This window comes from Schistocerca cancellata, chromosome 8, assembly GCF_023864275.1.
Source record: "Schistocerca cancellata isolate TAMUIC-IGC-003103 chromosome 8, iqSchCanc2.1, whole genome shotgun sequence".
Classification (NCBI taxonomy): Eukaryota; Metazoa; Arthropoda; class Insecta; order Orthoptera; family Acrididae; genus Schistocerca; species Schistocerca cancellata.
This window is the reverse complement of record NC_064633.1, coordinates 348,422,029-348,494,117: the sequence shown is the minus strand read 5'-3', so window position 1 is coordinate 348,494,117 and position 72,089 is coordinate 348,422,029. Positions and strand designations below refer to the sequence as shown.

The following is a 72,089-nucleotide window of genomic DNA, read 5'->3' as shown; positions in this document are numbered from 1 at the left end:
AAAGCCCGAACAACCAGCTTTAGCAGCGAGGACTACTGGGAGACGTGCAGGAAGAGAGTCAGTGAAGTTCTGGAAGGTGGAGCCATGTCGACCTCCCTAGGTTTCTCGGTTGAGGATCCATGGCTCAAACAGTCCGATAGAGGTGGTCTCACAGATTCTCGATTCGGTTTAAATCCGGGGAGTTTGGTGGCCAGGGGTATACGGTAAGCTTTTCGAACCACCGACGTACACTGCGAGCAGTGTGACGCGTTGCATTGGCCTGCTGGTAGATGCCAACAGGCCGAGGAAAAACTAACTGCATGTAGAGGTGGTCATTAAACTTCCTGGCAGATTAAAACTGTGTGCCGGACCGAGACTGGAACTCGGAACCTTTGCCTTTCGCGGGCAAGTGTTCTACCAACTGAGCTACCCAAGCACGACGCACGCCCCGTCCTCACAGCTTTACTTCCGCCAGTACCTCACCTCCTACCTTCAAAACTTTACAGAAGCTCTCCTGCGAACCTTGCGAAACTAGTATTCCTGAAAGAAAGGATATTGCGGATACATGGCTTAGCCACAGCAATATCCTTTCTTTCAGGAGTGCTAGTTCTGCAAGGTTCGCAGGAGAGCTTCTGTAAAGTTTGGAAGGCAGGAGGCGAGGTACTGGCGGAAGTAAAGCTGTGAGGACGGGGCGTGAGTCATGCTTGGATAGCTCAGTTGGTAGATCACTTGCCCGCGAAAGGCAAAGGTCCCGAGTTCGAGTCTCGGTCCGGCACACAGTTTTAATCTGCCAGGAAGTTTCATATCAGCGCACACTCCGCTGCAGAGAGACAATCTCATTCTAGAGAGGGTCATGTTCTCTAAGGATAGGTGAATACTTGTTGTGATCCACTGTGCCTTCGAGAATAACGAGATAACCCAGGGAATTCCACGAAATCATTCCTCAGGCCATAATGCTTTCAGGGAGTCTGCTTTCTGTCGTTTCACACCGTACACGCCAACGGTCGTTTATCCGATGAAGCACAAAACGTGATTCATCTGAATAGGTCATCTGCCGCCATTCAAGGAACGTCCAGTTACGATATTGGCGTGCAAAATACAGCCTCCGTCATCGATGAAATTCACTCAACATGCTTGCATGAACCAGTTGCCAGCTGTAGACGCCCATGCTCAGGAATGTTCGCTGAACGGTCCTTCAGGATTCACTGATGATAGTTTTTTGTTTAGCTCAACAGTTGCACGTCTCGTTTCCTGTACACATCTCCCCAGGCGTCATTCACCCGTGTCATTTACGATCCGTGATGCACCAAAGTTGTCTCAGCGGCGCCGTTTTCCCATGCAAGGTATACTTTAACTACTGTGGCACATGAACAGTCTGCAAACTTAGCCTTTTCATAAATGATACCATCCTCGACCGGAAAGGCAATGGTCATAAATCGTTGTTTCCGCATTACGACAACGACAGCACTGTCTTCCGCTTCCTCCACGCTACCGTCCGCTGTTAGCGCTGCCATCTGCCGTCTGTGAGTGGTTAATTTACGTTGATAGGGAGAGACGGGTAATATACAATATGTAAAACAACCAAGAGGGAATAATAAGAGTGGACGATCAAGAACGAAGTGCTCGTATTAAGAAGGGTGTAAGACAAGGCTGTAGCCTTTCGCCCCTACACTTCAATCTGTACATCGAGGAAGCAATGATGGAAATAAAAGAAAGGTTCAGGAGTGGAATTAAAATACAAGGTGAAAGGATATCAATGATACGATTCGCTGATGACATTGCTATCCTGAGTGAAAGTGAAGAAGAATTAAATGATCTGCTGAACGGAATGAACAGTCTAATGAGTACACAGTATGGTTTGAGAGTAAATCGGAGAAAGACGAAGGTAATGAAAAGTAGTAGAAATGAAAACAGCGAGAAACTTAACATCAGGATTGATGGTCACGAAGTCAATGAAGTTAAGGAATTCTGCTACCTAGGCAGTAAAATAACCAATTACGGACGGAGCAAGGAGGACATCAAAAGCAGACTCGCTATGGCAAAAAAGGCATTTCTGGCCAAGAGAAGTCTACTAATATTAAATACCGGCCTTAATTAGAGGAAGAAATTTCTGAGAATGTACGTCTGGAGTACAGCATTGTATGGTAGTGAAACATGGACTGTGGGAAAACCGGAACACAAGAGAATCGAAGCATTTGAGATGTGATGCTATAGACGAATGTTGAAAATTAGGTGGACTGATAAGGTAAGGAATGAGGATGTTCTACGCAGAATCGGAGAGGAAAGGAATATGTGGAAAACACTGATAAGGAGAAGGGACAGGATGATAGGACATCTGCTAAGACATGAGGGAATGACTTCCATGGTACTAGAGGGAGCTGCAGAGGGCAAAAACTGTAGAGGAAGACAGAGATTGGAATAAGTCAAGCAAATAATTGAGGACGTAAGTTGCAAGTGCTACTCCGAGATGAAGATGTTAGCACAGGAAAGGAATTCGTGGCGGGCCGCATCAAACCAGTCAGTAGACTGATGACCAAAAAAAAAAGAACATAGACGGGGGTCACATTGACGTGACTTTTACGTGTAAATGTGTTTTATCTTTGATACTAAATACGAGCGCTATTCGGAATGTAAGGAACGATAGATCGCGAAATGGAAAGCACAGTGAAAATCAAAACTCTTTCATTTACAAACGTTAGCTACACCTTCCAGCTACTTCTCTGCACAGTCGCCGCTCAGACTTAGACATCTATCGTAGCGTTGTACAAACTTTTCAATTCCCTCGTTACAGAAGACAGCCGCCAGTGCTTTCGACAGTTTTCTACTCTGGTCTGCTGCTCATTGTTTGTGTCAAAATATTGTCTTCATGGTCAGCGGTTCATTTGAGCAGAGATGAACCTCAGGGGTAGCCAAACACGGACTGTATTGTGGGTGATCAAACACTCCCCACCGAGAAAGCTGCAGGAGCATCTTCATTGTCCCTGCAGAGTGCGGCTGAGAATTGTCGTGTAGAATGAACCGCATGACAGTTATGCTATGTGGATTGCACAGCTTTAGGTGAAATATTTCTCCAGGCCCTCATACTTGGAGGGGCAGACGCTAATATCTGGCCATCTTTACGTTCTCACTGTGAGATCAGAACTGAAAAGAGTGACGTGATGCGATTAACGGGCGTACTAGACACAGTGCCCAACGCATCTGTGTGAAGCTCTATCAGATTTTCACTTTATTTTCCTTTTCGCGACCGATCGTTCCTTACTTTCCGAATAACCCTCGTATACACTGGGCTTTGGTGTTCCTCACTGCACTGTTCATTTCTAATCAACAAACATAAGAAGCAAACAGCGAATGATGACCATTTATTTTCATGTCATACATTAATGGCTTAGAGGACAGTTTTAGTAGCTTACTGAGGCTCTCCGCAGGTGATCTGATAGAAAATTAAGTCTGGTAAAAATTCTAGAAACGACCAGTTACCAAGGTACCTCACAGCATTTGTGAGATACAACTGCTTAATTTATTAGATGGTGTTGATACGTATAGAGATATGAAGAAGACTGACGACACCTGTCCATAAAGCATAAGACTAGCTACGATTCAAATAAAGGATTCTGGGAAACCACTGCTGATCTACAGAAGATGCTCTACGTAAAATACTTCTGTGGTCCATTCTTAAATGACTCTTAAGCGTACTAGACCTATATTAACGAAGTTAATCAAAGAGTGCTCATACCAGTTGAGTTCTATCTTAAGTAATTTGTGTAAATCAATCACTTATCAGTGAAACACTTCCAGACTGGCTACAAATATACTGAAGTTAAACCTCTTTACAAGAAGGGGAATAAAGAGATACCAACAAAATATCGACCAATTTCACTTTTGCGGGCGTTCTCAAAAATATTTGAAAAGGTTGTGTTCAAGCGTCTCCTTAAACATCTGACAGCAAATAATATATTGTTCAAGTCACAGTTTGGATTTCCTAAGGGTTCTGATACAGAGAAAGCTATTTACACTAACAGTGAGAATGTACTTAATTCATTAGATAATAAATTAGAGGCTACTGCCATTTTTTGTGACCTGTCAAAAGCCTTTGACTGTGTAAACCACAGCATTCTCTTAAGTAAATTAGAATATTAAGGTGTCACCGGCAATGCCTCGAAATGGTTTGAGTGTTATATATCCAACAGGAAATAAAGGGTGTCATTGCAAAATACCTGTACAGTAAGCAGTCAGTCTTCATCTAACTGGGAATTAATTACATGTGGTGTTCCTCAAGGTTCCATCTTAGGTACACTGCTTTTTCTTGTGTACATTAATGACCTCTCATCTGTTACATTGCCAGATGCTAAGTTTGTTTTGTTTGCATATGATACAAACATTGCAATCAGCAGGAAGTCAAGTACAGGTTTAGAAATAGCAGCTAATCAAATTTTCGCTGACATTAATAAATTGTATAAAGCTAATTCACTGTCATTAATCTTTGAGAAGACCCACTATAAGCAGTTCAGAACCTGTAAGAAATTTCCATCCGGCATGTGTATAACATATGAAGACATGCAGATCGAAGAAGTTGACAGTGTTAATTTCTGGGATTACAACTCGATAGTAAATTGAGTTGGGAAGGGCCTACCACAGAATTGCTTAAGAGCCTAAACAAGTCTGTATTTGCAGTGTCAATGATGTCAGATGTAGTTTATGTAAATATGAAAAAATGCATATTTTGCTTACCTTCATTCTATTAAGTCACAAGGGTCATATTCTGGGGCATCTCATCAAACGGAGCAAATGTTTTTAGCGAGCAAAAGCGTGTGATAAGAACCATTTGTGGTGTAAATTCGAGAACATCATGTAGAAACCTGTTCAATGAACTTTGTATTCTAACCACTGCTTCTCAGTATATTTATTCCTTAATGAAATTTGTTGCAAGGAATACATTTGTATTTCTAACCAATAGCTCAATACATAGTATCAGTTCTAGGAATAAGAACAATCTACATGAAAACCTAAACTCAATTACCTTGGTCCAAAAAGGAGTCCAATATTCAGGAACATATATTTTCAATAAATTGCCAGCAACCTTCAAAAACTTGGTTTCAGATAAAGCGTGGTCTAAACAGAGTTTGAAAGACTTCTTGATAGGCAACTCCTTCAACTCTATAGATGACTGTTAAGTCAACTTAAGTAAAAATATCTGTTAGATTTCAGTTTTTACAGCATTTGGTTACAACAGTCAAGATTAGGTATTTTGTGTATGATAAATTTATTAATAGCGCATAATAACGTTTCGTTCTGACAGCGTGTTAATTCTGTAAATATCATCTGTTCCATTTTACCGAATTGTATTTCCTGTTCCGACAATCTCCTGACAAATGATCAGGGTAGTAAGTACTATATTCAAATGTTTTATGTTTTTATGTTATACTTTCTGACATGTTCCACACCCACGAGAATCACATCACTTTTTGTGTCTATGGAACGAAAACTGAATCTAATCTAATCTAAGCCGATCAGGCAATGTCCAGTGTAGGCAATGAAGGCCAGCGCATATATTGTAACCATAGTCTTGTCTGACTGACGATGCAAAGTATCAGACACGAAGAAAAACCTTAACTGGCTTACATTACAGAAAACACGTCGCACATCACGTGACAACCTGTTTGGTAATTTTCAGGAACCGCATTTCAATTGACACTATCTTCAGTCCCATAGATTTTTAACTTGTACAGACTGACAACGTATAAAATTAAGCAGCAGAATAAAAGCCATCACAACCAGCACAGGGACGTTCAGCTAACCATTATTCCCAAACTCTGTCCGTGGGTGGAATCGGGGGAAACGTTGATATACAGTACAATACGCAGTAACTTCTGTCAATCACTTCACAGTGAATCTACGTAAGATAATGTATGCGTCGTTAGCGTAGAACACTCGGTAAAAAGAGGTTAAGTCTAGCTCGCGTCAGCGATAAAACACTACACGTGCACCCATGGTGACGCTAAATGAGTTAGAGCGTCTCGGCAGTCAGACCTTTATTGGACTTCCTGGCTACAAGCATGCAACCAAACACTGTCAAAAGGTCCTTTTCAATACCAAATGAATAAAAAACGGGAAGCTTCAATCCTTGTTTGGCAGCTAAATACGGAAGGAATTAGCAGAGTAAAAAGTGATTAGTTGTCAAAATTTATTTTAACTAGTACTATAGACGTGCATCAGACGAAGACGATCTGCGTAAAAGAGGAAGACCATATGACCATGGGCTTATTGGCCCAACTTACTACAACGTTTAGGCACTGTGCTGTTGCTATGTACGTTAGAGCTAACACTGATCATGCACACCTAATATCAGCAAATACAGTAGTTCAAATTCATAGTCCTTCAATAAAGCTTGAAGAGCTCATTGTCAATAATATCCACAAAGCACCTAATGTAGAGTGACCGTCAAATGTTCTACTAATTACTGTCCATCCATTAATTTATGCCGGTGGTTTGAACAGCCACCACGAACAGTGGAAGTATGCACAGAACAACGAGTGTGGTAATGTACGTGTTTCTTGATTGAGCTGAAAATTACAGCCTTTACCTAGTTTTTGAAGCCAATTATTTGGATACATTTAGATCTGCTGTATGGCAGAAATGCTATTACGGAGACCTCTGTTTTGTCTGCCATCATCGTAAAGACCAACTAATTTCTACATCAAGAAAAGTCTTATCAGACCTCGACATAGCTAACAAAGACTTGTTGTTCTCAATATTGGCTTATCCACCTAACTTGTTAAGCCAGTGTCAGGAACAAAACGGAATTCTAGAAAGACAGATTTACAGGTTACCTGAACCACCGTGAAAATATATTTGTTTCATTCCACCAGAAGTCGAGAGCTACAGCCGTTTCGTTGGAGGTCTTCTTACATCTGCTAAACTTTCTTTTTGAATATAGAGAATGTATCCCAGGGTCGAATGAAACGTGTGAACACCTACATGAACAGTTTATGAAGTGGAGACAGTGACACTGCAGATGCACTTCATCATAGCCTGGATAGTGAAAGGAAAGTACGCTGATGTGAGATGATAGAAAACCTTAATCTTAAGCATTTAAATGGGAAGGCGTTGCCCTTGCTCCGTAAATTGAGCGGCTCCTTTAATAAATGTGATCAGATGCCCGTTATTTCAGCAGGTCATATTGTTAACCGTGTAATAAAAACGTCCAGATCGTCAACAGCACACCTCCAGGATAAAAAATTAACAAATCTAAACGGTCAGTCTCCAATCTATTCATAATTCTCCTCCCCAATTATATTACCTTTAGCTAGGGTTGAAAGTGGCTAGGCTCCAAGGTCTGGTAATATACATACAGAATTTTTATCCCATCTTTCGGAAAAATGCCAAACACTTCTTCTCTGTTATTTTGAAGACAGGCTCACTTCCCGAGAAACTAAAAACACAAAAATTGTGGAAATCTTGAAACCCAACGCCGGCCGCGGTGGCCGTGCGGTTCTGGCGCTGCAGTCCGGAACCGCGGGACTGCTACGGTCGCAGGTTCGAATCCTGCCTCGGGCATGGGTGTGTGTGATGTCCTTAGGTTAGTTAGGTTTAAGTAGTTCTAAGTTCTAAGGGACTTATGACCTAAGATGTTGAGTCCCATAGTGCTCAGAGCCATTTGAACCATTTGAACCTTGAAACCCAACAAATCACCGGATCTCTCCCAGAACTTTCGGCCAATTTCACTGTTTAGTATCAGGTATGACCTCCTGGGGAGAACTAGTGTGTGTGTTTTAGAACACATTCCAATAGAACAAGCGGGATTTAGACTTCACCGAAGCAGCAACTACTAAGTACTAGCCTTGATGTCTTTCATCGCCCATACGGCAACATATGATACAGTCTAGAGGGAAGGGATGATTTAAAAAGTACTGAAAATAACTAAATGCCGAACAATACCATCATCTATTAATAACATGATAAGTAATCGATACCTTCAGACGAAAATAGAAGCTCAGTAACGAAATTAAATAATGACCTCCCACAAAGCTCAGTTCTCACACCTCTCATTATCATCCTTTACATTTCTGACTTTCCAAAAATATCTTCAAGGAAATTTTGCTATGCAGACGATACCGCTCTGGCTCATCGGTCTAAAAGGTTTGATCAGTCACAGGTAACACTGAAAAATGAAATGAAATGTCGTGTGGCTAAGGCCCCCGTCGGGGAGACCGTTCGCCTGGTGCAGGTCTTTCGATTTGACGCCACTTCGGCGACCTGCGCGTCGATGGGGATGAAATGATGATGATTAGGACAACACAACAACCAGTCCCTGAGCGGAGAAAATCTCCGACCCAGCCAAGAATCGAACCCGGGACCTAAAGATTGACATTCCGTCACACTGACCACTTTTTTTTATCTCATTTTGTTCGTTATAGTTCGTTACAACTGTTCGTTGCGGACGTCCCCTGACGCCCGTTGAAGTTCGTTATTGATCCATTCACTCAGTTTTTTTATTGCAAAGGGCAGCTAACCCTCTGACCGAACACGCTGAGCTACCGTGCCGGCAACCACTCAGCTACCGGGGCCGGACACAGGTAACACTAATTCAGGACTTAGTGGCCCTCAACTCATATGAAAGAAAATAGAGATTGTAGCCCAGTACCAGTAAGGGCGAGGTTTGTGCGTTTCACATTAACAAGAAACAACCTGACAGTGGGCTCAAGGTGCAGTTTGACTGCAATATTCTCCGTCACAACTCCTGTCTACTGGTTTCCCCCCTGACAAACAATATCCACCCACTACACACTCGTGGAACTGTGACTCTGCTTAGAGATTACCACGATATTCGAGATAATAAATAACTACCCATCTTCGAAGAAATAGGCTTCGTTCCAGACACCTACCACTACCGTAAGCCGAAGAGCGTAAGAAATCTCTGGAACAATAACTTTAAGCACACCGTAAATTACAGTGAAAGGAAATGGCTCGAGAAATATGACTGTGATACTGTTGGTGTGGAACTGGACAGGAAACTGATTCAAATTTGATAGAATCCGCACTGTACTTGGTGCCCGTACTCACTCTATAAATGGGGTAGTGTGGAGTCTCCGAGTTGTGATTGTGGTGCACTGAAGGAATCTACCAGACGTACAGTATAAGAGCAGAGTGCGTACTACGATGTTATAAGGGCACGTGGAATGATTTTATGAATGCCGATGCCATAGTGGCGGAGTGGATTAGAAACCTAAATATTAACATTTAGTCGGTTTATTTTTGTTTTATGCAGTGACATTCATTACGTATTATAAATGTACTGCATGTGTGTACCATACGAATACGAAGATGATGACTCGATAAAAATGTAGATTATGCTGTTCGTTAGGCACCAAAGTATTTTTAACGATGTCAGTTGTGATGCAACTCTCTTCATACACTCCTGGAAATGGAAAAAAGAACACATTGACACCGGTGTGTCAGACCCACCATACTTGCTCCGGACACTGCGAGAGGGCTGTACAAGCAATGATCACACGCACGGCACAGCGGACACACCAGGAACCGCGGTGTTGGCCGTCGAATGGCGCTAGCTGCGCAGCATTTGTGCACCGCCGCCGTCAGTGTCAGCCAGTTTGCCGTGGCATACGGAGCTCCATCGCAGTCTTTAACACTGGTAGCATGCCGCGACAGCGTGGACGTCAACCGTATGTGCAGTTGACGGACTTTGAGCGAGGGCGTATAGTGGGCATGCGGGAGGCCGGGTGGACGTACCGCCGAATTGCTCAACACGTGGGGCGTAAGGTCTCCACAGTACATCGATGTTGTCGCCAGTGGTCGGCGGAAGGTGCACGTGCCCGTCGACCTGGGACCGGACCGCAGCGACGCACGGATGCACGCCAAGACCGTAGGATCCTACGCAGTGCCGTAGGGGACCGCACCGCCACTTCCCAGCAAATTAGGGACACTGTTGCGCCTGGGGTATCGGCGAGGACCATTCACAACCGTCTCCATGAAGCTAGGCTACGGTCCCGCACACCGTTAGGCCGTCTTCCGCTCACGCCCCAACATCGTGCAGCCCGCCTCCATTGGTGTCGCGACAGGCGTGAATGGAGGGACGAATGGAGACGTGTCGTCTTTAGCGATGAGAGTCGCTTCTGCCTTGGTGCCAATGATGGTCGTATGCGTGTTTGGCGCCGTGCAGGTGAGCGCCACAATCAGGACTGCATACGACCGAGGCACACAGGGCCAACACCCGGCATCATGGTGTGGGGAGCGATCTCCTACACTGGCCGTACACCACTGGTGATCGTCGAGGGGACACTGAATAGTGCACGGTACATCCAAACCGTCGTAGAAACCAACGTTCTACCATTCCTAGACCGGCAAGGGAACTTGCTGTTCCAACAGGACAATGCACGTCCACATGTATCCCGTGCCACCCAACGTGCTCTAGAAGGTGTAAGTCAACTACCCTGGCCAGCAAGATCTCCGGATCTGTCCCCCATTGAGCATGTTTGGGACTGGATGAAGCGTCGTCTCACGGGGTCTGCACGTCCAGCACGAACGCTGGTCCAACTGAGGCGCCAGGTGGAAATGGCATGGCAAGCCGTTCCACAGGACTACATCCAGCATCTCTACGATCGTCTCCATGGGAGAATAGCAGCCTGCATTGCTGCGAAAGGTGGATATACACTGTACTAGTGCCGACATTGTGCATGCTCTGTTGCTTGTGTCTATGTTCCTGTGGTTCTGTCAGTGTGACCATGTGATGTATCTGACCCCAGGAATGTGTCAATAAAATTTCCCCTTCCTGGGACAATGAATTCACGGTGTTCTTATTTCAATTTCCAGGAGTGTATAATGTTTATTAATTTTCTACAAGATGGGGAATCGTTAGTTGTATTTCTTTCTATTAAGAAGAACGTCTAGAGTACGGGATACCGCTCCTGGTAGATCAATAGAATTCTAAGAGAACTTGCTTGTACAAATGACATTGTTGTATATCTGTACAGGGCATAGTTAAAAAGTAGTGACAGCCACGTCAATATGCTGTTTTTTTTTTTTCAATGAACCAATTGCTTATATAGGACCCAACAGCATCAGCCTGTCTCATTTTTGACAGTTTCCTTGGGCAGCCAACACATGACTTCCGCCTAAGGTACACAGTGATCAGCACGGTACCATATTCGCAAGAGTTTTATGCTGACAGTTAACGCACTCAGAGGAACAATAAGAGATTAAACTGAGACTGATATCGATAAAACAGTAAACGTAATGGGTTTCACGACTAAGATGATTTACTGTACAGGTCGAAAGTAATAATCGTATTCAATTTTTCGACCCGGAGTTAATGAGGCAAGACAAGATGCATATCTTTAATATATTTAGAAAGCGAACAGCAAAAGTTTTTGTGATTCCTGAAGAATCATTCAACCTGAGAATTTGTGAAAAAGCTGTGTTTGTAATATTAGTGCAGAGAGTCATTAGTGAGCCAATGAATGCGGCGGACAGACTGCATGAGTTCAACATAATTAAGCACTAGCTGCATTACCCGGCTTTGACCGAGATCTTTAACATCTGCCACACAAAGTGACTGGCCCCGTGCTTTGTTCATACTAATAGAGAATGTAAGCCGATGGGAAACTGCAATCACTTTAAATCGAAAGACATATTTAAATAACCGGGTATCAATGGAATGCGAGGAATGGATACGTCTTCACGTGAGGGATACCCCAAAATGACGGTGGCCTCTGTTACGTTCAGCAATGGGTTCTTCAAAGACAGCTTCATTCCGTTGGTTATGTAACGACGGCAACTTATCAATAAATAAGAGTTTGCAATAACCTTTCTGTCTAATTCTCGCTTTCGCTCGTCCCGCGGTCTAGTGACGTTTTTTCGTGTCCTAACACGGGATGGAAGGAAGACAGGGGCTTACAGGTCAGTCTGCAATTTCCGAGCTGCAAGGAGCAGTTGCAGAAAGACAAACTTCCGGTGAAAGCAGACTGATTGCAGTAGCACCAGGCACTCTCACGAGCAGATTTTAACACTCGATAGAATGCACGTAGCAGGGGACTCAAGAATACTTTATTTTGCGACCATGCTAGCTGCTACGCTGAAGGCTAATTCTAGACATTAGAAAAAGGAAATGGTGCTACTGGTTGCACAACAGAGATCAGCGTCTGAGGGCATGGACGAGCAGTAACAGAAGCAGCGAGCAACACTCCAACTGAGAGAGAAAGACGTGTCGGAGCTTACCGTGGCTGGCGACGAGTAACCCTGAGTTGGAGTCTCCACGGTATGACTGAAAACTTCCTCTCAATACAAAAACGTGGGTTTGTAAAGGATTGTGACACACTATAGTTTTCCCACCAATCCACCGACACTTTATAGGCTTCGGCCAACCCTACGAGTGGCTCTGCAACTCCTGGGCGCTTCTGGCCAACCACATTCAGATTCCTCCTTCACCCTACTTGGTAGGTAATGATGTATCTGGACTGTAAGGTAACAAACTCCAAGTTTGGTAGCAACAGCGTTCCCCTGAAAGCTATACGTCACTGCTGTTGCTCTTATGGCCAGCAAAAACAGTGTTTTACATCACCTGGCGCCACCCAGGGGGCTTTCGTCAGTCTCAGTGGGGACCGCTGCTGTAGCATTATAACCGATGTATACCCACTAACGTTGCGGTTATCAGGGGTAAGTATCAGGTGTTCCCTCTGCTAAAACGTGTCTTCTACTGTGGCAGCTTACAACAGCGTCTAAGCGGTGGACGGGATTAGTAGTTATTTTTCAAAAGTGATACTTCTCCTCTAGGACTACTGCCCAGAGCGTCTGCAATTCGCAGGCCTCTAGCGTCATATGCAATTCGTAGGGCTCTAGTGTTACCGATGACCTCCTGTAACTTAGAAGCTACCACAGTCAGGAAGAAAGAACATTTTCGACAAGAGCAAACAGACGCTTTCGTATTGGGTAATTACGGTAAATCTGTAGTAACCAAGTTTATATACGACACAGATCACCCGCTAAAAGCGATTGAAGAGGATTTAGAGGTAGTACACATAGCGAAGAAAGGAAGAAACCATGATCTACTTGAAGAACTTGAAATATCCATTCACCGAGGAACAGTTGATAATGCGCTTAATACACAAACGTGTTAGATTAACAAATTCTTCGTTGGCTTTTGTGCATCCTTTTTTAGTTTAGTAATGATACGATATATGTTAGCAGTTTGAGTAGATAACTATTGGCATGCTGCTCCTTCCACTCCCGTGTTACATCTCAGGAATACAGGGAAACAACTTACGGCGCACTGCAGTCAGCTGTAGCTGTATACTCGTTTACCTCCTCACGCCTCGGTGAATATAATGTCTCGGTTGGGAATGGTGTCGTAAGGCCATTTTATCGTCTGAGGAGCACTTAGATAACTGGTGGTAATATGAAGAAGAAAAACGGAGAATCAGGTACTTCTGATTTTGAAGTAAATGTCCGAATAACTTTACTTTCTTGTTGTATGTCATGGCTGTTTCGTTCTTTCTTAAGTACGTGTGTAGGAAGGGTTGAACACAGACAGCCAGACAATGGGAACTCGACTCCCGACAAGCGTAGCAGTGTATAACATTCCTCACATTTGTGTATTGCATGATAAATAACGATAGCGGTTATCATCGCAGCGCTGCCTCCAATCCTTAAAATGGATAACAAACGAATAAGAGGCTTTAATATAAAACGCGACGTTCACCGTTCGCTAGGCGTCGGTTACATTCACAATTTATGGGACAGCAAGATGGACCCTCCGACCACAGTCCGCAGTTACAGGTAAGGATTTTACGACCTACAAACCAGATAACATGCTACACTGTTCCACTGTTGCTTCCAAGTGGTCGTATTTTTCTCCGTCTGACTTGTTTCTACACCATAGTTACTCTGGCGTTACGGCGTCACTCGGCCGGCAGCTGAGAAGAGCCCGCTGCTCAGAGCAGCGGTTGTCCGGCAGCAGCGAAAGAGGGCGCCCTGGTCGATGACACGAGGCAGTTCGGCGCTCGGCATGGAGGAGCCGACTCTGATTCCGGTCGTCGTCCAAGAGGGAATAAACGGCCCCAGCACACTGAAGTGAGGTGAACGTGGGATGTTTGATGTTACTGATTTCTAGTGCCTGGTGGTTTCTAAGAAGGAAAACAATTGACAGATACTTGATTGGTGTTCTGGATATTCATTGATATTACCCACTTTATTTATTATTTTTAAATTATTGCAACTATTTCGAATCTGATGTTAGTAGTAGCGTATTCCATCTGTCTCTTGCCTTTGTGGAATTCAAGGTTGTCAAAAGAAAATAAATAAAATTTGTGCGTGTATTCTCCTTTCAACCCGGCATCATCCACACCTACTGCAATCTTGTCCTTGCTAGAGTTCTTTTCCAAACATAATAGTACACACATTTCGAAACGTTTTCTAAGCTGCAGTCTGAACCGTGGCTGGTGCAGTCTTGGGTTAAACCGTGGTTGCAGTCCTGTGGTGTTATTTCTCTTGCGGTTATCGCAATAATGTTGCTGCCCTGTCCGTGAGTGGCAGGAGCAGCGTGAATCGAGACTAGTACTGCTGTACCATCCTTAGTGTGGCGAATATAGTTCCCGGCCGGGCGGTGTGTTACCAGTTGGTCGGTTAGCGTGGAGCAGCAAGGAAGTCTCCGTCGCGCGTACTTAAGGCGTGCACGCGCGGTTGGAGCATGAGGTGCTGCTTGCGAGTGCTACGAAGTTCGTCGCCCACCGATCTTGGACATGAAAGTTGAATCCTCAATTAACCTACTATCGAGCCGCAACTGTTTACATTTCTTCGTTTGATCCTGGTTGTCGCTTTTGGGACATTCCCGCGAGCAACAACATGTGTGTATTCAAGTCGGCTAAGATTCCAGCCGTCTTCCTGTGGATTTTAACTTAATTTATTCCCTGGTATTGAAGTTGACCAGTAGTATCTTCTGCCTTGTGGCCGCACGTTCCGGTTACCTGCCCTGGTAGTTGACGTAATTTTCGAAAGTGTATTTTCCCCGTCGTGTTGTTGCCGTCCAACACGGCGTGTAGTTCCACAGCTGAGGTGATATAGGTCGTTGTGGGCTCCAACATTCTATGTGTCCTTGTATTGAAATCTTGTGGTCGTTTTACTGATTGCGTGGAGCGGAACTTATTTTGTTGATTGGTCGGTCGGCTGTCCGTCGGTTGGGTTGCCTTCAGATTAAGAAGTCGTTGGACAGGCTGCCTGTCTCATCTAAACGGGCGTTAGTGTTACAATCTCAAGCCGACCCTTGGAAACTTCTGAGCGCCGCTCCTTGTGTGTTACATAATAATGAGCACTATGGGACTTAAAATCTGAGGTCATCAGTCCCCTAGAACTTAGATCTACTTAAACCTAACTAACCTAAGGACATCACACAAATCCATGTCCGAGGCAGGATTCGAACCTGCGACCGTAGCAGTCGTGCGGTTCCGGACTGAAGCGCCTAGGGGACTGATGACCTCAGATGTTAAGTCCCATAGTGGTTAGAGCCATTTGAACCATTTTTGAACTGGATACTCGTCCTAATATCCTTCTCTCCCTTCTTTCTATCCCCCTTCTTCTCTCCCCTACCTCTGTCCATCACCTTCCCCCAGCTCCCTCTGCATCTCTTACCCCACAATCTCTCTATCCATCTCCCTCATCTCTCTGCTCATATCCTCCATCCCCTTCTTTATATCAATTTCCTCCCCCTTCTCTGCCATCCCTTCGTTGTCCTCCTCTCCCTGACCTTCTTTTTTGTTACTGTAAACAAACCTTGATTGGGAACAGAAGTCAAAATGAATGAATAAATCGGTTGGAATCATGAGTACACGGGATGTGTGAGAAACCTATCCAACTGCTGGATTTGTGATTGATAGTAGCTTTAATGACAGTATTTCGCAGGTTTTTATCTACAATAAGGTAGGATTATAAGATTAGCCACAACCACAACTTCCCTGTTTTCTGTTAAAAATGACTGCGAAAAAGAGAACAAAATCGCACATTTTCACGTCAGCTGAGCATGTTCTTTCTCGCGGCCGGTTTAATAGAAAGTGGCTTAGGCTGTCCGCTGTCTATCTGTCAAGCAGTAGACAAGGGATTCATCAAACCGAATTTTTCCTTGAATTTGTGGAAATAGAATCAAAACAATGTCAATAAGATCATGGATTTACTGAAATCATGAACTTACTGAAATCGGAATTAATTTTTCCGGAGTCGTAAAGGATCGCGCTTGGGAACTCCTTATTCGATATGCCTCCAAATGCTGTCTACGCTCTTCGTCAGTGTCATTGATTGGACGATCATATAGTTGGCCTGCGTTGCACGAACGCCCACCGATATTTCGGTGTATCGCTGGTGGCATTTTTTCGAAAGAAGTAAACCACTAACTTAAATCGCATGAATGTTGGGAACACACCAAATTACAACGAACTGACATCAGTTCAGTTTCTGCAGCACACCAAAGATATGATCAGCACTGGTAAGAAATAAAATATCGCTTTCAGTTGTTTACTTTTTGGCCAATTATCAGTATTCAAGGCGGGATATGTTGTTATGTAAATATGCGACAGCAGAACTGTCAGACTGAACGTCACAATTATTTTTTTTTGTTATGTAAACATGTGACAGCAGAACTGCCAATCGACCGTCACATTTCTCTAATTGAGATTGTCATACAAAAATACCATCCAAATTTCCAACTTTTTCGGCAGGTTTTTCAAATATTTTCTTTCACCCAAACCTTGTCCTTATAATTACGGACGCAACAAAAAAAAAGTCACCCAATATAAGTCAGTTGAGTCGTTCTCTGGTGATGACCTTTCATACATGCAGCAACTGATTTTTATTTGTATCGATTGTGAAGATGCCGAATGATGAACAGATGAGAGGAAAATGTACCACAGGATGAGAAAGGTCCATCAAAATACACAAAAGCTTCTAAGGTACGTCAACTAATAATGCTAATTGACAAGAGGGGCACCTCATCTTTAGTTTAAAATTCTATAGAACGGAGTTTGATGTATAGACTTTGTTGGTGTGTGTGTGTGTGTGTGTGTGTGTTTGCGCGCGCGCGCGCGCGCGCGCGTGTGTGTGTGTGTGTGTGTGTGTGTGTGTGTGTCTAGTTTTATCGTTCATTGGAGAATGGCAGTGAATCTAGAGACAATTCACAAAATGAATGGCGAAATACAAAACGAATGGCCAAAGACATATAAAAGTGGAGGAGCAGATAATAGCGTTCGAAGGGATGGTGAACGGTAATCTTGTTCTAGATGGGATGACAACTAGTAGAGTATATAATAAATATCAGTCTTTAAGTTTTGCATGTCAGAGGCAAGGCATGGGATGCTGGTATCACCAGTGTACTAAGACACTAACCAAACAGTAGGAGCTGTTAATCCATTTTCTTTACAGATTTTGTTTTCTTCACATGACACAGTAACGCTACTTTCGGCTTGGAGAACATGTCCTGATACAATATTACCCTTCTGTTGAAATATAAATAAGTGAATTCTGATTTCATATATGTTAATGTTATAAAGAAATAATTCGTTAATTATTAAGACGAAATCTTCGAGACGATGTCTCTCTTGTTGAAACAGAAATGGTTCAAATGGCTCTGAGCACTATGGGACTTAACAGCCGTGGTCATCAGTCCCCTAGAACTTAGAACTACTTAAACCTAACTAACCTAAGGACATCACACACATCCATGCCCGAGGCAGGATTCGAACCTGCGACCGTAGCAGTCGCGCGGTTCCGGACTGCGCGCCTAGAACCGCGAGACCACCGCGGCCGGCAGTTGAAACAGAAAAAGGTGAATTTCGACATCATATGTTTTAATGTCATGAAGGAATGGTTTTGTTAAATAATAATATGGATATCATTTGTAAAGGTAATTTAGTGCCTTCAAAATGATCCCATTTGTAAAACAATGTTAACTGATATACTGTAATTAGCCATTAAATATCTGTGTACTGAGCCTGGTATAAGGATTGTGTAGAACCACACAAAGGTGAGGAACGACGTCACACTGCATCCTTGCGTCTACAGCTGACAACGTGGGAGATGCTGACGCAAGGAGAGAGCAGGCAGGAACCAGGACTATGTTGCTCATGGGCTGGTGCTGACGAAGTGAGCACCGCAGCTGAAGATGTGGCAGCCAGCTGTCATGGCCGCAGTTCGCCTGGCAACTTTCGTTGCAAGACACCATCGATGGACCCTGTGTGGCGTGGGGCAGGGACCCAATAGGCTGTCCGTAAAAGAAAAGGCTGACTACCTACGTGTGGCGCATGGGAAACAGAACAATAGCAGTCACCGATGCCTCACTGGCAGAGCGACGCCTGGGTGATTCCTATGGACTGAGCGGAGGTAGCAGGACAAGTTTGGCAGGCATCTTTGGCAAAGCATTTCTTCACCATTCCTTCACCATTTAACATTTCTCCTGATGGAAAGAGGCGTCTAAGGGCCATGTTGTATCACAACATATCACTGGGCTACTCATGATGTGTCAACAACAATTCTGCTTCTGTGGGAAAAATTCCGTGATATCTGACTACATGTTTGGAAAAGATTAACTTCTTTCTATAGGTCAGTATGGTAGAACAAGTCTCGCTACTCCATGGCCAATACCAACTCAGTTCGGAAGCCCCTCAAAACAGTTCACTACACAAGGACAGCGGGTTTGATGATGACTAACAGCTAGTCACCTGCACATGAACATTGTAATACAAACTTTTTGCTTGATCTGAGAAATATTAGCAACGTAGAAACTATCAATCTGGAGAAGGTAACCAATATGCTGTTGGGCAGTTGAGAGTGGTGGAGTCGCAACACCCTCTCTGTTCACCGCCACCGACTACCTTCAGGCTGTAAATGGTCTGAAGATGGTCACATTCGGACCGAAACTGGTAAACATTGCAAAGAAGTATTTTATTGCTATCAAGACTGTTTGTGATGCATTTTTAACGCTTTTTAGCCAGACCACTGTTTTCTTCCACAAGAAATATTTCCAAAAATATTGCTAGTAGCAGACTCTCTACCAAATAACCAGGGCGATCTACAGCAAAAATTTACCACAGACAGGGCAGGTATTGTAACGTAGCACGCCAGTTCGCATTCCTTTCTGTTTTTCCCATCTATATTTTTAATTAGAGTATTATATGAGGTTATATCAAATAATGATTCGAATTACAGAGACTGGACATACTACTTTAGGAAGCACGATTCCTTTTCACCTCTAACCTGGTGACGGCTAGCTTACTGTAGTGAGTCTCTGATGGGTGGGAAGCACAGAGCATGGCGAATTTGTGAGGGGGATTGGACAGGCAGAAGAATGCAGATTCAAAAAGTCGGTTCTTTGTGGAGAGTTCGGTGTAGCCTCTGAAAGGCTTTGTGTAACAGGAGTCTGTCGCCGAGGTCGTGAGGAGTCACATAGCGCGTTATACACTAATATACCGAGAGACAAGCCAAAGGCAAAAAATCTGACCTGCTCAGCTTTATATCGCCGGAGGAGAACAGCATTCGGCTACTCTTTGCAGGTAGCCATCGGCCACTTTCGCAAAGAACATGGTGAGCTCAAATAATGGGCCTAGCCTCATAACTCTGTTGTGTAAATGCTCGTCACCTCTGTAGCGAGGCTTGGGGAAAACGTAAGAAGGCCCTATTGGTAGAGGAATCAGTGCTGTCAAAAGGCCAGTACTCTTTTTTGAAAGAGTAGGCATGGAACTCGAATGTCCACTGGATTTCTTTAGAGGCGAGTTGTCTTGGAGGGATTTTCGTTAAGGGGAGGCGGGGAGCACGGGGGGGGGGGGGGGGGTTCCACGCGATTGGATCTGCGATACCCAGACTTCTTGCAGTTGGTGGTGTAATGTGCTTTGGCGGGACTCTGTTACAGCCCGCGATTGTGTACGCTGCTTCAGGTTGAGCTTGGCCCTATCGTATTAAGTTACATGTTTGGGATTGAGTTTAACGCTGTGTCTTGTCGGATGCGCCTCACATCTAGAAACTCGGTTTGAGATGAGGTCCGGATCGGCTCCTAAGCTGACGTCCAGTGTTCGAGCCCCGATCGTCTTCTGCGGCAGAGACAGCGGTGTATCAGTGTTGTCATTTCATCATACAGTAAACATGATCCTCAGCACTGGCACGTAGGAACACTGAGTCATCCATTAGGTGTTATGTCATAGGTGAGTTTCAAATCTGCAGTAATTCTGTTGAATGCACAATTCGAGACATCTCCAGTCACCGTAATTTTGTCACTGTAATTTCATGCAACTGGTCTAAAGTTAACAGAGTTTGGGATGAGTCAGGACTGCATTGCACGGTCTAAATATTCAGCAGTGGGATAACTCTTTGGGCCAGTGAACACACCGTCGCTTAGTAAATGAACATTGTTTGCTCATTATAGATTTGATTTCTGTATTCAGTGAATATCGACTTCCATTTTTTTTTTTTTTTGGTCATCAGTGTACTGACTGGTTTGATGCGGCCCGCCACGAATTCCTTTCCTGTGCTAACCTCTTCACCTCAGAGTAGCACTTGCAACCTACGTCCTCAATTATTTGCTTGACATATTCCAATCTCTGTCTTCCTCTACCGTTTTTGCCCTCTACAACTCCCTCTAGTACCATGGAAGTCATTCCCTCATGTCTTAGCAGATGTCCTATCATCCTGTCACTTCTCCTTATCAGTGTTTTCCACATATTCCTTTCCTCTCCGATTCTGCATTGAACCTCCTCATTCCTTACCTTATCAGTCCACCTAATTTTCAACATTCGTCTATAGCACCACATCTCAAATGCTTCGATTCTCTTCTGTTCTGGTTTTCCCACAGTCCATGTTTCACTACCATACAATGCTGTACTCCAGACGTACATCCTCAGAAATTTCTTCCTCAAATTAAGGCCGGTATTTCATATTAGTAGACTTCTCTTGGCCAGAAATGCCTTTTTTGCCATATTGAGTCTGCTTTTGATGTCCTCCTTGCACCATGCGTCATTGGTTATTTTACTGCCTAGGTAGCAGAATTCCTTAACTTCATTGACTTCGTGACCATCAATCCTGATGTTAAGTTTCTCGCTGTTCTCTTTTCTACTACTTCTCATTACCTTCGACTTTCTCCGATTTACTCTCAAACCATTCTGTGTACTCATTAGACTGTTCATTCCGTTCAGCAGATCAATTAATTCTTCTTCACTTTCACTCAGGATAGCAACGTCATCAGCGAATCGTATCATTGGTATCCTTTCACCTTGTATCTTAATTCCACTCCTGAACCTTTCTTTTATTTCCATCATCGCTTCCTCGATGTACAGATTGAAGAGAAGGGGCGAAAGGCTACAGCCTTGTCTTACACCCTTCTTAATACGAGCACTTCGTTCTTGATCGTCCACTCTTAGTATTTCCTCTTCGTTGTTGTACATATTGTATATGACCCGTCTCTCCCTATAGCTTCTCTCTAATTTTTTCAGAATCTCGAGCAGCTTGCACCATTTTATATTGTCGAACGCTTTTTCCAGGTCAACAAATCCTATGAAAGGCTCAAATTGCTCTGAGCACTATGGGACTCAACTGCTGAGGTCATTAGTCCCCTAGAACTTAGAACTAGTTAAACCTAACTAACCTAAGGACATCACAAACATCCATGCCCGAGCCAGGATTCGAACCTGCGACCTTAGCGGTCTTGCGGTTCCTGACTGCAGCGCCTATAACCGCACGGCCACTTGGACCGGCTCCTATGAAAGTGTCTTGATTTTTCTTTAGCCTTGCTTCCATTATTAGCCGTAACGTCAGAATTGCCTCTCTCGTCCCTTTACTTTTCCTAAAGCCAAACTGATCGTCACCTAGCGCATTCTCAATTTTCTTTTCCATTCTTCTGTATATTATTCTTGTAAGCAGCTTCGATGCATGAGCTGTTAAGCTGATTGTGCGATAATTCTCGCACTTGTCAGCTCTTGCCGTCTTCGGAATTGTGTGGATGATGCTTTTCCGAAAGTCAGATGGTATATCGCCAGACTCATATATTCTACACACCAACGTGAATAGTCGTTTTGTTGCTACTTCCCCCAACGATTTTAGAAATTCTGATGGAATGTTATCTATCCCTTCTGCCTCATTTGACCGTAAGCCCTCCAAAGCTCTTTTAAAATCCGATTCTAATACTGGATCCCCTATCTCTTCTCAATCGACTCCTGTTTCTTCTTCTATCACCTCAGGCAAATCTTCACCCTCATAGAGGCTTTCAATGTATTCTTTCCACCTATCTGCTCTCTCCTCTGCATTTAACAGTGGAATTCCCGTTGCACTCTTAATGTTACCACCGTTGCTTTTAATGTCACCAAAGGTTGTTTTGACTTTCCTGTATGCTGAGTCTGTCCTTCCGACAATCATATCTTTTTCGATGTCTTAACATTTTTCCCGCAGCCATTTCGTCTTAGCTTCCCTGCACTTCCTATTTATTTCATTCATCAGTGACTTGTATTTCTGTATTCCTGATTTTCCCGGAACATGTTTGTACTTCCTCCTTTCATCAATCAACTGAAGTATTTCTTCTGTTACCCATGGCTTCGTCTCAGCTACCTTCTTTGTACCTATTTTTTCCTTCCCAACTTCTGTGATGGCCCTTTTTAGAGATGTCCATTGCTCTTCAACTGTACTGCCTATTGCGCTATTCCTTATTGCTGTATCTATAGCGTTAGAGAACTTCAAACGTATCTCGTCATTCTTTAGTACTTCCGTATCCCACTTCTTTGCGTATTGATTCTTCCTGACTAATGTCTTGAACTTCAGCCTACTCTTCATCACTACTATATTGTGATCTGAGTCTATATCTACTCCTGGTTACGCCTTACAATCCAGTATCTGATTTCGGAATCTCTGTCTGACCATGATGTAATCTAATTGAAATCTTCCCGTATCTCCCGGCCTTTTCCAAGTATACCTCCTCCTCTTGTGATTCTTGAACAGGGTATTCGCTATTACTAGCTGAAACTTGTTACAGAACTCAATTAGTCTTTCTCCTCTTTCATTCCTTGTCCCAAGCCCATATTCTCCTGTAACCTTTTCTTCTACTCCTTCCCCTGCAACTGCATTCCAGTCGCCCATGACTATTAGATTTTCGTCCCCCTTTACATACTGCATTAGCCTTTCAGTATCCTCATACACTTTCTCTATCTGTTCATCTTCAGCTTGCGACGTCGGCATGTATACCTGAACTATCGTTGTCGGTGTTGGTCTGCTGTCGATTCTGATTAGAACAACCTGGTCACTGAACTGTTCACAGTAACACACCCTCTGCCCTACCTTCCTATTCATAACGAATCCTACACCTGTTATACCATTTTCTGCTGCTGTTGATATTACCCGATACTCATCTGACCAGAAATCCCTCTTTGACAAGGCCGTTGGCAGAATGAGGCTGACTTCTTATGCCGGAAGTCTTCGGCCGGCAATGCTGATTATTTATCAAAATTTGGGCAGTGGCGGGGATCGAACCCGGGACCGAAGACGTTTTGATTACGTATCAAAGACGCTAACCCTAGTCCACGGGTACTGCAGACGACTTCCACATGAATAAATTAATGTTTAATTACCCTATATTTATATTAAGCACCTATACTGTCAGCAGAGTGTTATTATGACATATTGCTTGTGAGAGTGCAGTTTTGGGGGCCTTCAGTTAGCGTTGACTGCGTTACTGAGTTACATTGCGTACATCGATCACACGACTTTGATTGGAAGGATGTTGTTGCCTTTATTGAAAATTTCAGGACTGGACAGTCAACCTCTCATATACACAGGAATTGTCCATAGGAGGACAGCGATCTGGTGCTATAATCTGGTCGAAATAACGGCCTAGATCGCAATAATATTTATTTATTATGACCAACTTCGACTTTATGTTAATGTCAGCTCCAGAATGTGACCCCTGCAGGTGCGGGAATAGCAAGAAAATGCAGGATCAGTTAAATTGGACTTTACAACTTCGGAATGATATAGAAACTTGTCGAGATAACTTACAAATTCAGCAGATGTGTCATTTTGAAGCAAACAACGTCTGGTTTGATTCAGGTAGTGCATTAGTACCGCATTTGCCCACCAGGAACGCCAGCGTAGTGCACAGTTTGAAGGCTATTTTCATTGGTGGGGAGAGTGTTCCTTCAGTGTTTTGATCACATGAAACGAACCATGCAACAATTGTTTGGCGTAAATTTCGCACCGAATATGCTAAAGAACCTCCAATTTCACTCTTGGCACAAGAATTTCCCGCCTTTAACAAACTGAATGTGAGGGGTCCTTTCTTCTTCATTGAGGAAACTGTCATTGTTAATGTGTATCTGGATATGCTTGAAAACTTTTTAATTCCGCAGATCGATGAAGACGATCGAAGTGGGATGATTTAATACCAGCAAGACGTTGCACTACCTCATTTCCTCACGGAAGTTCGAGGTTTTCTCGATAATCGCTTCCCTTGTCGGTGGATTGGTGTCCGTGAAGGGCCAATCGCAAGACCACCTCGCTCCCTAGAGTTTCTTCCATTCGATTTCTTACTCTGGGGTTTCTTTAAGGATCGTCTGTATATACCTACCCTACAAAACAATTTATGCGAAAGGAAAGATCGAATCTAAGCAGCCGTTGCGAAAGTTACGCCCAATTTGCTGCAACGAGTGTGGGGAAAACATGATTTCAGATGGGGTGTTATTTGCATCAAAAATGGTAGTCATCTCGAACCATAATGGTGATTGACACTTCTCTGTGAAACTTGAGATGGTTTGCTACAGAATGACACATCTACCGATTTGTAAGTTATCTCAATAAATTTCTGTATCATTCTGAATTTGTAAAGTTCTTTTTGACTCACCCTGTACAGAAATGACGCTACATTCACCCCTATGGCTGGTGCTGGAGGCTCCTCGGCAGCACTATCGTAACTGTGACTGATGACCGCAGAGCAACGGGTTAAATAGTGTGCAGTTTCCTCGACGAATACGGATTACGTTAGCACCAGCCAATGGCAAACGCTTCACAAAAAGTGAACGTTATATGAAATTTACAAACTAAGTTCTCGTAGGCCAGATAAGAATATATGAGAAGTTAAGCCATTACCAATCATCAGTTAAGTAGGCTTCTAATGTTGAAAACAGGGGAATTTACAGAACGAACGAGGAAGCAGTGTCGTCTACTGACATTGGCATGAGTGACAAAAACATCGTTCTTATCGACACTTGGATCGCGGGTTAGCCGGGCAGTCTTGGTTGCCTTGCCACGGTTCGCGTGGCTCACCCCGTCGGAGGTTCGAGTCCTCCCTCGGGCATGGGTGTGCGTGTTGTAATGTGTGCGTGTTGTAATGTGTAAGTCTAGCGAACGATGGCCATAGCAGTTTGGCCTCATAGAAACTTACCACCGCAATTAAATCTTACCAACATTTTGCCAATAAAGAAATAAACTAGGGAAAGTAATTACATGCACGTGCAGATACCACGTGAAAATACAATTAGGAAGTAAACTACATTGAAAGAAACACACATTGAAATATATAAATCTCTCGAATCTGCTAGACATTGTCCTGCAGTGAGCATTCGAAAATTATGACGTGGTCAAGGCAACACAGACTTCTAGATCAGAGAAGTGTGTAAAAGGGACGCCGTTATCACGGTAACGTATGAACAAGTATGGAAGCTCAGAATCCAAAGAAGTACATATGGGGATGCCGACTGCAGTGATGTTAACGATAGAGATCTATAGGTCGATATCTTCAACGACTATTGTGTGGACGATCAGTAACATAGATTGCTGGAGGAACTGAAAATCATCCTTACCACATGATGACGAGTGACTGGAAAATTGGCGTAATATTAAGCAAAAATTATAAATGCAAATGGTAAAGTAGAAACCAGCATGGAAGCTCAGGAACCAAAGAAGTAGACTTGGGGATGCCGACTAAAGTCATGGTAACGATCTTCAACGACGACCCATAACATACCTTTCTGGAACAAACTAAAATCATCCTTACCACGGGGCGGCGTGTGACGGAAAAATTGGGGCAATGTTAAGCAAAATTTATAAATGCAAACTAGGTACTGAAACGGAAAAAACATATTACAAAATGCTTTAAAACTGCTACATAGTCATATTTCTGTATTTTATTGTAACGCCATCGTTTTAGTACTCTCTTTAACGTTGCTATTTCTACCCTTCCAGGGCTCACCTTCTCATGATGACTTTAACTTATGTTAGGTTTTTATATTGGTAACGCCACGTAGCGCTCTGCAAGAAAATCACCGACTGTGCTGTGTGCCATCTATGGCTCATTTGCATTGTTGGAATATTTGCTATTGTAGTGTTGGGCAGTTGGATGTGAAGAGCGCGTAGCGTTGCGCCAGCAGTGGTGGATATGGAGAGACAGATGGCAGAGTTTTGAGAGCGGACGATCTGGGCGTGTGTCCGTCATAAAAAGGAAATTTGTAAGACTGGATGTCATGAACTGATATATATGTTATGACTTTTGAACACTATTAAGGTAAATACATTGTTTGTTCTCAATCAAAATCTTTCATTTGCTATGCCTATCAGTAGTTACTGCCCTCAGTAGTTAGTATCTTTCATTTAGTTGGCAGTACTGGCGCTTGCTGTGTTGCAGTAGTTCGAGTAACGAAGATTTTTGTGAGGTAAGTGATTCATGAAAGGAACAGATTATTGTTAGAGCCATTCTTTTGTAGGGATCATTGAAAGTCAGATTGCGTTGCACTAAAAATATTGTGTCAGTTTTGTGTTGATCAGAATATGTAAAGGTAGAAATGTCTGAGTACGTTCAGTTTTACTCAGCTGTTTGAAAATCAAATAACGTAGAGGTTTACCAGCACAGTCATTTATAAATTTTTCTAAGCGGATGTTTCACTTAAAGTCGAAACTTTTCATAATAAATATGTATCATTCCAATCTAGACCGTTGTTTTAACTAAATTTTGCATTTGTGAGGATCATTTTGGCTACGGAACTACCTCAGTATCACATACACATGATGTGGTCGAGCACTGTTCTGTTGAAAAATGGCATCACGATACTGTCACATCAGAGTTAACACACGAGGACGCAGAACGTCCGTGACGTAGCGTTGTGCCTCCAGAGTTCTCTCAGACACTTCCAGTCGTGTCCTGAAGCCATATCGATGGCTCCCCACATCGTGAAGCCAAGGGTAACACCGCTGTGCCTCTAAAAATCATTGGAAGAATGAGACCTCTCATTCGGACTCGCCGACTACTCACGGTAGCGCAGTACGTGAGTTCAAGAACGCAACGCAACCAGTCCAATCGCCATAGTTTGTGTTGTGTTAGCGACAACCTATTCGTGGACAGTAATTCCTTATTCAGCCTGCTGCGAGTCTCCAAGCAATGGGGCACATGGAGGAGTCACAGGGGGTCCATTACTTGGTGTCGGATAGCAGGCACGGATGTGAAGGTGTTACGATGTGTTTGGTGCAAAACACGGCGATCTTACTGTGTAGATGTCGGATGTGGACGACCGGAAACTTGACGATGAGTGTGCCTTCTCTCACATACCCCTGTAGTCTAGTCACTGTATATCCCAATCTCAATATAGGCCCATTCGACAAACCGTCCAAGCAGATACCCGCAGTGAGGCACTTTTCAAACGCTATCAAGTTGATGATAACGCTGTCTCACACGAGTGTGCAGCATCTCCGTGTCCTTCACAGTTATCATTCAAATTCTGACGCTGTTCATGGCCCTTATATGCTCTACCAGCCCTAGTAATAACACTAAACGCGAATTACGCTAGTAAACTCTGGTGGTCACTCTATGTCTTACAGAGAATTGTAACCGTAATTAATTACGTACCCGTCGGGCACGAAGTTACATTGGCATCTGATGACATTCTGGGTACTTCATTTTTTTATGGAAGTGTTCTTTCCAATTTTTGGTAACATTTCTGTGAAACAGCTACCTTGTAAGCTAAATAAAATCAGTGAAAAAACAGTGTACATCGCGATGGTTGATTTATTAAAATGACTAGTTTCGGTCTAGTCTTAAGCTATCTTCAGACCAGCAATGTCAAAATGGTTCAAATGACTCTGAGCACTATGCGACTTAACTTCTGAGGTCATCAGTCGCCTAGAACTTAGAACTAATTAAACCTAAGGACATCACACACATCCATGCCCGAGGCAGGATTCGAACCTGCGACGGTAGCGGTCGCTCGGCTCCAGACTGTAGCGCCTAGAACCGCACAGCAATGTCAAGTTGACGATGTCTGGAATAGTAAATTTCCGTCACTGAAATTGCTTCTCTCTGCAACAACTAAGGTCTACTGACTGTTCTAGAAATCATCAAGTTTATATGATGGCGCTCATATGAAGATGGCCTAAGACTAGGCCGAAACCGATCTTTTTAATAAAGTAACCAGTGCGAACTATACTGTTTTTTCTCTTATTTTATATATTCCAGTCATCGATTAAAATTTGGTTTCCATTTCCTGAGGCTGTACTTATTATGGGAGCAGGAATGGACGGAGTACCGTTATTAACTGGTAACCCATTCCACATCACACAAAATTGCAAACTTACCTCTAACCCGCGAGACACAGTTTCAGTTCGGAAATTAATATACGAATATTGTAGCACGTTAGCAACCAATACATGAAAAATAATTAATGTAAAATCATATAATGAGGAGTGATTTTGTTACATTTGAGCAGAACACAGCGCAGTTCTCATTATCTGACATATGCCAAACAATAAATACAGAGAACATCGCAGGCTACGAGTCGACATAGGTCGAGTATTCTATTTACGTCGCATTAATGAGCTTCCAGCACAAAGCAGGCAGCAGGGAACAATGCCAATTACGGCGATTTGCTGTAAATCTTTAATGAACAGCAACTGGTGCGTGCAATTTATTTCCGTTTAACAATCACTGAATCAGCAAACAGATTAGTACACAGTCGGAATTCACGCTCTGCATTTCCGCGGTGTAGTTGGTTGCGATGTTCGCAACGGTGTCGGGTGGCGGCGTATTGTGTGGACGGCGTCGCTGTCGCTGTGAGGTGCGGCCGCTTGTTCTGGCTAGCAGGTGTCTGGTGGCGAGTTGTCAAGGAAACCTCTGAAGACGCCGCTAGCGGTCCCTCATCTGCCTCAGCAGCGCGTAGAACGTGTAGGAGGCGTTTATCAGCTGTAACACAGACACATTAATTATTTGCAGCACCTGCACACCTGCGACAAGTCGCTACTAATCGCTAAACATAGTCCTCATAGGGGGCGCGTTATGTTCTACCAACTTTCAGAGAGTTATTCGTTCAGTATCCACTTATACACCCAAATGTATAAATACTGTGCTTCAATTGCATCACCATAACTAATCCCGAGTCACGCTTAGCGATTTTGTCATATTTGAGCATAACACAGCAAAATTGAGTTATTGTGATCGCTTCTCAGTTTTGTTTATAGATAACTTGATACCAGTGTCTGAGTTTAATTTGTACAGCACTGAAGATGATCACTATGTGATCGAAAATCTATTCTGCTATCAATAAAACATCAATATTACGGCCAACGCTGACCTTCCTTTTAATCCTGAGTCATCACTGTAACAGTTCACCAACTCTTTGTTAGTAAATTTTTTTACGTGCAATTGTCTTTTCTATTCTTAAATGCAACTACATTTTATGCTCATTGAAAGGGCTGTAGATGACCTCTTCTGCGACATGTGTGCAAACATATCAAATATTAAGAAAAAAGAAGCACTGTAGACCACTGTTCGGTCGTATACAGAAGGGACCGCATGTAAGTCGCACTATAGTACATCTCTAAAATAGATGACAAAATGCCTGATATCAAAATAAGTGCCCATAGGATAGAAATGCACCGGAAATCCTAGAGAAGGCCGCTGGAACAGTCGGGGTGGCTACACTATTCTACATGGAGTATGAGCAAGAACTTGCCTCTCTTCTAGCAGCAGGATACAATCGGTATCTCCAGGAGCAAAGAGTTCCGGCAGGTTACAAACAAACACAGGTCATCCCCGTTTTCCAGAAGGATCGTCAAACAGACGCACAAGAGTATAAGCTTACATCTCTGACATCTATCAGTTGCCGAAGTTTGGAACGTGTTTTACGCTCACGTATTGTTATGCAATAAGTTTTGGCTAGTAATAGCGAATACACTCTTGAAGAATCAGAAGAGGAGGACCTATACTTGGAAAAGGCCGGGAGACAGGGAAGATTTTGGTTACATTACGTCAAGGTCAGTAAGAGATTTCAAAATCAGATACTGGGTTGTAAGGCGTACCCACTCAAATCACAACTTAGTAGTGATCAAGAGCAGGCTTAAGTTTAAGAGATTAGTGAGGAAGAATCAATACGCAAAGAAGTGGGATACGCAAATACTAAGGAATGAACAGACACGCACCAGTTTCTCTGAGGCTATAGATACTGCGATAAGAAATAGCTCATTAGGCTGTTAAATAGAAGAGGAATGGACATCTCCAAGAAGGGAAATCATAGAAGTTCGAAAGAAAATCATAGGTACAAAGAAGTAAACTGCGAAGTAACCATGGGTAACAGAAGAAATACTTCAGCTGATCGATAAAAGAAGCAAGTACTAAAATGATCGGGGAAATTCAGGAATGTAGAAATACAAGTCTCTGAGGAGTGAAATAAATAGGAAATGCAGAGAAGCTAAGATGAAAAGGCTGCACGAGAAATGTGAAGAAATCCAAAAAGAAAATGATTGTCGGAAGGGCTTACTCAGTACATAGGAACGTCGAAACAACTTTAGGTGAAACTAAAAGCATGGATGCTAACATTAATAGTGTGCCGGAAATTACAATGGCAAATGAAGAGGAGAGAGAGGATACATGGAAAGAATACATTGAAAGCCTCTATAAGGGAAAGGATTAATTTGATAACATGAAGAATAAGCTCAAGAGGGATGAGATGGGGGATCCAGTACTGGAATCAGATCTAAGAAGATATTGGAAAGACATAAAATCAAATAAGGCTAAATGGATGGATAAAGTTCCATCTGAAATCGTTGGGATAACTGCAACAAAACCATTATTCACGTTGGTTCGTAGAATGTATGAGACTGGCAACATACCACCAGACTTTCGAAAGAACATCATCCACATATTTCCGAAGATTGCAAGAGTCGGCAAGTGCGAGAATTGTCGCACAGTCAGCTTACAGCTCATGCATCCAGTTCCTGGTGATATACAGAAGAATGAAACAGGAAACTGATCATCTGTTAGATTGCGATTAGTTTGGCTTTAAGAATGGTAAAGGCACCAGACAGACAGCTCTGACGTTGCGATTGATAGTGGAAGCAAGACTGAAGGAAAATCAAGACACGTTCATTTCATTTGTCGACGTTGAAAATGATGTAAAATTTTCGAAATTCTGATGAAAATAGGGGTAAGCTACAGCGAGTGAAGGGTAATATAAAATATGTGCAAGATCTAAGACTGAATAATAAAAGTGGAAGACCAAGGAGGAAGTGCTAGGATTAAAAAGGGGTACGACAGGGATGTAGTCTTTCGCCCCTACAGTCAAACTATGCATCGAAGAAGCAATGATGTGAATGAAAGAATTAAAACTCAGGAGGAAAGGATATCAAAGATACGATGCGCGGATGACATTGCTATCCTGAGTGAAAGTGAAGAAGAATTATAGGATATGCTGAATGCAATAAACAGTCTAATGATTAGAGAATGTGGATTGAGAATAAATAGATGAAACCAATAAGAGGTAGCAGAAATGAGAACAGCGGGAGATTTATCAGGATTGATATTCGTGAAATAGATGAGATTAAAGAATTCTGCTACCTAGGCAGCAATGTTACCAATAACCGACGGAGTAAAAAGTACATAAAAAGCAGATTAGCAGTGGCAAAATTGGTATTAGTCACCAAGAGAGGTCTCCTGATATCGAACATAGGCCTTAATTTGAGAAAGAAATTTCTGATAATGTATGTTTGGAGCACAGCATTGTATGGTAGCAAAACATGGACTATGGGCAAACCGGAGCAGAAGAGAATCGTAGCATCTGAGATGTGCTGCTTCACAAGAATGTTGAAAATATTCATCAAGTATTCAATGAGGAAGTTCTTCGCATAATCGGCGAGGAAGGAATGTATGGAAAACACTGACAAGAATGGTTTGAAGGTATTAAGATGGCCAGTTTCCCAACACATGGGTTGGCCGGGGAAGCCATATCTGATGACCGCGCAGAACCTCCGATTTAGATCCACAGGACTTTTATTTCTGAGCTGCATCAATGAGCTCGTCTAGGGAGACGTCATCGATGATGAAGCTACTCGTAGACGATGAATCCATGAAGCTGCCATAAACATCAGAGCTGGGAGGCCATTACGAACATACGCTTTGAAGGACGTGACAAAAATCAGAGCTTTTGTTCTCTTATGCAAGGTTCATAAATACCTTACTTTCGTGTGGAACATTGTTTTGCTTTAGAGAGTAAATAAAATTCTGTATTAACTACCATGTCTTTGTATTTTCCGTTTGCTTTGCCTAACATGTAAGTGTGATGCACATTAAACAATGCAAGGATAAGCATTTGAAGTGCCATGATAAGCTTTAAAACCTCAATTAAACGTTTTTAGCAAATTATGCAGTAAACTGCAGAGAACCGTCCAAGTTACAGTATTCCTTTTGTTTATTACTTGATGACTAGTTTCGTGTCTAGCTCATCATGAAATCATCCACTAACTTAAGCAACAACATCAATTACGACAGGCATATGCCTATACATTTAAGTTAAACACGTCTTTTCAATTAGTGCAGGGCTTAACTTGAATCACCTAGATGAATGACTGATGGTGTTGCATAGCTTAGTCGAAGATTTGATAATGAGTTTAGGCTCACAACTAGAACGGTTCTCTGCAGTTTATTGCATAATTTGGTATGCCATGCAGCTGCTGACGTCATGTCTTCCAGAATTTTCGAAATCTAAAATCTGTAAATATACGTTTTTACACCTCCACAGACAGTTTTGCACTTGTTTGTGGTAATGGATGCCGCAGATAACACAAATAATGACTGATAAGTGATTGTTATTTCACAATAAACGTATGTGTACGACAAATGATGCTTGCCAGCGTACGTACAAACCCTGACAGATTTCTCCATTTGCTACTGACCTCCACATTCGTTATTGGAAGGCGTGTCACACCGCTTTACACGTCTCAATAGAATCTTCCTGATCTCGGGAAAAGTAAACATTAATATCTTGTTTGTACCAGGTGTGCGTAGATGTATTACCCAGACTCAAAACATATGACTTGTAAAGGCTATAATTGTTAGTTTACAAACAAAATAAGTATTTATGTAATGTTGTTCAGTACTACATCCTCAAATTTTGTATTTATCACTTCACTATGTCACTATGGCTCCATTATATTAGGAAATATTTTTTATAAAAGAGGTATGCCTCGTTATATTTAAAGCGAATAATTTTGACATGTATGTCAGTAAGGTTTTTCTTCATGGCCTATTTTATTGTTTTAATCTGTAAACATCGAATAGTCGTAATTGTGTTTTGCTGCAGAACTGAAGATGATCATTGTTGACTAAACTGGCAGTCTGAAGACCTACAATATTTGTGATAATAGAAGTGAAATAAAGAAATTAATTCTAGAAACAGAAGATTCTGCACTTACACCCATTACACCCTGAATATTGTAACTGTATGCCCAAAGTTAATTTTTACGTCTGAAAATTCTGTCCATTGAGAATGACCCGATATTAATAGACCTCCCTTGGCCAGAAATGCACTTTTTGCCACTGCTAGTCTAGTTTTGATGCCCTCCTTCCTCCGTCCATCATTGGTTCTTTTGCTGCCTAGGTAGCAGAATTCCTTAATTTCATACACTTCGTGACTATCAATCCTGATGTTAAATCTCTCTCTGTTCTCATTTCTGCTACTTGTCATTATTTTCTTCTTTCTTCGATTTACACTCAATCCATACTCTGCACTCACTAGACTGATCACTCCATTCAGCAGATCATGTAATTCTTCTTTACTTTCACTCAGGATAGTACTGCTATCAGCAAATCGTGTCATTAATATCCTTTCACCTTTCACTATAAGAATATGTGGGCCCGCCCACATGCTGCTGCTGAATTTTCTTTGGGAAGCCGTTACAAATCCTCGACTCAATCCCGATCTCTTCCCATATGATTTCTACAACTTTGGAGTAGGGAAGAAAGATTAGTGGCTGTCGTTTTGGTACAATCATGGTTCTGTAAGCAAGCAAAAACATGTTTCCTTGAAGGCATTGGCCGCCTTCTCTCACAGCGGGGTAAATGTATTAACAATTATGACGATTACTTTTCAAATAATAAACAGTCCGTCTAATTTTTTTTCCATCTGCTTTGCTTAAATTTGACAGCTTCTTCTGCCTCAGTGATCTTGTCGTGAACACGTGCGTCTCGTTTTGAATTTGGGTTTCAGCATGAAATAGTACAGGTACATTCTACACGAGATAGATTTTACACGTGATATTAAGAGTCCCCTTAGATAACAGTTTGCATGGCTTGCTTAAAGAATAATTTTTCTTCTTCTTCTTCTTCTTAATCACTATCTTCTTTAATATCTTCTTATTCTTCATACACTTTTGCAATCACTCCAATCATTTTGGATGAAATGGAGTGAGAGAAGTTCGTTAAAAAAAGTTCTGAACAGTAACAGAATAGATAGTGAATAGAGCTGCATTAAAAGTATGTGTGTTTGTTTCTTATTGTTTTCCCACGAAGTTCTGCCATTTGTAATTTTTATGTATCGGTTAACTATACAGGTGGTGTTCTGGCGTAACGACAAATGCCGGCACGAAGATGAAGAACGCAGGAGCAGAGAACGCTGTGAGACGACGTCAGCCAGCAGTTCGCACCACGACAGGAACGGCCTCTAGCCGCAGAGAATATAAGCGCCGCTTTAGTCAGCCTCAGCCGCAGAGTAGAAGACCGACACTAGAAGAAACCACGGACTAGAAGAGAACACTAGAGCCGTCATACTAACTATTATACTGAAACTTGTGCCTTATAATAATAACTGCTTGTCATGTCACCAATTGCTTGCGACCCAAAGTTAAGTATTGTCAATCTACTTTATTGCAATAAAACCATTACTGAGATTTGCTTGAATGGCTGTTTATCTATCCGAGAAAGCACCGTATAAGAGATAAGAGACGAGTGGGCGGGACACCCAGGTAGAGGTATTATCATCATAATGCCATTAACAACTGATTTGTTTATTTTTATTGTTCAATATACTAAGCTTTCATTCCAAACCACTAACATCACCGTATTCGATAATAAACTATCGAGGACTATTTCAGATTGTTCTAGAAACAACGGGAAAAACTAACACAGGGTTATTACAAATGATTGAAGCGATTTCACAGCTCTACAATGACTTTATTATTTGAGATATTTTCATAATGCTTTGCACACGCATACAAAAGCTCAAAAAGTTTTTTTAGGCATTCACAAATGTTCGATATGTGCCCCTTTAGTGATTCGGCAGACATCAAGCCGATAATCAAGTTCCTCCCACACTCAGTGCAGCATGTCCCCATCAATGAGTTCGAAAGCATCGTTGATGCGAGCTCGCAGTTCTGGCACGTTTCTTGGTAGAGGAGGTTTAAACACTGAATCTTTCACATAACCCCACAGAAAGAAATCGCATTGGGTTAAGTCGGGAGAGCGTGGAGGCCATGACATGAATTGCTGATCATGATCTCCACCACGACCGATCCATCGGTTTTCCAATCTCCTGTTTAAGAAATGCCGAACATCATGATGGAAGTGCGGTGGAGCACCATCCTGTTGAAAGATGAAGTCGGCGCTGTCGGTCTCCAGTTGTGGCATGAGCCAATTTTCCGCGGGCTACGCGTGAAACTTGCCCGCACGCGTTCAACCGTTTCTTCGCTCACTGCAGTCCGACCCGGTGATTTCCCATTACAGAGGCATCCAGAAGCTTTAAACTGCGCACACCATCGCCGAATGGAGTTAGCAGTTGGTGGATCTTTGTTGAACTTCGTCCTGAAGTGTCGCTGCACTGTTATGACTGACTGATGTGAGTGCATTTCAAGCACAACATACGCTTTCTCGGCTCCTGTCGCCGTTTTGTCTCACTGCGCTCTCGAGCGCTCTGACGGCAGAAACCTGAAGTGCGGCTTCAGCCGAACAAAACTTTATGAGTTTTTCTACGTATCTGTAGTGTGTCGTGACCATATGTCAATGAAAGGAGCTACAATGAATTTATGAAATCGCTTCAATCATTTGTAATAGCCCTGTATACTGCCACTGAATTGTAACACCCCACCCGTCACTTACCTGGTTTTTGTGTGTGTTCACTCCAACTAATTGATTAACAGATTAACAGAGAGTGCAAAACTGCCGCAATATCGGATAACGCAAAAAGTAATACGGCCCTGTGACTCCTGATTGAACTGCGGTGGCCGTGTTGACATTAATTTATTCAGGATTGATTACTTTTAATTAAAAAGGGGTGCACATTGATGTTATATTCAGCTATTGAACACCAGGTGCAAATGTTGAACATAAAATTAATTAAGAAAGTGACTTGGGATTTCAGCTACTTGATTGAAAACAGATGCAGTCGATTAGCACAAATTTATTTTAACTCCCAATCTGCAATCATCACATTACAAGACTCTCCTATTAGGCAGTGGTAATAAATTGCGTTTGCGTGGAGTAAAGTACGATAACTAAAATGTAATTCCTATCGAATTTCCCAGGCGTAACGCGAAGGGTGAGAAGAATTCTACAATACACGGCCCATGAAATCCTCATGGAAACTTTGCCGATGTGATCCAACAAAGTAATCAGTGGCCGGAGCGGCACAATATCACCGAATTCAGCGTGGCGGAGCGGCGTCGTTGTATGGACGTCGGCCGACCTCGTGGTGCTGCAAGGCTGCGCTCGTCAATTCACTCCTAGCTATCTTGCTCAGTATATAGCTGAACCAAAACTTCCTATCTCCAAGCTCAATCGTTCCATTTTCTAGGTCCTAAACTGCAGAGATGCTCACTCTTTCCCAGGTAAGCTGAGGAAAGAATGCCACGTCCGCACTCTAGACAAGCTGGGAACGGAAGACCTCTATGGGGACTTCTCCCAGTCCGCTCTTCGCCTTGGTTTCCCCTCCAGCAAAATCACTTACGCCAACTGCAGCGCAAGTCGCGTTAATTATGCGTCGCTTCCCAATGCCGACCAGTGCCTGCTCTGGGAAGTGAACAAATTCCCACAAAATTTCCCTTCCTTTCAACTTCTATTTAGTTCCTCCCAGGCCACCCATCAACGTTAGCGTCTGCACAAACACCAATTTTTCCTGAATTCTGACTCCCAGGAGAGTACTTCAAATTCCTCGGTCCTAAGTTCCCATCGGAGGCCGGCGTATTTCATTCTGTCGCGCTTCACCTGATTTACTTCAGACTCTGCGGACCGTGAATTCGGTGTGAAGTTGCTATAGTCACGAACACGCATATTTTGGCCTCTGTTGACCGCTCCACCGTAGCTTTGCGCGGCTTTCTCGTATGTTTCCCTAAAAATGGGACGACGGACATTTATCAGCAGGCGTACAAGTTCTCCGTCTGTTTCCCTGTACACCAGCATGGGGTCGGGGTCAACCACACATGCTGTCACTAATCTTAAGGCGGCTGGAGGCCGCGCCCCATTATCGCTTTCTCAGAGCTTGAGCCACCCTAAGCTACCTACTATCGCTTCCCTTCGCCGTTCCCCAGCCGGCCACGGTCAACTCTAAATACTTCCCTGAGGTAAACTAGCGTCTAGTAAATCGACTCGTTTCCACAAAGTTTTCATGTCGTGTGAATTACATTAAAACCATCACCCGACATTAATTATTCCAATACGTCCATACTATACCCTCTACAAGATGCATTGTGCCTTGTCTGTCATTTTGTTCAGCCCTACTGTTCGCTCAACGTGAGTTAGGTGATCTTTAATGACTTCATGTAAGGGGCATAGTTCTTGCCATCTCACAGAATAATGTAAATTCAATTAGGACGATTTTGAATTAATAACCATATATATATAAACCATACCCAAAAAAATTACTTCCTGCTATTAAAATTGCAATACTGAATGCTCATATAACAAATGTCAGATTTTCATAAGGTTGTATTTCCTTGCATGTACAAATTATTAGCGTATTAACGCACCTGCATAAAGTGGTAGCAGTTTGCCTTCTGAACATAGGGAAAGACTACGCAACGTGTTTCTCATACAGACATCGCATTTGAATCCTGTTTGTTTCTGAGAAGATAGTGTTATGCTCTGTACAAGGGATGATGAAAAAGTTTTAGTATGAGGGCGTTGATGCAGCGTATATGCAACATACCTCGCCTCCGATGTGTAGGCATGGGATTTGTGAGGCATTTGTGTCTTTCAAACGCGCGTGCGGAAAATGCGGAAACGTAAACTATGGTGACGTTATTACCAAACGTTTCGAAAATGTACCACCGTGTTGTTATTTTCTTCGTGGCGGCTGAAGGACAAACACCACTAGATGTCGACCGGAGAATGTAGAGTGGGTACACCTGGCGGGGACCACCGTTATGGAATGGTGCTATGGTGCTTCAAGTTCCGGGCTGGTGACGATCCGACACAAAACGCCGTTCGATCTGGGAGACCAGCCTCATTGAAGTTGGATATACTCGAGTCCTATAGTCCTCCCCCCATGAGATTATCACGCCTTCGGTCCCTTAAAACAGGCCGCGAAAGGTATACTATTCCTGTCGGACGAGAATCCGCAGCAGGCTGTAAGAGGCTTCTCCAAGCAGCAGGACACGTTGTTTTACCAAACGGGTATCTTCGCCTGCTGCGTCGTTGTGCTGATTGTCTCAATACTCAGGGTCATTTTGCCTGGCTCACGTACCGATTCTGGATTGTACGGCCTTCGATCAGAAACTTTTGATCGCTCTGAAGGAGGAACATCTGCCAGTACTTAACATAATTCGTCAGCACAATATCGTAGCTTATCGGGACTGTTGTTTATTGTTCTGTTATTTCACTAATCACGTTGTCCGGGATCCCACGACTGTCATGTGAATATGAATTCCTTGCGTTCGGGAGATCCATAGCGTAACTTGCATGGGAACAACTGCGTCACGTTACTAGCGTCCGAGAGAACAGACATACTGTTCACTCGCCTATGCACGATCGTACAGCCACGTCGCACAGGAAATGGATTTCTAATAACTTACGGGAATGTAACCGGGTGACGTCGTTGACAACCGCCTATATTTCCACAGGAGCACATTCTACCATTTTCGAGCCATAACTGCAGCAAGTAAGCGCTGCGCAAGGGAATTTAAAACCTCAGTTTTGAGAAAAACTCTGGAAAGATAACAATCTCAGACACTTTAAACACTAGCGCCATCACAGACAAAAGATGATCGAAGTCAGAAGTTACCGATTTTGAAATTAATAATCAACAGGTGGGGTAGAATTAACTGTGTCCTTCTGTTTTTTGAGAAGAGAGAGAGAGAAGGATTCCACGCTGAATTTAAACAAAAACCACCATCTCTATTTATAAGGTTACTTGCTAATCTATTTTCAACAGCTTCCATAATAATCCAAATAGCTGGAAGTGCATGCCAGAAGCTCCGCGTTGTTATATTCCAGTGGATGATAGGTCCCAAGACAATATTCTGCAATAGCCAATCCGCTCGGCTGTTGTAAGCGAGAGTGTCGCTTATGCCAAGTATATCGGTCCTCCACAGTCCTGATGACATGCTGCAATTGCAAGGAATACTGTAGATACCCGCCTTATTCCAACCAAGATCATCTTTTACGGAACTTAAAAGGACCCTGATCTTAAATGGTGGTCGAAAAACACCCTTCACATCATATATCCGCCAAATACGACCAATCCTGTTCGAAATGCTCCCTGTGTAGGGCAAAAGGCCGTAGACCATTTCGGTATTATCATCATTCGCCCCGTGCACAGTTGGCCGACAGCACAACGCACATCTGGTCTGTCTTGCGTTATAACCATTCTGACGAAAGGTGACAAACTCTCAGCGTCCGCGATGACGTCGGCCCTGTGAACGAAATTACGAAATACTCCGTTGCTTTGAGCCGAATGGTGACAACTATCAGCCTGCAGACAGATGTGCTAGTTAGTGTGAGTAGGGTTCCTACAAAAACAGCATTTCACGAAGTATCAACAACATTCCTCCCGAAGAACAAATCAGGGAAGGGAAGATACCTCAATCATGAAACAAATGGTATGATTAAATAAGCTGTTGAAATTAGATTAGCAACTAATCTTATAAATAGAGATGGTGTTTTTTTTTTTAAATTCTGCGAGGAATCCGGCTCTCTCTCTCTCTCTCTCTCTTTCTTCCTCTCTCTCTCTCTCTCTTCTCAAAAAAATAGATGGACGCAGCTAATGCTACGTCACCCGTTAATTATTAATTGCACTATCGATAACTTCTGACGTGAATCATCTTCGGCGCTAGTGTTTCTAGTGTGTGTGTTTGAGTGTTGTCTTTCCAGAGATCCTCTGAAAATATAGGTTTTAAATTCCGTTGTACAGCGCCTTCTTGCTGCAGTTTTGCCTTGATAATGGTAGGGTGTGCTCCTGCTGAAACACGGGCGGTCACAGATGGCATCACACGAGAGAATTCCCGTAAGTTATTTGAACATTGTATACTCCAGGAGAAACTCTGGTCTCGGGAATTGGATTTATTTCCAGCAAGATCAGTTTCCACGCGGATAGCTCGAGGACATTTTTAGTATAGCGGAGGCACGCTGTCGTTAATCGCTATTTCCCTTTAACGTAATGGCAGAAAGAGGAGCGCCGACAGACGTGGATCCACTGATAACTCTACGTGCAGGAGCGAATCCACATCGTCTTTTTAGAAGAATCCCGATTCTGCGTACAGCATCAGATTGGACTTGCAGGTTTGTGGAGGGTTCGAGAAGCACCAGCGTTAGCCGACTGCATTCCTCATCGATATGTGCACCATTGGGCACAGGACATAGTCACCTCGGAATTGCATAAACAGTAATTCAGACAGCAGGCGCTGCATTTGTGACGTGTTAAGGAAAAAGGTTACGAATATTCGAGATTTACTTGGTTTTATCTTCCAACACAAATACAAAGGACCCCACAATTCCCCTGCTGCTTGCCCTACCTGGATACAGAGGATGTTTGTTAACTGCCACAGCAAGCACGTCTTCCAGATCCGTTTATCTCTAATTCAATGACACCATCTGCCGATGGGTGGCGCGCCACCAGTCAGCAGATACTGACACTGCTGAACTCTGGCACAGAGTTGAAGCAGCAGAGTATTTGCCTGGAAAGGGCAAGGCATTTGCTGCAGCAAGAGGTGACAGTCGTGTACGACGAATTTAGTACCGTGTATACATTCAAATCTTCTAGAAATGTAATGTAATTCCTACTGTGTTATAAAGCAACATCAGTAACATTTCGTTATTTGGTACCCTCAGAGTGGAGCAGTATAGAGGCAATAGTACACTAAAGGAAAATAAGTCACAGCACCAAAAAGGACTTATGCGACATAAACGAAAGTTGGTAGGCTTGTTTATACATCTGAAAGATGTTGTCTGTTCATATTTGGGGTCAGTCGCAAGATAAGAATGGCTTTAGTGGCGCCCCCATCAAGATGCAAATCAGGTTTGCTTTGAATACTCGCTGTAACGGTCGTGAGCGTTAGTTACCTCTAAGATTGGACCTGGTGAGTTGATCGTAATCAAGAATGCCCTTAAGGCGATAAACACGCCAAAATCAACACCTCACTGAGCTCGAATGAGTTCGCGTAGTAGAGCTACGAGCATACTGCGATGCTGCAGACAGACTTGACACGAATGTAGCTACTGCACATGATTGCTAGTAGCGGTGGTCACGAGAATCTGTGGTCTCAAGAAACCGGGCTCCGGATGACCAAGTGACACTACGAGAGGGAAGACCATCGTGTTCGGAGTATGGCTCCGTCGCATCGCACTGCATCTGCAACAGCAATGTCAGCAGCAGTTGGCACCACAGTGATACAACCAAGTGTTACAAATCGATTACTTCAAGGACAACTCCAGAGCAAGACGTCCTGTGGCGTGCGCTTAACTCACCCCATACAACTGCTATTTCAGTGGCGTCAAGCGAGAGCTCAGTTGTGTGCAGGGTGGAGATCTGTGTGTTTTATGATGAAAGTTGGCTGTGTCTTGGTACCAGTGACGCCCGTGTCTTGCTTGGTTAGGAGGTGGCCAGTTGAGGGCTTGCAACCTACCTGTGGTTGACACGATGGACCTACACCCCCAGGCATAGTCGGGGATGCGATTGCGTATGACGGCAGGAGCACTCTCGTAGTTACCACACGCACGCTGCCTGCAAAGTGCAACAGGCATCGAACTCCATCCCACAAACTTTCATCCGGTACCCGTAAAAGAAAATGCTCGCACTATTGCACGCCTGCATTCAACATACTGACGGCTACACTCGTTAATAATGTACCAGCAAATCACATTTTCAATGGCTTACCTCACTCTTACATTAGTCTGTTATCTCCCGATGTTAATCATTTAAATATATTACCAAGACAGAAGTATTCCATAAATTTCATTACTCTACATTAATTTTTCTGTGGTTTTGCGATTTTTTCGCGTTAGTGTATTTTCGATATCCTGTACGGAGATTATTTTTTGATACTCTTGGATTATACACGGCCATAAATTTCAGCCGTCAGCTGAAACTGTGTGCTGGGCTGCGCCAGGCTGGACAGTGTACGGTCCGGACAAAATAAAAAAGGGGACCGGAAAATATTTAGTGCGTTTTAAGATCTGCAACCCGACATATACAGGTGTGGTAAATTGAGTTGCCTTATCTTAAGGCGCATCTAAAATTTTCTGGGCCAGATTCACTTTGCCCGCCAGATACAAAAACTTCTGTATTTTCCTAGATGCATGCTACTCAGCCGGCCGGTGTGGCCGAGCGGTCCTAGGTGCTACAGTCTGGAACCGCGTGACCGCTACGGTCGCAGGTTCGAATCCTGCCTCGGACATGGATGTGTGTGATGTCCTTACGTTAATTAGGTTTAAGTAGCTCTAAGTTCTAGGAGACTGATGACCTCAGAAGTTAAGTCCCATAGTGCTCAGAGCCATTTGAACCATTTTGCATGCTACTCGTCACCTGTCTCTCCTCATATCTTCCAGGTTGAGCGTCACTCATTGGAGTGTGTTTAATTGAAGCCTCGCTCTTTGTCCTTTCCAAATAAAGTGTCAGTCCACTCAAGGTTGAAGTTAGAACTGCAGACTGATAGGCTGTATCTGCAATGTTGAGACTACCAGTAGAAATTCTATGATATATATCCCAGAAAGATAACAAGTAACACGTCAGCCTCAGTTGCAAAAAGGAACCAAACTTTACCAAGGCTTCAGCCAAAATAATTTGGCCTTCTTCAGAAGCGAGTAACACTAAACTACTGCATGCCAACTTTGGCCATGGCAAGTATAAAACTGTAGCACCGTAGTAACTAGTCACAAGTAAGGTGTATTATGAGTAGTTACTACGGTGCTATAGTTTTATACTTGCCATGGCCAAAGTTTGGCATGCAGTAGTTTAGTGTCACTCGTATCTGAAGAAGGCCAAATTATTTTGGCTGAAACCTGGGTAAAGTTTGTTTTCTATTTGCAACTGAGGCTGACGCATTACATGTTCAATTATCACAGTTACTGACAGGGCTTCAGAATGTTAAAAATTCTTAGAAAGATAAGAATTTATATCATTCTAATATTAGATGCGTCTAATAATCATTTAAGGTTTATTACTTATCTGTAAAATTCACCACGTATAATTTATAATATAATTAACTGATGATATTAAAAATGATAAGAAATAACTCATTAAAGTACTCAAAACGATCTGCAATGATCAGATTTAGTTTAAAAAAATTAAATAAAGAATAAAGAGTTAGGATTATTGTTCATATAGGGATCGGTATTTCAGAACAAAGTTCTATATTTCGCGACTGTGATCGCAAACTAGCAAGTCCTCAAACACCGGTTTCGATCAGCAACACCATCTTCAGATCTGCAGAAAAAAAACATGGTGAAAACACAAATACAAGTTGTGATTTGTCTGCAGCTTGAAACCACAAAACTGATTATGATGAAAAGTATTACTAACATACATGTGAGAGTTATGCGCTTTGGATATGACGAAGCAGACCTGTTATTAAAACATGTCCTAATATAATGGAGCCATGGTGGTATAGTCAAATGATAAACACAAAATCATCACAAATACGTAATATATGGTACATACTACAATCATCTTGCTAACAACGACACTGTTGGAAAAAAGAAACAAAAAATGTTTGTGTCGCAAGTTGGTCACCTGTCGCTACTGTAGGCGTACACATATTCTTCAGTTATACTGTGTACGATAGAAAATAAAAAGGAGAATACAATGAGTAATGATTATAAATCATTGCAGTAATAAAAAGCAATAAATTAAAACACGACAAAAGTTGGATTGTTAAAAAGGAATCAAACAATGGAAAATCCAGGATGGAATGTCTTGTTAAAAAGGAAACAGGTAAGTGACAATAATTGCGACACGCTCTTGTGGCGAATTTTAGATGAAAAATTAATGACGTAAATAAGAACAAGCTTACTAAGTACGTAAAATAATATAAATAATTGTAAAGGAACTATCGAAAGAAGTCAAATGAATAAAAATAGACTGTCATAAATAACCAGCACCCTCGGTAGGCGTTACCGCCAGAATGTCGCACAGGCGAGAAGTGGTTAGAGGACCATATCTGCCAGAGGGCCCTCGTACCTTACGATACGCCGTTCTAAGAAAGGAATACTGAGACACCATACCAGACCGTTAACAAACTTATCCCGTTAATGATATACACTACTGGCCATTAAAATTGCTACACCACGAAGATGACGTGCTACAGACGCGAAATTTAACCGACAGGAAGAAGATGCAGTGATATGCAAATGATTAGCATTTCAGAACATTCACACAAGGTTGACGCCGGTGGTGACACCGACAGCATGCTGACATTAGGAAAGTTTCTAACCGATTTCTCATACACAAACAGCAGTTGACCGGCGTTGCCTGGTGAACCGTTGTTGTGATGCCTCGTGTAAGGAGGAGAAATGCGTACCATCACGTTTCCGACTTCGATAAAGGTCGGATTTTAGCCTATCGCGATTGCAGTTTATCGTATCACGGCATTGCTGCTCGCGTTGGTCGAGATCCAACGACTGTTAGCAGAATATGGAATCGGTGGGTTCAGGAGGGTAATACGGAACGACGTGCTGGATCCCAATTGCCCCGTATCACTAGCAGTCGAGATGACACGCATCTTATCCGCATGGCTCTAACGGATCGTGCAGCCACGTCTGGATCCCTGAGTCAACAGATGGGGACGTTTGCAAGACAACAACCACCTGCACGAACAGTTCGACGACGTTTGCAGCAGCATGGACTATCAGCTCGGAGACCATGGCTGCGGTTACCCTTGACGCTGCATCAAAGACAGGAGCGCCTGTGATGGTGTACTCAACGACGAACCTGGGTGCACGAATGGCAAAACGTCATTTTTTCGGATGTATCCAGGTTCTGTTTATAGCATCATGATGGTCGCATCCGTGTTTGGCGACATCGCGGTGAACGCACATTGGAAGCGTGTATTCGTCATTGCCATACTGGCGTATCACCCGGTGCAATGGTATGGGGTGCCATTGGTTACACGTCTCGGTCACCTCTTGTTCGCATTGATGGCACTTTGAACTGTGGACGTTACATTTCCGATGTGTTACGACCGGTGGCTCTACCCTTCATTCGATCTCTGCGAAACCCTACATTTCAGCAGAACAATGCACGACCGCATGTTGCAGGTCCTGTACGGGCCTTTCTGGATACAGAAAATGTTCGACTGCTGCCCTCGCCAGCACATTCTACAGATCGCTCACCAATTGAAAACGTTCGGTCAATGGTGGCCGAACAACTGGCTCGTCACAATACGCCAGTCACTACTCTCGATGAACTGTGGTATCGTGTTGAAGCTGCACGCCATCCAATCTCTGTTTGACTCAATACCCAGGCGTATCATGGCCATTATGACGGCCAGAGGTGGTTGTTCTGGGTACTGATTTCTCAGGATCTATGCATCCAAATTGCGTGAAAATGTAATCACATGTCAGTTATAGTATAATATATTTGTCCAATGAATACACGTTTATCATCTGCCTTTCTTCTTGGTGTAGCAATTTTAATGGCCAGTAGTGTATATTATACAAACAGAGAAGGGACAAGAAAGCACGAGAATTATGCGCGCAGTGTAAGAAAGTTAGGAAATATCTAAAGCACTCTATACTAGTTAAAGACGTAGGCAAGATATATAGAAGAGAGGGGCGTTTATACATATGTCATTTTTTTTAATCGTGTTGTTTCTGTAATTTTTACTGTGATGTTATGAGCCATACGCTAAATAAATAAATAAATAGAAGAGAGGCGCTCAGTGATTGTGAAACGAAGCAAAGTAGGCGTCAGGTACAAACTCGTTCTGCCCATTAAGCACATTTGTTGGTGCTTCTTTTTCCGTTTTTCAAATGCCAAGGTCTTCCAACAAGCTGAGAGCACAGCCGTTTGTCACTCTGTGGAGAATACGCATATTATTCTTAATGCTCTCTATAGAATGGCCAGTTTTTGAGAAATACTTGCCTGTGAACGCCCTTTATACAATACGTCAAAGAAACAGCCAGCTTGGGAGATATAATATTTATCATAGTTATTAAAACCAATCCTGTATAGGAACCCGGGTTCGATTTCCGGCGGGGTCAGTGATTTTCACATGCCTCAAGATGACTAGGCGTTTGTGTTGTCCTCATCGTTTCATCATCATTCATGAAAGTGGCGATATTGGGCTGAGCAACGGTTGGCAATTTGTATGGGCGCTGATAACCGCGCAGTTGAGCACCCCACAAACCAAACATCATCATCATCAACCCTGTGTACTCCAGAGCCATCAGATTTTTCATACGCCCTTTTCAGTATATGTTTTACTCGCAGTATTAGGGCGTTGTTAACTTGAAAGCCACATCTAACATTAGGTTTTCCGAAACATTTTTGTATTTTCTGCCACATTTTGTAGCGAAATTTCATAGGAATGGTTTTTCCTCGTTGTTTTTTGGTTCTATTTTCTGGTTGGTGTTTTCAGCTGTATATAATCCACTACTTGTATTTCTATTTTTCCCACGTTTTTATGCAGGTCCGAAGATGGCCATGCTGACCGAAAACGGTAGTCTGAGAACAAACAAGTTTGTGATCATAGACATAAAATAAAGGGATTTATTCATCACTTTCTGATTCCCTGTTCCACTCGCGACCATGTCGCAGATTGTGAAATCAGTATTTCAGTTTTAAAAATAACATATTGTGACTATAAACAAACATGTTTGTTAGGTAAATATTATATAACAAAAAGAAGGCAATAACCATCTAAATTTTATTTATTCAAATACATAACTTTTCCCAAAGAGCTTTAAAATAAAAGTTTCAACTGATTTTCTCTGCTAGTTGATAGAATACATGTGATACTACCCAGGTTACTTATAGTATCATCGGCGCTTTGTTTTCATTAAATACCTATCTTGACAGTTAAGTCGCGTGCTCGCAAGTCCACTGTAAAGGTGCCTTAACACCTGTGTGACTTTCCGTGCGACTAGGCGCATGTGGATGTTGGTCCTTTGGGACCAAACTGCTGAGGTTATCGATTCCCTAGGTTTACACACAAATTAATCTTACTCAAACTAACTTACGTTAAGGTCAACACACACACACACCCATGCCCGAGGGAGGATTCGAATCTCCGACAGGGGGAGCTGCGCGAATCGTGGCAAGGCGCCTCAAAAGGAGAGGCCACCCCGCCCGGCTGTGGAGGTTGCACGTAGAGGCCAGGGAACACATGCAGCCGTGCAAATCACGCATTCCCTTGATGAGTGCGTACGGTCCATTATGTGCAGGCGCAAGAGTGAAGGAGGCACATGCTACAGCCGCGATTCTCCCTGCTTATTGGTTTCTTTGACTGTAACTGATAGTTGAAGGAATGAGATTCTCGCACGCGTTTCCGTTAGCACCATGTCTGATTCGGCTATTGGGAAATAAGTAGAACTTGTTCAACATTAGCATTCTGCTGATTATAAAGACAAAATTAAGAGGAATAATTGTCTACAGTTCCTGACAAATAAGTGTAACAGGCAAAGAACGAAGTCCTATGCATGATAAACAGCGTAGTTCACGCGGTAGCTTTGGAGTGTTATACATACGTAATCAGTGGAACACAGGTTCGAATGTTGCTACGGTTTTCCTTTTTTTTAATTTCATTTTTGCTGTCAGTTCGAATACCTACATCATATAAACATAAAATTCATTAAATATAAGCCAATGAACACATATATAATGTAGTCTTACGAAAAATTCACATTTTCTTAATTCCTATTATTTATTGCTTGCAGACTTCATTGCAAAGATAGCTTTTTACTTATAAAAATTTTATAAAGGATTGTTAGTAAATTTATGATGTTTTTTAATTTAAACAATCTTTATGAACAATATTTCAAATAATAGTGATAATTAAGAATTTATATTTGTAAGTAAAACGAATTTTGCTTGTGATATGTAATTAGAAAGAAGAACACGTGCCTTTTTCATAAAAATTATGGCTAAATATGTGTTAATTAGCATTTATTTTATGAATTTTATATAATACGATACACGTATTCGAATTGAAGGAAAAAATACCGCACTGAAAAAAAATTTGTAGTTATTTCTGATGTGATGTAGATGAAAGTTTCGCGTGTTAATGACTTTCCCAAATACTCTCCTCTTTGTTTGCTATCATTTACTACAAAATGTGATTTCTTACATGCATCAATAGCAAACTCGTAGCGACCCTATTTTTCGTTCCGAAATATTGTCGTTTCGTGTACTGACGTACTTAATCCCTAGACATCGCAACAATTACGACCATTAAAGGAAAGATAGTTCTTCTTGAAATTGACATATATGGCTATCAATAATAGAAGAATCTAAGTATTTCATCAAGTAGTTTGCGTAACACCGTTTGATAAAAGATTGTAGTGTAGCTGACGTGCGTCCGTCTTCGTTTTGCCAGAGTAGCGCTTCAACACGGGCAAAGTGTCTCGGTGTGAATGCGATCAATGATGCGCACAAGCTGAGAAAGAGGCGTGCGCCTCCACGCGTGCCTCTGCTTAGAATGGGGGCAAGTAGCCACACGGGAGTAGCCGCAATGTCCACGTGTGTAACGCGCCTTACCGCTAGCCTTCCCTACAGCAACGCTCGTTGCACGGGTCAGCCTGCTGGCCAGGCGGAGTGAATCCACTGCCAACTCGAGTGGCTCCTTCAGTGACAGGCAGCACAACGGGAACGAAGTGTACAAATCACGATATAAGTTGCACTTTGCGACTTAATGGGCAGCTGCACTTGCAGCTACAGTTACTCGCAGCTGATCTGTGGAGGAACACCAATCTGGTCCCCGAAGGAACCGCCACTGTCGCCGCCGACGAGTCCGACATGGGATCAGCAGTCCAGTGACAACACGTCACCACGGAACAGTGTTAAAGGCGAGAAGAAATCTTGATTTACACGGGAACGTCGCCAACTTGATCTCGTATTTTAAGGACGAAAAGATGCGCACTTGCCACGTATCAATCCCAGCAATCGATCCCGCTAGAAAATTTGGGCCATAATTCTGATACTCTCAGTTGCAACGGGGCCGTATTAATAACTTTTAAACTTTGTGATCCTTAGTTTGTGGTCATTCTCTCCGTCTCACTGCTCCCGCAATATGCCCGAGCGCGAAGTACCGTACAATCGAGGATTATGTTCATAATGTCGGGGAACAAACTACCACTAATATGGCATCTGCAGGAGCGGTACGGAATGACTACCAAACCGCACCCAGAGCGCCTGAAAGGCGTGATTTGAAAGCATCATTACTCGTGGTTATTCGACTAACTTTTCTACAAGGCAAACAAAAGCGTATGGGGTTTTGTTTGTGTTATTATTTATACATCTCAGCTGCGTAGCAGCAGTCACAGTCACAAATGAATACCGGCTAGATATAGAGCAACATGGAGTAACGTTCGATGCTACTTAAGGATGACGTCACGATAACGCGGCTTTTCTTTCACCATAGTCACATTCGTGGACCATCTTCATTAGTACGACAAGGCACGGATGTAACACAGATAAAGGAGATTATGATGAAGCCTGCTGTAAAGATGAAATATTGTCGAATTCCATTATGTCCTTGTACGTAACAGACGAGTATATGAATCGAGCTTCCGCCCTTTGAAAGAAATGGAATGAAGGAAAATCTTTTCCAGGGCCGTCAAGAGGAATTTTAAAATCATTGAAGCATTGAGGAGTCACTGTAATTTCTTTATTGACGACACCACCAGGTGGAATAAGATACTGTAAACCGATGGATGTATGTGGCTTCCGCATATTCAAGGGTTCTGTCGGCACATGTAACAACTCGGCACGACTTATGGGCGACGATGTGAACTTCAACCGACCTAACAACGTTCTTCAAATGCTGTCTCTTCTTTACTGGCAGTTATCTGCACCAGTATTTCCGCCGTCTTACAGTACGCTTAGTATCGAAGCGGTTCCGCCAGTATCCGACTAGATTTGTTAGAGAGCGCAGTGAAGGTAACGTGCTTTGGCGAATGAGTCGAAGAGCGAGCTTTCTAATCCGCAGCTGTTGCCAGAGGTCTCTTTATCCTGATCATTTTTATCTCACGATTCACTAATGCAGAGCAAATTAATGAAAGAAGATGCGTAGCACTATTTAGTTAATAACATCGCTGTCGTGAAATGTTTTCTTTGGATTAAAGAAGTTGAACTGTAAGAGTGAAATACATCTGTAGAAGCTGCGCAGTTGTTCAAAGTGATTGGCATGATTGAATTGTAAAACGAAAATCATTACCTTGGCTTAACAATAATTCTTTAGCTTTTTCGGTTTTTATGATCAACTCCCCTTCCTCTTCCGACGACGTCAGCATCCCGTGAATAGGACGGGACCACTCTGCATTATTTCCACTGTGGCGTCAGGTGGCTGCAGTGGGGCGGAGCGGGTGACCAACAACCGGTACGTTCAAAGGTCAAATTCTATACATTCAGGAAGTTATAACTGCGTGTTATCAGAATTGTGATCCAAAATTTCACGCGGTATTAACTGCTGGGGTTGATATCTTGCAAGTGTACCTTTTCTCTTTAAAATGTGAGGTCAAGCTGGTGATGTTATCTTGTTAGTCTCTGAACCAGAGTATCACGGGCTATTGCTGTTTGTATGAGGGTCATATGAGAGTTCGTTATTTGTGTTAATGGATAAATCAGTGGTTGAACATGGACATTTGCAGCTCTTTCACATTTGGACTCTATGTCCATGCATTCCGGATACTGTTTGTTTGTATATACACAGACCCAATAGCGGCACTTCGTCGGCTGTTGTCAACGTACGGAAGTGGCAGTAACCACATCTGTTGATGAAGAAATGAAGTTACAACAACGTCACTTTTAACACTTATCGAAGACAGACGTTCTTGCTGAAACGCTCACGTTTGTCTCTTGACACTGCTGTAGTGTCTCAAATAAGCAAACTACTTGTCAGACGCTTGGATATTAAGATATCTTGTAAGTTTGGGGTAATAGCTCCTGAGCGAATAAAGTCATCTGCAAATAAACTTCTAAGTCAGTGCAATTAAAAGATACGGCCATTTATTCCACATAGTTGTTTCTGTGGATGTACTGTTTATACACAACTCTCAGATCGTTAGTTCTATTAGCATTATCTTTTAAGCAAGACCCTGCATTGCAGCCTAAATAGTCCACGCGTAAATGTCTGACTGCAGCAACGTAATAAAAAACTTGATAAGTACGGAGGGGAGTCGGAAAGTGCAATGGTAGCGCACACTGTTCGCGAAAGGTACTTTTCTGCGCTATAGTCGACTTCCGGTACACAGTCTGCATTGTATTCAATAATTAGCTAGCTTGTGGTTCCCGTGCATTTGGCAGATACGAAAGTACAAGATACTTACCGAGACAAAGGTGAGCCTGTTGACAGGGTAGAGTTTGCCTGCGGTCAGCAGCAGCGGTCGCTGCGCCCTGCACATCACGATCCGCAGTGCTCTAGTAAAGCGCTGACTTGCGCCTACCCAGCCGCTGCTGTAGGCCGCCCGCGAAACATACAGGCCCTGAGGGAGGTGGAAAAAGCAGGCGAATCGAAACATGCCAGATCCACACTCTACTACTAAGTTTTGTCTTCTCCTTCTGTATTTCTTTTATGCACGTATTTTGAAAGGCACACATAGTATTTTCAGGCCATGTCTTACAACAAGCTACTTATTTTCCTTAAGACTGCTGTTACAATGCTCGTGGTAAATCAAGTTGCATATAATGAAGATTCCTGACGATCTGGTTATCTCCACTAGTACTAGCGAAGAAACCAAGTATGTCAAAGAGAAGCTACATGAGAGAGCATCAAATGATGGGCCCAAATATCATACAATAATGTTCATATTATGGAAAAATTACATCATAATATCAGAAATAACTCACTACAAACGAAATATGTGACTAATTTATAGTTATGTGCCCTCTTTGAAGCATGTCGGAGAAATCAGTGTATCATCTGGATCAGACTCAAAAAAGCGTACAAAATAATACTGAATCTATAGAATAAACGAGTAATACTTCGGCATTACAATACAGCAGCTTTGCTTCAAGCGTTACAGGCCCCAGGAAAGTCTGTAGCAAGCCAGTCAAAAAATTGTTAAATCCGGAAGAAAGAGCAAAAAATCATCAAAAAAGTTTATAGTGCCATCAATTTAAATGCCATATTGATTAACATGAGTACTACAGACTTAGGCAGAGCAAGAGGCAACTTGACTGATCCTCTATGTTCACCATTTAATGTTTGATATTATACCTGCACACTGGCCACCTACTTAATATAATAAATTCAAAACAGGTAAAAATCACTTGGATAGAGGAAATTAAGGAGGACATACGTGAAATGAAAGCCGCAAAAGTTATCTAAGAGAATACAAAGCAATTTGCATCCTAGCCACCGATCACAAATTTTCAGAGAAAGGTAAAAATACAACTGAAAACAGTGGACAGCTGAAGGAAGCTGTCAGACCTACCTAACAAGTTCAAACGCGGGATAACTGGGCACAACGAGGAAAGAATAATAATAATAATAATAATGAGATCTAAAAGCATTTATATAACATTTGTAGACTTCAAAAAAGCATACTATTCAATTGACAGGATAACACTGTTCAACACCTTAAAAGAGTTTGGAGCTGACAATAAATCAGCGGCAATCATAAAAAACCCACTGGAAAATACAAAATGCAAAATTAAATTTTTAGGAAAAACTTCCAAGGCTTTTGAGATCAAAACTGGCGTAAGGCAGGGAGATGGTCTGTCTCCACTGTTGTTCTATCGTGTGCTAGAGGAAGTAATCAGGGAATGGGGAAAAGAACAGAAGAAGAAGGAATCAGAAGAATCACAATTGGGAGAAAAGTGGATTGTCTGACTTTTGCAGATGATCTTGGCATCTTTGCTGATGCGACAATGAAGTTAAATCTCCTACAAGAGATATATTCAAAAGCCGACCGACATATATCTTTTGATAAACAGAGTAGTGGTATATGTGAAGGAGGCGCCGAAATATATGGAAACTGATTATGACAGAATGAAAAAGCTACAAAATTTAAAAAGCTAGGCGAAATAATACAACCAAATAGACAAAGAACCTAACCTAGCAAGGGCAAGGAAAATTGAGGTGGCTTTTCAAGCAACAAAAACTCTCTAGAACCAGAAATCTGCTTCCATAAATGAAAACTTTGATACTACATTACTGTCAGAATGCCTTTGTGCATCAAAATGCCTTTCATTAAACAGATGAAGTAGTAAAGAATGAAAGAAAAACAATCAGGTAATTAGTGGGACCAAAATACCTGAATTGGAAATGGAAATTAAGAAGTAATAAAGAAGTTTATGAAGAAAATACAGCAAATATGAGACACGATGAGGTAGAGAAGATTTGCATTCTATGGACATCTAAAACGTCTGGATGAAAAAAGGATAACAAAAAGATTTCTTTGAGAGAAATCCCAAAACATCAATGACGTGGCTCAAATAAGTTAAAGCGGACCTGAGAGAAATGGAAATAATGCAGTAAGAAATAGGAGGAAGAGAAAGGTTCAGAGCAAAAGTAAAAAGTTTCAATGGCTTCCAGGAGCAAACAAAGAAACAGACAGGTACAATATATACAGAAGGAAGAAGAGAGAAACATAGGGAAAGAAAGAAAGGAGAAAAGAAGGAATACATAAGTTTTTTCATGTGGTCCTTAGTAGACCAAAGTAATGAATAATATTAACAATAATAATAAGTTACAGACGCCTGTATAAAATTTATACGTTTACAGAAAGTTTTTAATAACGTTCGTTGGAAAATTAAATTTCAAATTGTCAACCTATCACGGATAAATTATAAGAAGCGGAGGATTATCTCAAATTGCTCAAGATACAGATTGCTGCCATAAAAGTTGACGTATGATGAGGTAACAGTACTAACTGATTCACCATGTTATTAATTATGGGCTTGGAGCAAGCAATACAGGAAACCAAGAAGGATTTTGGGAAATAATCGGAATTCATAGAGAAAAAAAAGATGATTTGGAACCCACTTTGTAATTCGGTCAGAGTCGGCAAAAGATTTGGTAAATCAGTTGAATCAAAAGAACAATGTACTGAAGACAAATTATAAGGTGAAGATAAAAAAGAATAATGAAACATAATCAACTTATGTCAGCTTGTGCAGGAAAATTAGATTTGGTAACAAGTCGTTGAAAGTAGTACACAAGTTTTGCCATTTGAGCAGCAACATAACTGACGACGGTAGACCTTAAGAGGACGAGAAATGCAGACTGGCAATAACAAGAGTAGCGATAAATACCGTACATCGAATATTAATTTAACTGTTGCAAAACAATATTGTAAGTATTAAAGCATAGAATAACGCAGGAGTGAAACGTAAGCAATAAAAACCAACAGCTGCTATAGAAAAGAAGGTTTTGATATGGGTTGTTACAGACGGTGGCTGACGATTAGATGGCTATATCGGATAATGGTAAAAATCTGTGACGATAAAGAACTATGACACAACTTGACAAAGAGAAGGGATAGGCTGACACAATGCATCCTGGGGCTTGACACCGGCTTGAGTATGGAAAATAGGTGGGATGAATATTGGTTTCTGTAGATTTGAAGAGTAAAAAGGCTCACACAAGACTGACTAACAATGAGAGTTTCACAAAACTAGTCTTCGACCAGTGACGAACGAATTAGAACAGTTGACGTTAGTCATTAACATTGTGATAAATATCTTTTTCAGAATATAACATTCATGTCTAATGTACGTAATGATACGCAGAAAAGTATGGTGAAGGTACGGAAGAAATCTAATTTTGGATAGAACTTCCACGAAAGAGAAAATCTTAATGGATGATAGTTATCAGAAGAAATAATAAAGGAAAGAGTAGAGGAGAGGGAACGAAATATAAGAGACACAAGCCTGAAAGAAACTGAGAGGGTGTGACAGGAATACTGATTCGGTTTCGGACAGAAGGAGACATTTGGGATCGCCGAAAGGGAAGCATCGCGATGGATAGTACGGAAAGCTTCAGTCTACTCTTTAGATCAGCGTTGTTCCTGTATCAAATGTAGGTTACTATCATTTGCTCCACAGACGCATGCCCCAAATGGAAAAGGAGAAAAACTTAGAGATTTAGTTATGCATACATAGAGCCAAGGCAACCAACGTATCAAATCCTTTATTGCGTGTATGGAATGATGATAAGTGTTTTTGAGTATTTCAGTAACTGAAACACCGAGGAAGTGAACAGACCATCAAAAGATCATGTAGTCTACTTGGTTATGTCAGAGGTTATGTTCAAGCGTACAAATACTAGCGTGCGTCTTATGCAATTTCGAATTATCAGGACGTTTCTCATATCGTTCTGGGATGAAATACTGCTGGTAATGCGTCGTGCTGTGTCGTAACCAATGGTTTCCCAAAACAGAATAGTTTCAACCCTACACTGAGCTGACTCCTACTCAGACATTCTAGTTGAGGATTGACATTTAACTTGAAAAATAAAAAAATATATTCCACTCTGAAATAGAGTATCCGTAGTCGAGAAGCGTTATCTAAGGCAGTTATCATTCTAAACACTTAGCACTGAGAAGATGACATACATCATGTATTGTCAAATGGTGCAGGAGATACACGAACCGTTCTTCAGAAGATTTTCACATGCATCACCGACATAATATTTATTCAAGACACTAGACGAGCTTTCAATGCCAGTCTTTTGACTGGTATAGTGTGGCCCGTCACGATTTCCTCTTCTGCGCAAATCCCTTTATCTCAGAGAAACAGTTCCCCCACCACCTTCTATCCTCTGTTATATATTCTCTGTTTTTCCTTCAATTTTCGACCGTCGCAGCTCACTGTAATACCGTGTAAGTTACTAGCACGAGCCTTAAAACACTGCAAATCGTACAATCTCTTCTTCTGGTTAGCGTTTACCAAATATTGCATATTGTTTTCTCTGACGATTCTGCAGATAACGACCTCATTTCTTATAATTTCCAATATCCTTCTGAAACTGAACATTTGCAAACTGAGATTCTTTTTGCACTATTCTCGCCAGATTTGTTTCCGCACAATGCTATGCTCCAGACGTACCATCTCTGGAATTTCTTTCATAAGTTAAAACCTGTATTTAACAATAACAAGCAATTTGTAGCCAAAGGGGTGCAAGCAATTTATGGAACTATTACAATTACTATACTACCCAAGGAACGATTTTTTCTCTTGATGCTCAAAAGCGCAGGGGCCATCTTACGATGTGAAAGTGCAGCAAACTCGTAGCATACCAAACTTATATCGTTTTAAACTTTGTACATCTGGAGCAAAGTATCACATATTTGCTAACAGAAATAAGTTTTTATCATTTTATTCCAGTTGTGAAAGTATATCTTAACACTAAGCTAATTAAAGTTTTCCCCGCTAGTTATGAATACCGAACTTGCGTCGTTTAAATTACAGAGGAAAATATTGGCACAACGCGCTGGGTTTCGTATTAGAGAGCCGTACGGTTCAGTTATGTGGTGTGGTGTGATATTGAAACTTCTTTCATTCTTGCGTTGTTACTGTTCTGCATATGTTCCTACTTTAACAGTTGGTGGATGCAAACGTTTTCATATGCCTATCTCCAACTGCGCTCTTATTTCGTCTACGACTAATTACGATTGGTATGACAATCTTTACCTCCTCCATTATCTCGTGTCCGCACCAGCAGTAGATGAAAATCTGGAACGCAGGTGTCGGCAGGTACATTGTACATTTCAGCACACCATTTCCTTCAGCGTTCTGAAAAGACATTATAAAAACTTAATACACCTACCATTAACCTTACGATAAACTTACTAATTATCGGACTATGTCTCATTTAGAAGAGTAAATGCTGGCCACGTGCACGTTCAACAAAGAAGTAATGTGCATGATCGGCGTTGAAGCAACACGCGGTTGAACAACAAACAAAAAAATTACATATGTTGTCTGTTTTTGCTCTTTCAGGAATCCAAGTAGCAATTTCAAATCTTGCAAAGAAAAATAACTTAAATGCGGTCAGTGGCGTTCTGTCGTACATTCATATCGTGTCTAATTATTGAAAATTATGTTTGTTTACGTATGTCATTTAACTTTGCAGTAATGAGTCAAACAATTAGTCATTACTTAGAAGACATTACGCTATCATCGTGTAACACCGCCAGTAGCTGCAGTCTAGGTAATATCTACAAGTTGCTATGGGTGTTCTCATCCAGCTAAAGCCACCCATTGGTATTAGGCGTCGTAGACAAGACAACTTGCAGAATCGTTGATTGCTACGTGCTGTTTCAAGAGGCCTCAAACTTTTACTATGAAGTTTACGTCGTGCGATATAGTGGGTCATTCGAAACGCGATAGAGTGTCAAACAAACAATATATACGTCCAGTCCTGTGAACACTGCTATTGTCAGTCTGATAATGGAGAAGGTTCTCTGCCCTCGTCACTCTGCTCTAGGTGGCGCGAACATTCTTTATTTCATTACACAAAGTAATCTTAACCACATTACGGTCGCTAAAGGAAACGTAAACGAAATATTTATCGACGGTTCTAGAGATACTTACAGATTCGCTTTAATTCGGCAGACGAATGCTACGGTTTTTAGTCGTACCTATATAGAAGTCCATTCTCTAAATCAATATGTCTTGGTCAACTATTAGCTGTACAACCTAACACATTGCTGCCACCAAAGGATAACGGACCTGCTTAAGCATATATATAAGAACTGAACCTCGAAACTCAGGGCTGCCAAACAGTCTTCCACCTGTTTCCCTTACCCAGCGATATGTCTGCCTGTGCTCTAGGCTTCTCAGGAGTTGCTTATCAGGATATATAAACCTCTAGTCTCGAGGACATTCAATTCGAGTTAAATGTTTTAGCCAAGTGCTGTGGTAACAGAGTGACTGTCTTCAACCGCCGTACAATCATTCCCATTGGCTCGTGTCTCTCTTGTGCTGTTGGCACTGTCTGCTACTAGCACTTTCGTCCTTGATGTCGCTTCCTGGCATAATCACGCGTTACTATTCCCAAAATTAGATTTTCACTCTGCAGTGGAGTGTGCGCTAATATGAAACTTCCTGGGTGATTAAAACTGTGTGCCGGGTCGAGACTCGAATTGGGACCTTTGCCTTTCGCGGTCAAGTGCTCTACCAACTGAGCTACCCAAGCACGACTCACGACCTGTGAGAACGGGTCCGGCACACAGTTTTGATCTGCCAGGAAGTTTCACTCGTTACTGTTGTTTTCATCCCAATTTTGAGAAAAGGTTATAGCTCGAGATAAGCTCTTGTTAGTGGTGGAATTCTCATGAACCCAACAAATCCCGGTTTAACTGAATTCATCCCATCCCCCCTCCCCCCACCCCTAACTCTAAGCCGACACATGGAGCGTGCCTGTCCGTATGCAGACAGGATGCAAATCGTGTAATGGGCGATGGAAATGCCTACTGAGTTCCCACTGGTAAGGAATAATAGGCTAAATACACGTAAAAGTACTCCCCAAACCCAAATGAAAGTAGCGTAAGTTATTACTAAGAAAGACCGTTCCCTATAGGCTCAAAAATTATATGCTACAAATTATTTACTTCACAGTGAATGAATGTATATCTTATAATTCTTGAAAGTGCCTTAAATTTATGAAGTTTTTCTTTGCTGTTACTGACAACTCATCGAAACAGATTAAATAAATAATCTTATAAAATAATTTTTGCAGCATAGCAGAAAGCACTGAAGAGAAATGCAGGGGAAGTAAATGGCATTGTCCCTCTCTTCTAATGATAAGCTTCAACAAAATAATGCTAGGCATTGTTCAAGATCTCTGTAATTTTTTGCCTGGTTGCGAAAAAAATTGGGGGGGGGGGCGGCAAATCTGGGTTCACGCTGGATGGTAAATATCCACGCTACGCCACTGTTGTCATGTCATTCCCATACAACATAGTCCAATATGTTTCTCCAGTCCCGAGAAAATGTTTCCTATTTGTGAGTATTCTAAAATAAAATGCCAAAAATTTCCTGATACGTCGACTTCGAAGTGTGTACTTCACGAGCTCAAGTAATAGCTGTATGTACATCACGCTTCCGTGATGATGTTACAAACTTCAGGTATCATGAAGCAGGGTAAATATATCAATTTGAGGTAAGGAACTCAAGTCTGTAAACGATTGAGTCGATAGTTATAAGCGAAAACCGTTCCGATAGCTCCGACAGTGGCATACAAGTACCGTTACGATTGTTGCCAAGATCGTTGAGAAGCAAACTGTCAGAAGTAGAACATACCAAAAAAAGAAAAAAGTGACCAGTCAACAAGGGGTCTAACGTGCATACCTTAAGGCCTATGAGCATTTGTTCATCATCGCTAATTTGAAACACATCTCTCTTACTGGAGAAGTGCTCTTACATCTTAAGGTGTGCATTTTGGAGCCCACATTTACATTTTCTTCCTTGTTTTGGTCCATACTACAACCTCTAACAATTGCATATTCTACATTCTAAGCAATAACAGTGCCGGTACATGTATTCCACTGCTATAGGTATCAGAACGATTTTCGCTTATAACTTTGGACTCGGTCGTTTCCGGGCATGGATTTCTGACCTCAAATTCATACATCTATCCTTCTCCATCATCCCTGAGAGCTTGTAACATCATATATTAAAGGTTATCTGTCAAAAAAGAATACTTAAATTAGACAAGACCCCATCTGGACTGAATTTCGCGCATTCCAGGCGTAAAGCCAGTTACGGTGCAACAAAACTATCCACAAAACAGCTCCACCTCACGAACAAGAAATGCTCACGTAAACGGTAATTCAGTTTCTGACATACTAATAATCATTTCAAAAACTGAATTGGATGAGGTACATAAACAACAGCTGTAGCTATTTGGAAACTCACACTCAATATGCGCGTAACTTTGACATACGTGAACTCAACACATCCCTCAATTTTCTGCAGACTAAAGAAGCTGTATTTCATGGAATGTATTTAGAGTTCGCTAAAACTATAGGTTCTCACACGAAACAACTGCTCCTATGACTCTTCAATGAAATAATTCAAACCGAAAAACAACCTAAGATGTTTAACAAAGATAAAGTATGGCAGTCTTAAAATCACACAAAGAAGGAACTGATTCTTGAAGTTTTCCCGGCGTGCTGAATATTCTATGAGGTTTCAAGTTTGCAGCCGGATTAGTATTTCGATTGGCAAGACATCAAAGTGAACAAACTGCAATCCCGAAAGCTCACAGAATAAAGAAGGAACCGATGTTGCTGATTATTCATCGGATCTCCACTTAGCATGACATATATAATTAGAGAGGCTCTCGCTCACATCCAAGAAGTCATTGGTCAAATAATCCCAGCCGAACAGAGTGGCTTTAGATAAAATCGGGGTTACTGTGATGATATATTAACGCTTAAACCTTGGTTGAAAGAGTATTTCAGAGAAGCCCGAATTTGGTTGCAGATTTCGTGGATCTGATGAGAACTGAGGAACAGTATAGAGATAGGCTTGACATTCAAGTTTGTTGGTGTTATTCCACCTCGGAAGTTATTACGTTTACTCAACAAGATGCTTTCTTATCCACAGTTTTCAGTTTTTTGAATGCAACAGCTCGCAGATGGAGAAACCTGCCTCAGCTAACAGTCCTGGCTCACATTCAGTTTAATTTGCGTGTCTCCACGACATGCCAGTAACTAGTATTGAAGTGTTAGAACGAAGATGTAAAGCATTGTGAGTAGACTTTGGAATGACCGCACAGTATTGAATGAATGTTTTTGTAGGTGAAGGGTCCAACTAAAAACAAATAAAACAAATGTCACAGCCGTGCATCTCCATTATAAAGAGGCACATAGGAAGCTGTATTACTTGACGGGGGTGTACGTTGGCCAAAACTATCCTTACAGTAGTCCTGACTGCTGCTGACAAGGGATTTCAAATTGATTCCGTATTTTTGGATTTCCAGAAGGCTTTTGACACTGTGCCACACAAACAGCTTGTAGTGAAGTTGCACGCTTATGGAATATCGTCCCAGTTCTCTGACTAGATTCGTAATTTCCTTGTCAGAGAGTTCGTAGTAATTGATGGAAAGTCATCGAGTAAAACAGAAATGATTTTTGGCGTTCACCACTGCAGTGTTGTAGGCTCTCAGCTGTTCCCTATCTATATAATCGATTTAGGAGACAATCTGACCGCTATGTTAGGTTGTTTGCTGATGATGCTGTCGCTAATCGTCTCGTAAAGTCACAAATTGCAAAATTATTTAGAAGAGATATCTGTATGGTTCGAAAATTGGCCACTGACCCTAAATAATGAAAACTGCGAGGACATCGACATGAGTGCTAAAAGGAATCCGTAAAATTTACGTTACACGATAAATCAGTCAAATCTAAAATTCAGCTAAACACCTAAAAATTACAATTAGAAAGAACTTAAAATGGAAAGAACACACTGAAAATGTTGTGGGAAAGGCAAATCAAAGACTGCGTTTTATTGCAAGGACACTTAAAAAATGTAACAGATCTACTAAGAATTACTCTTGTCCATCCTCTTTTAGAATACTGCTGCGCCGTGTGGAGTCCTTACCAGATTCGATTAACGGAGTACATAGAGAAAGTTCAGAGAAGGACAGCACGTTTTGCATTTCCGCAAAATAGGGAAGAGAGTTTCACTGACATGATACAGGTTGTGGGGTGGAAATCACTGAAACAAAGACGTTTTTCATTGCGGCGGAATGTTCTAACGAAATTTGAATCACCAACTATCTCCTCCGAAAGCGAAAATATTTGGTTGACGCTCACCTACATAGGGAGAAACGATGATTATAATAAAATTAGGGATTCAGAGTTCGCACGGAAAGATACAAGTGTTCGTTTTTTCCTCGCGCTGATAGAGATTGGAATAATAGAGAATTATTGTGAAAGTGGTTCGATCAACCCTCTGCCAGGCAGTTAATTGTAATTTGCGGAGTATCCATGTAGATGTAAATGTAGATGTAAATGTAGAAATATAGCAGTCTCCTCCGGCCCAACTAAGTAATTTAAAAGGCACTGCACAGAAATGTAAAAGAAACTTGGCTCAAGAGTAAATCTAATCAGCAGAATAGATGGAAACAAGTAGGAAGCAAATGTAGATATGCTGCACAATGCCGTATTTCGTGTACCCATCAGCTGAACATTGTGATCCTCCACGGGAAAACATCACACTTACAGTTAACATGAACCTCGTCTTAATGAGGCCAATGATGAACATTAATGGTACTGCCAGACCTACACTAAACCGGTGGTCTCATGTTCTGTCCACAATTGCTCCTTCCGAAGTAATCTGCCATGGTACAAATTCTTAAGAAGAAAGAGTCGCATGAGAACTGTGTTTTCCTGAATCCATCGGCAATACACCTGGTATCAAGAAAGCCACCTCCGGTTCATCTACAGCTCACATCTACGTCTAGATGCGACAGAGCCGTGGAAAAAAATAAACTTCCACCTCAAACAGCCTACCTAATTCAGAACACACAGAGTAAAGTTGCAATATTTCATTTTTCCCGTCACGAAAGGTTGAGGCTTAACCGTATCCAAAAGGGTCAAGAGAGATTTGTCCACGTCTTGAAGCGGTGGGGTTTTTGTGAAGGTGCTGCGTATGAATTGATACGAATGAATAAACAGCAAGATATATTGTGTAGAACAGCCCGCACCATGAATTCAGAGGATGTCTGAAAGACACACAAGGAGCGACACCGAGAGAATTGAAATGGTTGTCAAATTGAACATTAACTGGTTAATTCATTTATACGTATCTAGTATGTTATCTAATGTCATATGATACTAAGTATTGAGCCATGTAACTGCAGTGTATTAAGACGTTTGTAATACGATATGGCGGATCTGTCATGGAGTATCAGCCTTGAACACACATACAATGAAGCCGGATTTGAAACTAATGATAAATGTAAAACGATGTAGTGTAGTAATTAAAAGACTACATCAAGAAGTAATACGTTTTCAGTAAACTGTCTTGAGGAGCTACCTCTGTAGCCCATAAGGCATGGAAATATCTTAGACCTTGTAGCTACGAATAGGCTCGACCTTATCGACAGTACCAGTACAGAAACGGGGATTAGCGATCATTATGTCGTTATAGCAATTATGGTTACGAAAGTTAATGAATCAGTCGAGAAGGCTCGGAGAGTGTTTCTGCTATATATAGCAGATACACAGTTGTCAGCACCTCATTTAGACAGTGAACTGCTATCATTTAGGTCCAGTAAGATGAACGTAGGGGAATGACGGGCTAAGTTAAAGCAGATTGTTAAGCGTAGTCTGGAAAGTTACGTGCCTAGTAAGTGGATAAGGGATGGAAAAGACCCACCATGGTTTAACAAAGCAGAGGCTGTTGCACTAACGTTTCAAAAGAGGAGAACGCACATATAACGACAAGCGCAGGTTAGAGGGGCTTCGTGCGTCTGAGAAGAGATCTGTGGGCGAATCGTAAAACAAGTTCCACCGTCATATCTTAGCAGAAGATCTGGGAGAGAATCCGAGAAAATTCTGGTTGTATGTAAAATCGCTAAGCGGCTCTAAGGCTTCCATTCAGTCTCTTGTTGGCCAGTCTAATGTGGCAGTTGAAGATAAGAAAACGAAAGCCGATGTTTTAAATTTCTGATTCAAGAAATCGTTCACAAAGAAGAGCCGTGCATACATACCGTCATTTGATCATCAGACAGAGCCTCGTATGGACGACATATGTTATCTAATGTCATATGATTTTAAGTAATAAGCCATATAACTGCAGTTTATTAAGACGTTTGTAATACACTCCTGGAAATTGAAATAAGAACACCGTGAATTCATTGTCCCAGGAAGGGGAAACTTTATTGACACATTCCTGGGGTCAGATACATCACATGATCACACTGACAGAACCACAGGCACATAGACACAGTCAACAGAGCATGCACAATGTCGGCACTAGTACAGTGTATATCCACCTTTCGCAGCAATGCAGGCTGCTATTCTCCCATGGAGACGATCGTAGAGATGCTGGATGTAGTCCTGTGGAATGGCTTGCCATGCCATTTCCACCTGGCGCCTCAGTTGGACCAGCGTTCGTGCTGGACGTGCAGACCGCGTGAGAACACGCTTTATCCAGTCCCAAACATGCTCAATGGGGGACAGATCCGGAGATCTTGCTGGCCAGGGTAGTTGACTTACACCTTCTAGAGCACGTTGGGTGGCACGGGATACATGCGGACGTGCATTGTCCTGTTGGAACAGCAAGTTCCCTTGCCGGTCTAGGAATGGTAGAACGATGGGTTCGATGACCGTTTGGATGTTCCGTGCACTATTCAGTGTCCCCTCGACGATCACCAGTGGTGTACGGCCAGTGTAGGAGATCGCTCCCCACACCATGATGCCGGGTGTTGGCCCTGTGTGCCTCGGTCGTATGCAGTCCTGATTGTGGCGCTCACCTGCACGGCGCCAAACACGCATACGACCATCATTGGCACCAAGGCAGAAGCGACTCTCATCGCTGAAGACGACACGTCTCCATTCGTCCCTCCATTCACGCCTGTCGCGACACCACTGGAGGCGGGCTGCACGATGTTGGGGCGTGAGCGGAAGACGGCCTAACGGTGTGCGGGACCGTAGCCCAGCTTCATGGAGACGGTTGTGAATGGTCCTCGCCGATACCCCAGGAGTAACAGTGTCCCTAATTTGCTGGGAAGTGGCGGTGCGCTGTTTCTCGAGCACCGACAGAGTTGCAATATACACCGCCATGTTACATACTATTATTCGGAGCCTTCCAGCGACAGAGTGTTGCAACTTGCGTGAGCGAGTGGGCATGTCGACTGAGTATATGCATGAAAGAAATACGTCATCCGATATTGAGAACAGAATAAAAATTGGGAGGCATTACTTTTCATCACACCTTCATAGTGAGGTCAGTTACATTGCGAAAGATTACGACAGAATGTCTACTATAGGTTATTGCTTATATGTGTTACACTGAACTAGTCCACAGTCCATGCTTGAATATTTGTTTACTATGTTTATCTGCTACTTATGAGGCACAGTTTAACTGCCTCTTGTAAGTTCATTTCAGTAACCTCTTGAATTTCCTTCGAAAGTGAACTGACTAGTTTGATTTGCTTCTAGGTCTAACAGTTGTCCCGTTTTTCTTCATTTTTTTCCACTGCTTGTTTGACGTAAGTTAACTCGTGTCTTGGTATCACAGTTTTCCACTAATGTCTTTTCCCCAATGTGCGGTAAGAATTGTCAGATGTACCCCCACAACGCATATATGATCTACGTCTGTTTAAACCGGTCTTTATAAAGAAGCGAAGCTGATAACCGTTTCCGTTCTTATTCGTCATTCCTGTAGACTGAAATGGGGTCCATAGTTCGTTTTTCTGATATATAAAATCAACTCACAGCTAACATCTGGGCGCGCACGGAGTAATGAAGACTTCAAATACTTCCTGTTATATGGCCTTCATACGACTCTAAACGAATGAAATGGTGAGCGCATTCACTTTCTGAAAGCACACCGAGTTGCTACCAACGGAAAATAAAAACTTTTGTAGCGTATGTATGTTCGTTACCAATATAAAAGTAGTACATAAATTAACCTTATCTTCTATTAAATAGTTTCATAAAGCAACAACTGAGATACAAATTAATTACATTTTCGTGCGTAGGATGCACGTAACACATTTCGTGACAGATCTTCTTACAATATAACTACCAGTGTCTCGAGAAGCCTATCAGCAACCTGTGTTACGTCGTACTTTACGGAAGTTTCTCTTGACCAGGACAGCAGCCGTACCCAAGGTCACCATTACATACACGGATGATTAATGAGTTTTTCTGGTGTTGAAATATGAAAGAACACAGTCGTATGTGGAATGGCGTGTTGCCTGCATACGAAAATATCTCGGAGTATGCGTTCGCAATAATTCGACGGTACGAAAATTAGAAAAGAGTTTTCTAAGAACTGACGTAGCCTTTTCTACGGGCTCAGATAACTGTGGTTAGTATCTCTCGGATCCGTGTAGACCGAAGTCTTTACTCATTAACACATCAAAGACTTCAATTTTTTCGTCATTATTGACTTTTTTTAAGTGACTTATTATGATCTAAGAGTTCCTCCTCCACAGGTATGTATAGGACGAAAGTAGATGCTAGCAAGGCAACCTATTACCATTAATTGGGCATAACTGTATGGAAATAAAGATACTAAAATCTTCAGCAGTGGAAAGATTCGCATGACATTTACTTGGGTGAAGCAATAGTTGAGAAAACTGGAGGAGATAGCAATGACAACAATATTACTTAAGATACTGGATGTGGTATACGCAGTGACCAGTCACAGTGATATGACTGCCGCCCTTCCCCCCCTCGTATACAGAATACCCGTAGCTGTCTTCTGGAAATCGTACAGCCGATATGTGACTGGAAGCTGATAGCGCTTTTGCTGCGTACTCTCACTTTTTTTTATATTTTACTCTGTGTTTCATGTGTGCTACTCTCTTCGTGTCATTTGATCCCTGACTTAATAGTGTTGGAGTCACGGCAGCGTTATCACTGACTGTGCACTGTGATGGGAAAGCCTTACAAAGGTGGCCTGGAAGAGCGCCACGCACGCCGCCACCACGCTGCAGAGGAACTGGATGAACGCCACGGGGCCCATCACCGTCTCCAGGAACAGCACCAGCCTGCGGACAGTACGTGCGGGCCCATTATGAGTCCCGTCATGACATGTTATTCTCTTTGCATTAAGCTAATAATTAATAGTGAGTGTGGCTGAGACGCCACCAAGACGTTTCTTTATGTACAATGTAACGAAAGGTACTTATTGCCGACAATAAAATACAGAAGACAAATGCGTGCATGGATGTAGGTGTACAAACTAATCAAACAACTTGTGTGCTGTTTTTTACTTCTGTCCAGTTTAAAAGTAATTATTAAATCCTAAACCATATGATCTTGTAAATTACTTATACCAATAACAAGGACAGGGCAAAATAGTATTAACGGCCTAGTATAAAAACAATCCCTACGGAGATGCTTTCTGCATGGGCAGCACACCGATGTGGTCTTCGATTCACCTTTTGTACCACAATATTGCAACGAATTTTTGTGTATAGCAAGAACTGTTTCGGCCCACGTGAACACTGTAATGCTTACAGCCTTTTTTTAATGTTAGATACTTCTAATCACAGCGAATTGGTTAAATCTTGGTAGGAACAGTCACAGATTTACAAATGACAAAGTTACTGTTTACACTGTCACAATTTTTAAAGAATTCAATGCGAAACTTCTCCTAATTGCAATAGTAAAAATTAATATCACAGTTACCAACAGAATTAGGAAAATGTGAGTCCTATACCGCTTTTTAAAACAATGCAAGAGCGAGATCATTCACCATTATGGCTGTAGTACTTGGGTCACGAACATAGTTTATAATAATATTATAGTTACACTTCGTGTGTGTGAGTGTTCGTGTGTGTGTGTGTGTGTGTGTGTGTGTGTGTGTGCGTGTGCGAGTGTGTGTGTGTTCTTCTGCTCCATCATGACGGCTTCTGTCTGTTGATCGGGTGGATGCATTCAATTATTTGCTACGGAATAACTGTAGAAGGGTTTTGATACGGGTGTTGGCACTGTCTGTTTTATAATTCAGCTTCGAAAGACAGTAGTTTCCACAGACATTTGTGTTTGAGGCTTGTGATAGACCAAGGTGTACGGGTTTCCGCAACACACTATTTCTGTTACACAATCCTTAGATTAATGTGTACCATTTTGATAATGACGAAGGAATCCTTTTACTATCATGTTCATTTATAACTTCATGTAACTGTGTGGTGCCTAACACCTACGAGACGAGTGTTTGTTTCGTTTGTGAAAACACTGACGCTGTTTAATAACGTGAGGTAACGCATCAGATAGTATTCATTTTTCCGTGATAACTTGCAAGTTTATACGAGGTACCATGCGCCGGAAATAATAATTATAAGTTATACGGAAAACTGAAGACAACTATTACTCCTAATGAGAAAATTCTTGCCCATTATTTGTAATGACATGTGGCAGGAACAACTTAAAGATACCGTTCATAAAAAGGTTTGCTGTTCGTCAACCTAGTGTCTATCACGTCGGTGGAAAGAAGCGTTTGAGTAAAACCAGAACTACTGATCTACTTTTGTAATATCCTCTATGGCAGGAAGCCTTTCGCTTGGTTAAATTTAGTATCAGAAACATAAGATCGCGACTGACCCGTTGAAATTATGAGGCAATTCTGTGATTTTTCAGCTGTTACATGAGGGATTCCAGCGAGTTATGAGGTGACAGATTAACATAGTAATCCAAAAGCATATCTTTCCTTCTAGTGGAGCACAATAGCTCTTAGGACTGCAGTGTCTCCACCAAAATGGTTATAAATTCCATACATTGTTATAATGGGCTTAAGGATGAAATAACTCGCCAAGTACAGCCTAAAGAAGTATCAAACTATGAAAGAACCGTTCGGATCGATAAAAAAATAGAATTTCTTGACTAATTGAAACTGTCCGAAGGGAAGTATTTAACTGAAACAATTCCAAGGAAGCAATATCTTAGAACAACGTAAGTGTATCGATTCTAAGAGGTATTCTGGTTGTTTTAGATACCCAATGTGACCATGGTTCAAATGGCTCTGAGCAGTATGGGACTTAACTGCTGAGGTCATCAGTCCCCTAGAACGTAGAACTACTTAAACCTAACTAACCTAAGGACATCACACATCCATGCCCGAGGCAGGATTCGAACCTGTGACCGTATCGGTCGCGCGGTTCCAGACTGTAGCGCCTAGAACCGCTCGGCCACTACGACCGGCAATGTGACCATGCACTATTTTAAATTCTAGTTAGGGAAGTATTTAATTGAAACAATTACAAGAAAGCATTCTCTTAGAACAACGTATGTGTATCGATTCTAAGAGCTATTCTGGTTGATTTAGATACCCAATGTGACCATGCACTATTTTACATTCTAGTAATTCTATTTTGTCCGACAACTGTATTCTGGCTCTTATTCGTACCGCAAAATCTCCTGGTGATTTTTTATGCAGCTCCGCAGCTGCAAGTACAAATCATTCTCTTCTTCATATGGAATTATCTGCCTAACAGGTGCTGTATCTCCCTGGAGGGCATTCCAGTACGGCGGCTGCTCATCATAACGAGTTGTCTGTTTTCCGAGTCTGGACAGGCGGTGGCTCAGTATCTTAAGCTGGGCGGCGGCGTGGAGCATGGCAGTGGCGAAGAACACGTCTAGGCCGACGCTGATGAAATTCCAGTAGAAGATGGCGTGACACTGCACAAAATAGGCCGCCGAGTACCCGATCAGGTCGTCGGAGCGGAGGCCCTTCAACTGGGAGAAGGGCAGCTTCCTGTCGTTGGGGTCGGTCGCAACCCCAGTGATAACGGGCATCAAGAACCAGGTGGGTGCAAGGACGTTGAGGTATCCGAGCGAGCCGCAGGTGAAGAGAATGGCCTGGCGGTGGTACGAGCAGAAGATGGCGGACACGGCGTCGTCCCGCTCGCAGTGACCCCTCTGCAGGTCGATGACCTCTTGCAGGTTGTGCACCAGGCGACGATAGGTGTCCGCGTTGCCGAAGAAGTGCAGCATCTTGAGGACACCGCCGACGAGGGTCATGGTGACCATCATGGTGAGCGTGATCTCGTAGATGTCGCCCCCCGAGTTGTAGATGTGGTACAGCGTCATGTCGATGGCGACCACCTGGCTGAGGAAGGCGACGGCCGTGTAGGCGGCGAACAGGCGGGCCCAGCCCGTCTGCCGCTCTGGCGGCCACAGGCCGGACCAGCGCAGGATGCTGATGTTGGTCGCCAGCACGTTCGCTGGCGGCATCTTCCTCTTCATCTGCGCCTGCGCCACCATGACAGCGCCCACTCCCTGCGGTAAGAAGGAAAAAAGATGTTCACGCAGTAACATAGCTATCGATTTGGGGCTTGGGTTCATACAAGCCATATTTACTCTACTAGGCATTAAAATTGCTACACCACGAAGATGACGTGCTACAAACGCGAAATTTAACCGACAGGAAGAAGATGCTGTGATACGCATATTAGTAGCTTTTCAGAGCATTCACACAAGGTTGGCGACACCTACAATTTACAGACATGAGGAAAGTTTCCAACCGGTTTCTCATACACAAACAACAGTTGACCAGCGTTGAATGGTAAAACGTTGTGATGCCTCGTGTAAGGAGGAAAAATGCGCACCATCGCGTTTCCAACTTTGATTAAGGTCGAATTGTAGCCCATCGCGATTGCGGTTTATCATATCGCGACATTGCTGCTCACGTTGGTCGAGATCCAATGACTGTTAGCAGAATATGGAATCGGTGGGTTCAGGAGGTTAATACGGAACGCCGTGCTGGATCCCAACAGCCTCGTATCACTAGCAGTCGAGATGACAGGCGTCTTATCCGCATGGCTGTAACGGATCGTGCAGCCACATCTCGATCCCTGACTCAACAGATGGGGACGTTTGCAAGACAACAACCATCACCACGAACGGTTCGACAATGTTTGCAGCAGCATGGACTATCAGATCGGAGACCATGGCTGCGGTTACCCTTGACGCTGCATCACAGCCAGGAGCACCTGCGATGGTAAACTCAACGACGAACCTGGGTGCACGAATAGCAAAATGTCATTTTTTCGGATGAATTCAGGTTCTGCATACAGCATCATGATGGTCGGATCCGTGTTTGGCGACATCGCGGTGAACGCACATTGTAAGTGTGTATTCGTCATCGCCATACTGGCGTATCACCCGGCGTGATGGTATGGGGTGCCACTGGTTACAGGTCTCGGTCATCTCTTTTTCGCATTGACGGCACTTTGAACAGTGGACGTTACGTTTCAGATGTGTTACGACCCGTGGCTCTACATTCGATCCCTCCGAAACCCTACGTTTCAGCAGGATAATGCACGACCGCATGTTGCAGGTCCTGTACGGGCCTTTCTGGATACAGAAAATGTTCGATTGGTGCCCTGGCCAGCACATTCTCCAGATCTCTCAGCAATTGAAAACGTCTGGTCAATGGTGGCTGAGCAACCAACTCATCACAATACGCCAGTCACTACTCTCGATGAACTGTGGTATCGTGTTGAAGCTGCATAGGCAGCTGTACCTGTATACGCCATCCAACCTCTGTTTGACTCAATGCCCAGGCGTATCAAGGCCGTTATTACGGTCAGAGGTGGTTGTTGTGGGTACTGATTTCTCAGGATCTATG

General features: G+C 42.5%; 1 protein-coding gene across 1 annotated transcript; it reads right to left on the bottom strand.

Annotated features, from left to right (window-relative positions):
* Positions 1–28,951: 28,951 nt before the first annotated feature.
* LOC126095573 (odorant receptor Or2-like) lies at positions 28,952–70,723 on the bottom strand. The gene is made up of 5 exons (XM_049910350.1): positions 69,867–70,723; positions 67,407–67,506; positions 57,462–57,563; positions 52,154–52,309; positions 28,952–29,161 (listed from the first exon to the last, which is right to left on the bottom strand). Exons 1-5 carry the CDS (start codon positions 70,721–70,723, stop codon positions 29,105–29,107), a joined length of 1,272 nt encoding a protein of 423 aa, XP_049766307.1. The 3' UTR covers positions 28,952–29,104.
* Between the last annotated feature and the right edge of the window lie 1,366 nt (positions 70,724–72,089).

Excerpts from the sequence above, each read along its gene's own strand:
- LOC126095573 (XM_049910350.1), bottom strand. The coding sequence starts at position 70,723 with ATGGTGGCGCAGGCGCAGATGAAGAGGAAGATGCCGCCAGCGAACGTG. Across the intron at positions 67,507-69,866 it reads AATCACCAGGAGATTTTGCG|GCTGGTGCTGTTCCTGGAGA; the intron begins GTACGAATAAGA and ends TACTGTCCGCAG. Across the intron at positions 29,162-52,153 it reads ACAGGCTCACCTTTGTCTCG|CTGATAAACGCCTCCTACAC; the intron begins GTAAGTATCTTG and ends TCTGTGTTACAG.